The following is a 72089-nucleotide window of genomic DNA, read 5'->3' as shown; positions in this document are numbered from 1 at the left end:
GCTACACGTTGGACGCTACTGTGATAACTTGCAGCAGAAGCACACATCGGGGCACAAGCTGCGTCGACAGATCTCGCTGAGACTCACAGCGAAAGCGATCACTACGCAACACAGTTGAAGGCAACAACGAAACACCCAGCAGCCTGCGTTGACTTCGCACTGACCGGCACCGCCATCCCGCCGTCAGACCGGTCAAATGGAGACGAGCGCGCCCCCGCTCGGCGGTACAGCGAAGGGTGACACCCGCGGCACGGCCACCTGGATCGAGCGCGCGGCTGGGTTGCTCCGGCCGCTGTACTCCGGCCGTTCCATTCGGACGGAGAGAGCGTAATTGCGAGGAGGGGCGTGGCCGCTCCTTTCGCCGCACCGCGGCGCGCGTTTCCGACTCCTCGCCTCCCGTGCTATGGCTTTGCACGAGGCGATTCGCGGCGCCTTAGACGTATTGCGTGAAGAGAAGTGGTGGAAAACCACGATGAAGAAAATGTACACAAGAACACCAATGCCTCCAGCGGCTAGGTAATTTTTTTATTACTAAGCTCCAGAGGCTGCGGCCGCATATTGCCAGAAGCGTGCAGTCATGATGCTATAGGAAACGAGAGCTCCCCGGAAAACAATCATATCTGCTGGATTGGGCGCTGCAGGTCAATGAAAGCATGAAAGTATGAAAAGGTATTAATTACTTCTTTATATAAGAAGTAATTAATGCCGCCACTGACAACGCAATAATAAAAATTTTTCCCGTGAATTAACGTTTGTCCATGACGTACTAGCTCAGTCAGAACGCATTTACCAGTCAAAAACGGCCTGGAAGGAAAATGGAAATTGTACTATTATGAAAATGGGGAGGCGATGTTGCACGCTGAGCTGTAAATTTTTATTTTATGTTCATTAGGCGAGCCCATCACGGTTTCTCTTGAGACCAAGAAGGACGCTGCCTTGAAGCGTTTGCTAGCTGCTTAACTATACAGTCTTGCACGGGAAACTTTGCTGCGCCCACTTTTTGCAAGCATTTGCTTAAGGCATATTGCACTATTGGACTAAAAATCACTGTGTTTTTTCAAGCTTTCATTTTCTGTGCGAAGTTTCCGAATTTGCTTTACTTTTCCTGAAAAAGTGCACCCTTAACTGCTTTATTTCTCTTACATCTGAATGATTATGGGGGAATATATTGTCACGGACTAGAAGACGGCAAAGTGGGCAGTGGCGCGGCACGGAGCGCTCGCGAGGCCCGCCGCCATTCAATCATTCCATTGCCATCTGTCACGTAGTCCTGTCTTCACCGGCTTGCCGTAACAGTATCATCACTTGTTTGAGTAGCACATTCAACTATTGAAGTAGCTGGGCGATGTTTTTGGAAGTCTTGAGGATTAGCCTGAACAACACAATTCAGTGTTTGGCTGTTTACAGCAGGCAGGAACAGATGGCTGCTTTCTTCATGGCCCTCGGTTGTTTTCAAATTTTTCTCACTAATGCAGATCATTAGACTGAAATCATCATTTGTTTAAGGATTTGCGCAAAGTGGTTGCTCCCGCTCCAACTTTTGACTTTTTTTTGCTATTTTCGGCTGCATATAACTAGGATAACCAGGAAAAATACTGGGTATAGCAGTTCGTTTCAGACGGCGGATCTTGGCGGATTCAGAACGGTAGTCATTGCCCAATGAGTGCAAAAAGCAGACGACACTGCGGGCGGACTTGTCATTCGGAGTGCAACCTTTTCTCGATATAGCTTTCAGCCATGCGTGCCGGAGAGTTTCATCAGCTGGAAATTTGTGAAAGCTTAAGCCAAGCTTCTCTTTTTTTGCTGGATTTGTAGCATGACACGCAGCATTGTGACATGGTCTAGAACATACAGGAAATTATTTATGAGGTCAAAGTCCCTGATTATCAAAATACTGTTTTGTCTGAATGAAAATGATTCGAACAACGCGACAATACATAACACATTGGTGACAGCAGCAGAGCCCCTTCAGCAGCAACACTTGAAGACTGGGAAGCCTACTGCCAACACCACTCAAGTTCGCTTGAAGCTACACAGTGTAAAAAAAAGCCATGCGTGCAAGGGCCCTGAGTAAATAATTTGCAGCAAGAGGCGAGAGGACATGTACCTCTAAAGACAGACCCAGAAGACAGTCAGAGGCCCCGTTGAAAGGAAAGCTCGTAAACAGTAACGTTTATTTTTTTTTAAGGGAAAAGAGAGATTAAAAAAAAAGGAAGACGAGCGTTGTAGGGGCAGCGTTTAGGCACAGCGGCAGCTCACCCGCAAGAATTGATATTTTATGACACGTGCAATGCGGCAGATCAAGTCAAGCATCAACGCAGCCTTAGCTGCGTCTGGATCGTATAATGCTACAAAAAACATCGTGCACTGTGTAAACCTGATTTGGGGATATACAGCTGCGTACATTGATTTCCTTGCGATTTCCTCTGGCTGTCAACATATTTTAGAGCGAAGCTGACGCCACATTGAATACATGCACCCTCCGATATATGCGCTTCTCCAAGCGTGTGTCATGCCGCGACGCCGTCGGCATGGATGGATGGATTGATGGATAGTAGCGCCCGCTTTGAAACGGGGTGGTGGCAATTGCCACCATGCTCAGCTTTTCTTTCTTTATTATTTTTTTTTGTTTAATGTGTTGGCAATTCTCATTAAGATTCGCCATCACCTTTGCCTACGGTTTCGTACAATTCTAACCTTATGCCACATCTCTGCTTTTCAGCCATCAATCCTCCAATCGCTTTTTGCTGACTTCCACTGCAGATTTATTTACGTGACCATTGTTATCTTTATACCCTAGGGCCTCAGAAAGAGTGACTGTGCCTGCATCGACATCCGGATGGATACCATCACATTTCAGTATGAGGTGTTCAATTGTTTCCACAGATCTACCACACACTGCACATGTGTCATCTTCTTCGTTAAATTTCTTTTTGTAGCTGCGCGTTCTAAGACACCCTGATCTAGCTTCAAAAAGTAGGGCACTGCCTCTTGAGTTTTCATAGAAAAATTCTTTCCTGATCTGCCTTTTCCAGAATCGATAAAGTTCTACACTATGTTTCTTTTCCATTGAATTCATCCAATTTTTAACTTCCGCGTTTTGAACCTGTCGTTTAATGCTCTTTCTTTCTCCGTCCTCATGACCGGCATACTTACTGGTTAGTTTTCTAGTTCTTTTCCGCCACTGTGAGTCAACGTTCTTTCTGTATAAATATTTAAATACCTTAGCTGCCCATCTGTTGTCGACCAATTTCCTCAGGCGGTCTTCATATTGCCGCGTATCGTTGTAGCGTCCGTTAGTTCGCGCAAAGCCGCAGAAAAGGGGTGTTATCATTTTTGTTCGTGACGCGAGAAGCGACTGGCCTAATCTCGATTGTTCACAGCCATGAACCGCTGCATGTAGGCTTTTCTAGATTTCTGTAGATGATCTTGTCCCGTTATCTGAAGTTTCCTTGCCGCCTTTAAATTGAGCGATGCCGCGAGCGGCGGACAATCGTAGTTCGACGACCGCCGAGCACGCTTGTTGCTGCCCGAGCTTGTTGCTGGCCGTTTTTAACCCGCCTGGAAGCGCGCACTAATTCTCCCGAAGTGTTTCAAAATATGCTCTTGTGTGTTGGCATGTTCGTTTGTGGCGGCAGCGTGGAGTGGCATCCTTAAATGGGCTTCCGCAAAGAACAATGTTCCCATAGTTGCAGCGCCTCCGCATGCGCCTCTTTGAACAAGCATGCGTGGACGCTCTGTCAATGAGCGAGGCTGAGTTCTTGCGCAAATGGTCGACATACTTTATCGTCCTGCGCGGCGGTCGAGTATCGGCTTTCTTACTGCATTACTGACGTGCTCAGTGCTGCGTCACTGCGCATGTGCTTGACTCATCAGAGCATTAAGTTCATCCGTTTTGTTTTGTATTTTCTATGTCAACACAGAACAAAATAAACTTCTCTTTCTACGCCCGAGCTCGTCCAGAACCAGCGAAGTTTTTTCGGCGCTGGCTTCCTCAGAAGTTTCAACGATAAGTGCAGGCGGGCCCCGGATCCACTGCGACCCGGAGGTATACCGCAACCAGTCTCCCTGCCCAGGCGCCGTGCCTTTGCCGGTGCTCGGGCAAACTGCGTGAAGGTCGTGCAAGCAGCAGCCCAGCCGGCCACCCGTGACGTCATGGGAGGCCCGGGACCTGCTGCCCCTCCGGTGTTCCGTGCGCCGCCCCCAAAGGCGCATAGTTTTTCGTTCACAGTTACTTCCGACGCGACAGCTGACGACATCGTCGACGGCATCGAGTTGGTTGTCGGCCCGAAAGGGCTAGAGAGCCTCCAGCACCATGGAGGCATGAAGTTCTGCGTCGCCATGGCCTCGGCTGCGGCGGCGGAGAAGATGCTCGTGGAAGGCGCCTTCAACGTGAACGGCACTTCCGTCCCAGTAGCCTGCGCGGGTCCTGCCGTGGTCCACGTGACGGCTTTTCGTGTGCCGCTGTTCGTGGGAGACGCGGCGCTGGCAGCGGCACTGAGCTCCTACGGCAAGGTGCTTGACATCACCCATCCCGTCCTCAAAGGCCGTCGTCACGTCGGCAACGGGACGCGCGTGGTCCGGATCGAGATGAAGCAGGCGGTGCCGAACTTCTTGACCGTCCAGGCCCACCGCGTCATGTTTGACTACCGAGGCGTCCGGAAGGTGTGTTCCCGCTGCGGGCAGGACGGCCACATCGGTGCGGCGTGTCGAACGCCGCGGTGCGCTCGCTGCGAGCTGTTCGGCCACGACACGGCCGGATGCGGAGCGGCTTGCAGGCGCTGCGGTGGAAGCCACGCCACAGCGGACTGCCTGCGACCACGATCCTATGCGGCGGCCGCCGCCTCGAGAAAGGCACCGAGCAAGGACAACGTGGTCGCAGAAACGCGGAGCACACCAACCGTCCGGACGCCTGTTGCCGACGCGGACCCTACGACCAGCAGCCCGAGGGAGCCCGAGCCCACCCCCGCGACGGAGGTGCCCGTGAAGGAGCAGCTCGAGGGGACGCCTTCAAACGAGGTGGAGCCGTTCGGTGCTGTTTTCGCGGAACCCTTGCCGCCGCTACCCCGCACAGCTTCCTTCAACACCGAGAGCAGCAGCGGCGATGAGTCGAGCGTGGCGTCGGGCGACCTGGTGGACGTACCGGACAAAGTCACGCCGCTTCGCCTGACAGGCGACTTGACGTGCGGCCAGGTGTCAGGACCGACGACTCCTGGAGGTGCGGACGACGCGCGCTTCCCGTCACCAGCCAGCCACACCCTCCCATCGGCGACCCTGGCGTCGGCATCGGCTTCAGCTGCGAGCGTCGCCAAGACCACGCAGCAACCGGTGAGCGAGGCCACAAGCGCCGACGACCCCGAAAACATGGACTTTTCCCGACCAGACTTCAAACGTGCCCACCCCCAATCATCGGAATCTGAAGGGACAGTTAACGAACGTTGTAGTAAAAAAGTGCCGCGCGCGTCAAGCGCCGCCCATGGCAGCGCTCTTTAGGTTGTATGTTATGCCGTCGGTGCTCTTGGCAGTCATGGCGGTTGTGCATCTCCTCTCCCTGAATGTTCGGGGATTTCAATCCGTAGACAGACAGAGAGAGGTGATGCACTTTGCCAGGGCTAGGGGCGTTGACATCCTGTTTTTACAGGAATGCAACTTCCGTACTTCACTTGATGTGCTGAATTTCACCACCCGGTTTTCTGTTTTTGCTTATTTTTCGTTGACTGATTTTCATATGTGCGGTGTTGGTGTCGTTTTTGTAAACCCCTGCCTGCGCGCGGGTGCTCATTGCACTTTCGGGCTGGACGGCCGCACTCCTGCGGTCGACTTCACACTAAACCAGCGGCGGGTACGTGCGTTGGTTGTATACGCCCCAGCACGGCAGACTAGTAGTTCTGATTTTTTTGAGCGCCTCGACTCATTCCTAATTGATTCCTACCCCACTTTCATCGTCGGTGACTTCAATTGTGTACTTAACATCGACCGTGACGTCCGCGGACAGGGTCACGGTCGCCGTTATTGCGGTGCCCCCGCGCTCCGCGATCTCGTGACTCAGTTCCGCTTGTCTGACGCGTGGGTGCAGCTTCACGGGGATGCCTTTGGAACGACGTGGGAGAGAGCACAGTCAGCGAGTCGGATAGACAAATTCTATTTTCCACCAGAGCTCGCTTCTTTTGTCGTTAGCTGCGAAGTTCTCGCGTTCCCTGCAGGCACGCCGGTGATTTCCGATCACCACCCCCTGTCAGTCAGGCTCGACTTTGGTGAGGACACCCCACGTACTGTTACGTGGCGCATGGACACGAGCCTACTGGCGGACCCGGAAAGCGTGGCGTCGCTGCGTATGGGGTTGGCCGCATCGTGCAAGAGCTTCGTTGCGACTGATTCATGGGACACACTCAAGGCTCGTTGGCAGGCAACTCTGGTGGCAGCCGGTCAAGACCGCAGACGCCGGGTAACTCATGCACTGAATGACACCCTCAAGCGCATCCGTATAGTGCAAAGGGGAGCACCCTTAACCTTTGCCATGAGCGATTACCTGAGCCTACTCAAAGCACGTTACCACGTGTTGCTCTGCCAGTCATCACGGGCAGCTAGTCGCGCACACCACCTCGGGCGGCCTATATCAGACCCGGCTGTGCTACTACACGTACGCGCAGGCACGGCAGAGGAATTCGCTCCCGCTACTGTGCCTTTCGTGACACTCCCAGACGGCACCCAAAGCAAAACCGCGTCCGATATCTGCACGATCTTTGCAAGTCACTTCTCGAACCTGTTCTCTACGGACAGTTGGCTAAATCTTCAAGATGGTTATGACGGGCTTCTACAAAGCTTTTTTGGAAACTTGCCACGAGTAGCTGAAGAGCTGCATGAAAACCTTTGCGCACCAGCCACAAGCCAAGAGCTGCACGCCATCCTGCAAAGTATGAATGCAGCCTCTGCCCCCGGTCCAGACGGCATTCCAACAAGTTTTTATTCAACGTTTTTTTACCAGATCCAAGGAGCACTGCTGAAAATGGTCAGCGGCTTTCTCGCGGATGGGTTACGTCCGAACTCTTTCCGCGAATGTCGCATCATACTCATTCCGAAAGCGGGCGGTGACCCCTCCGACCCGCAAGCATGGCGGCCCATAAGCCTCTTAAACACAAACTACGAAATAGTCGCATCTTTACTAAACAAAAGAATGCGGACGATTCTGCCTCATCTAATTCACCGGGCTGAAACCAGCAGCGGGCGTGACCGCTCTGTGTTTGATGCACTGACACTCACAAGAGACCTGTTCACATTTGCCAGCAGGACGGGCTTCAGCGGGTGCTTTGTTTCGCTTGATCAGGCGAAAGCATTCGATCGGGTGGAACACTCGTATCTGTTCGGAGTCCTCGAAGCCTTCGGATTCCCTCCGCAAATTGTTAGCAGGCTGCGCTTACTTTACGCAGACCTGAATGCTCGTCTCTCCGTAAACGGCCACCAGAGTGCTCCCTTCTCAGTCACCCGGGGCATAAGGCAAGGATGCCCTCTCTCCCCAACGTTCTTCGTGTTTTGCCTGGATCCACTCATCCGGCGCATTAACAACAGCCCTTCCATACGCGGCTTCCCTCTGCCTGGCCAAGGCCAAATCAAAGTTTCGGCCTACGCCGACGACGTGTCGCTTTTCCTCAAGGACGAGGATAGCTACGCCGCTTTTTCGTGGCTGTTTCTCGAGTACAGCGAGATATCGGGGGCCCTATTGAACAGGGGAAAAAGCAAGGCACTAAGGTTTGGCACCTTCACACCGAACCTTGCGGGCGAGGTGGAGTGGGTGCAGGGAGCGAAAGTCCTGGGAGTAGTATTCCTCGCCAGCGGAGAAGTAGCCCGCGAAACCTGGACTAACCTCCGCACGAAGGCTGAGAAACGCCTCTCGGTGGCGTCAACTTTCCGCGTTTCAATGGCAGAGCGCTGCTATATAGTTAAGTCTACAAACCTAGCCGCATGTTTTTTTTTTTGTCGCCCGCGTCGCAAACCCACCGCGCACGTTTGCTCGCAGGCTAACCTCGGCCTGTGGCTCTTTCGTTTGGGCGGGCAAAACCGAACTTGTGTCACGAATGTTCATGCGCCTTCCATCGTACATGGGTGGGTTTGGTATACCTTTATGCGCACCATGTGCAATGTGCTCGCCTTGCGAGGAGTACGAGATCTTGTACGCAACCCAGGCTATCCCGGGAGAACACTCCTCACATACTTTCTGGGTACAGCGCGTAACGTGTTTTTTACACAACACGTGGTTGGCCCTACAGCCGAGCAGCCGCCGAAATTTTTCGTTAACGTGCGTCGCACACTGGCGTCGTTGACTGCCAGCGTGCCCGATCTGGATGTTGATGAAACCCCGCCGTCCAGGATGTGTGAAGCACTAACGGTCGCTGAGCTGACCCGCGAACAACTCCAGAAAACGAGACGGGCACGCTGGCGCCAACTGACCTCAGCTGCGCTTCCTGCAGATGTCAGGGACTTCGGCTGGCTGCGAGGCTGGCGGGTCCTGCCCACAAGAGACCGCCTTGCGGCGTGGGGCGTGGCGCCCTCCGCCCGATGCCCGCAATGCGGTCTTTTAGAAACGTTGCGGCACGCTATGTTCGACTGTGTACTGGCGCGCACCTTTTGGGTACTAGTGTCACGGATGTTTTTAACCCGCCTCGAAGCGCGCACTAGTTCACGCGAACTGTTTACAAATATGCTGTTGTGTGTCGGCATGTTCGTTTTGTGGCGGCAGCGTGGAGCGGCTTCCTTAATGGGCGTCCGCAAAGAGCAATGTTTTCAATGTTGCAGCGCCTCCGCACGCGCCTCTTTGAGCAAGCATGCGTGGACGCACTGTCAATGAGTGAGGCTGAGTTCTTGCGCAAACGGTCGACATATTTCATCGTCCTGCGCGGCGGTCGAGTGTCGGCTTTCTTACTGCCTTACTGACGTGCTCAGTGCTGCGTCACTGCGCATGCGCTTGACTAATCAGAGCATTGAGTTCACCAGTTTTGCTTTGTATTTTTTGTTGACATTACAAAAAAATAAACTTCTCTTTCTACGCCGCCAGTTCTTTTGCGGGCGCAAGTCAGCCCAAATAAAGAGTTTCGTTTGCAAGTATTTCTGGTGTCTTCCTGACCGCTGGACTGCCGCCACTACAACGTGACATCTGGTGGAGGTGCTCGGCAGCCTTCCATGTTCCGGACACCGCCAGCAAGTCGTGACGCAAGCCCTCTGAGTCATTCACCGGAGGACCTGACTCCAGTACACCGCGCAAGCCGACGCCTGCAAGGGGACGCACCTGAGTTCGGGATTCTGCCGGACCCTACCCGGAAGCGGAAGCCAGCAGCAACGTCCACCATGAGCTTGCCCCAGACGATGACTCCAATCATTCTTCAGCAGCCCCGAGTGCCACCAACCTTCGACGCTTCGCCTGGCGCCGACCCCGAAGAATGGCTGCAGCAGTTCGACCATGTGGCTATCTTCAACAACTGGGACGATGCCACGAAACTTAGGTACGCTTTCTTCGCCCTGGAGGGACCACCAAGAGTCTGGTTCGAGAATGAGGAAGCCAGCCTTGCCAACTGGGAAACCTTCAAGGAACAGCTTCTGAAGACCTTCACAAACGTCGCGCGAAAGGAGAGAGCCCAGCAGCTGCTACAGTCTCGCGTACAACACCCAAACGAGACCGTTGCAGTGTATAGGAGGTATTCACTGAGGCCGCGCTACCAGACGGCGCGAGCGTCGTCGCGGCAAGCGCGCCATGTTTGAGGTCGTTTCAGGCCACCTCGCGCAGTGTCACGAAGCGCCGTGAGGTACCCGGCCTGAACTGTTAGGGATCCGTAACATATTTGTACGTTGTTGAATGCGTCAGCGACCACTTATCTTTGTGGAGCGCGTATTGTGCATGAATTAAGTTTGCAGCAGAATTCTTCTGCGCCGTGATATAACCGAGCTACCTCAACTCGGCAGCAAAACTGGCTGGCTGCGCTGCACGCAAGAATGTACACGACTTGCAGCTTTTAATATCGGTTGATAACTGTCAGCTAGTCATGCAGGGCACATCGTGGATAAACAGCACGATTAATTACCAAAATTCCAAAACTGCCGCCGCAGAAATTGATAATTCAAGCGCCTGTAGTCCACGAACTGCCGACGCTTCTCAGACGGTCTTTCAGCAGAAAGGCAAAGCGTCATAGCTGCCTTATTTACACAACAGAACGGTCAAACAAATACTGTCATGCGCTCACAGCAAGAACGGCAGAAAAAGCGAGAATGTTTTGCAGTTTTCATTGTAGCTACGTAGCGCTGCTTCATATGCACAAGACGTCTAGCGCTTTCGCAGCAACGCAGTGTGCAGCCATTCCGCTAGATTCAGTAGTAACACGTCACTTTTAGCAGATAGAGATGACAAGTTAAGCTACAGCTAAGTGAACAGACCCTTCGAATTACTAACCTCTTCAAAAACGGCACTTCGGCCGTCGGCACCGCGGACGTCGGCACCCTCATCACGGCTCTTGGACTCACCCGCTTGTCAAGTAATTGCACCCTCTCATCCTTTAATTCCTTGGCCTGCCAGCAAACTTAAGCCGTGCACAAGGTGGGCCTCGATACCGGTGAATTCAACGCGCGGCAGCAGTCCTGTACGTCTCACACTGCGCCGGCGCCATCCGCTTTCTTACGGGCCGACCTTTTCACAAAGTGGAACCTTTTGAGCGTGGTGCCGCTCTTTTCTGCTTCGCGCAGTTCCCGGAACACCCTCTCAGTAACGCGGTGTTACGGGCCGGACACTAATTATCTATGGCGAGACGCGAAATACACTAACATTTCACACAACACCGGCTATTTGACGCTGCGGCTGGCTGCGGCGACCGCGCGCGCGACCACCAACATGGCGAATGCCGCGCCGGCCGCTAGCGCCCCTTGCGGATGACGTCATGTGAATACCTCCTATACTGAGGAGATGAAGCGTCTCTTCCGGCGTGCCGACATGAACATGAAGGAAGAAGAGAAGGTGAAGTTGCTTATGCGAGGAGTCAAAGAGCAACTCTTTGCCCGCCTCGTCCGGAACCCACCGAAAACCGTCGCGGAATTTGTAGAAGAGGCATCCACGATGGAAAGAACTCTTGATGCCCGAGCCCGCCAGTATGACCGCCGGCAGCACGTTTCCTCAGCAAGCTGCCTGGACACTACTAACAACAATGACCTGCGGGAGGTTATACGTCAAGTTGTGCGTGAAGAGCTCCGACGATTCCTGCCAACGGGAACGCAGCCGCAGCTTTCATCGCTCACTGACGTCATCCGGGACGAGGTTCAACAGGCACGCAGCCTCTGCAGCCCCCAGCCATGACTTAAGCCGCAGCTGTGCGCCGTCCTGCACCTCGACGACGGGACCCAAGCCCCTATCGCCCTCAGCCAGCTGCGTTGGACCGCCGCCCATTCGCCCCAACCCGCCCGTCCTACGAGCGACGCGCGCAGCCGAGGAAATGCGACGAGTGGAGAACTCCCGACCAGCGCCACCCACTATGCTTCCACTGTGGCGAAGCCGGTCACGTCCTCCGGCACTGCCCATACAGAAGACTGGGCATCCGAGGGTTCTCTTACGACGCTCCACGACCCCGACCCGGGCAGCGACCAGCCGAAATCGAGGAGTTTTTGCGTCGGGAAGAATGCTCACCGCCCAGCCGCCTATCACGTTCCCCGTCGCCATCGTCTCCGCGCTTTGTATCTCCTAGCCGAGGCTACGCAGTGCGCGGACGCTCCCCCAGCCCCCGAAGGTTAAACTGAATAAAGCAGCCTCTGGAGGTGAGGTTGCTTCCGAGCGCAAGTACAAAGGTCCTCCATCGACGAAAACCCAAGTCCATGCCTCAACTCCGACGACAACACCGCCGACAGCACCGACGACAGCACCGACAACGACGACGCGGCCAGACTTGAAGCTTTTACCGCTGCCCAGTGAAGTAACGTCGCAGTACGCCCACCGCAGCCTCACTACTCGACGAAGCCGAGATCGTACACCGAAGACAATGTGCAATGCGAAAACGCGAACGAGTGACCTTGAAGTTATGATCGACGATCACGCGGTTACTGCCTTGGTGGACACCGGAGCTGACTACTCCGTCATGAGTGGGCCACTCGCTGTCCGATTCAGGAAGGTAAGAACAACTTGGGATGGCCCGCTGATCCGCACCGCAGGTGGCAACCTGATTACGCCGTCAGGACGCTGTACCGCGAGAGTTACTGTAACGGGAGAACCTATGCGACAACCTTTCTGATCCTACAGCAGTGCTCGCGAGACGTGATTTTGGGAATGGACTTCCTGAATGAACATCGGGCGATCATCGACCTTCGATCAAAGTCGATCAAGCTTTCCACGGACAAAGCCATACCTGTTGCGACGAGCGCGACTCATCACGTTGCCTTAAACGTCCTCGACGAAGCATTGAGCGTGCCGCCCCGATCAAGTGTCCTCGCCCGCATAGGTGCTGGAGACATCGAAAATGCCGAAGGCGGAAAATGCCGAGGTCCTCGGCCCCTTTCCGACTTCATCATCAGGTAACAAATGGATCATCGTGGCCACCGGCTACATGACCCGCTATGCCGAAGCAAAAGCGTTGCCTAGTGGTACCGCAACAGAAGTTGCAAAATTTTTTGTCGAACAAATTCTCCTGCGACACGGCGCCCTCGAAGTGCTCATCACAGATGAACGGCGTTTACAGCGGAGCTGACGCAAGCCATTTTAAACTACAGCCAGACAAGCCATCGGAGGACAACTGCCTATCATCCACAAACCAACGGATTCACAGAGCGTCTGAACAAGACCATCGCAGACATGCTCTCCATGCAAGGGCGTCCGCAGAACTTTTTCCAGGGGGGTGCACCCGATGTCTGGGGGTGGGGGAGGCGGTAGGTTTGTAGTTGTTTTCTACTAGGGCATAAATAATATCCGTAATTCCAAGGGGGGGCAACCGCCCCCCCTTGCCCCCCCTTCCGGACGCCCATGTCTCCATGTACATCGACGCCGAACACAAGACGTGGGACTCCATTCTGCCCTACGTGATCTTCGCTTATAATACTGCCGTCCAGGAGACAACCAGGTTTACCCCATTCCAGCCGGTATACGGCAGGAAGCCCACGACAACACTCGACGCAATGCTCCCCCACGTTTCCGACGAAGACAACCTCGACGTCGCCGCCTACCTTCATCGCGCCGAGGAAGCCCCGAAGACTTGCGCGGCTTCGCATTCAAGACCAGCAGCACACCGACGCCCGACGCTACAATCTGCGCCGACGAGACACGCATTACAAACCAGGTGATCGTGTTTGGATATGGACGCCAGTTTGCCGCCGTGGATTGAGTGAAAAGTTGCTGCGACGCTACTTTGGCGCGTACAGGGTTCTCTGTCGCATCGGTGACCACGACTATGAAGCCATCCCCGACGGCACGACAGCATCTCAGCGACGCCGCACACGCCCAGAAGTCGTACATGTCGTACGCCTGAAGCCATATTATGAACGCTAAAGGACTCAAAGTTTGCATTTTTCGTGTCTATTTTCGTTTTAAAGCATCGCGACGATGCTTCTTCGGGAGGGGGGTAATGCCGCGTATCATTGTAGCGTCCGTTAGTTCGCGCAAAGCCGCAGAAAAGGGGTGTTATCATTTTTGTTCGTGACGCGAGAAGCGACCGGTCTAATCTAGATTGTTCACAGCCATGAACAGCTGCATCTAGGTTTTTCTAGATTACTGTAGATGATCTTGTCCTGTTATCTGGAAGTTTCCTTGCCGCCTTTAAATTGAGCGATGCCGCGAGCGGCGGACAATCGTAGTTCGACGATTGACGAGCACGCTTGGTGCTTACGCCGCCAGTTCTTTTGCGGGCGCAAGTCAGCCCAAATAAAGAGCTTCGTTTGCAAGTATTTCTGGTGTCTTCCTGACCGCTGGACTGCCGCCACTACAACGTGACAATATAGTACAGTCTAGCCCGGTTATAACGAAGTCGGCGGGAATCGGAAATCACTTCGCTATATCCGCTATTTCGTTATATGTGGACTACGAAAAAAAAATGCAAACATCGGCATACCGATTTATTGCCGCTGAATGAAGTCGTCCAGCGTCCCCTGAATACGTTTCGCGAGTGCGGACTTCAGGATTGCGGCTTCCATACCATCCAACTGCGAACCAAAGATCTGGACGAACTCCGCGATAACGATAAAAATGAGCCACGCTTCCAACATGCACAATGCTGCCGCGCTTTCTCCCTGCCTTGCGCACCGCGGCACCGACATAAAACAAAGCGCGCGCTGCCACACCTCCTGCAGACTGCAGTCCAGCCGTGGCGCCGACTGCCTGTGAGAAACAGAGAACCGAGACTGGCCAAGACGGCCGCTCTCTGCGACGTCATCGAAAAAAAAAAAATCGTCTCTGTTCTTTTTTACATTTTTCCCCTGCGCGGCGTGCTCTACCGCTCTACGCCTTGACGCCGTTCAAGGACGGCGCAACACGAGACCGGCGCGCCATGGGATGCAGTGAAGCAACCTTTCGCTCCGCAGGAGAGCAGACGACGCCACGAAAGGACGCCGTCAGCCGAATTTTGCTGTTATTTTCGCGGAAAAAATCGCCTCAAGGACGCAAAAATGTGTTTATTTGCAGATTATTTTGCGGTTGGTATTAAATCTCTTAGCTATATCCGCTGACGCGCTCTTATTTACTTCGTTAAAACCGGACCCCAAATGTATTGAAGATGCAAAAATGGGAATGGGAAATTGAAATCCCTTCGTTATAACCGCTATTTCGCTATAAGTGGCTTCGTTATAAACGGGCTAGACTGTATTTTACTCTTATCTTCCCCAGCCGCCGCGGTGGCTCAGTGGCTATGGTGCTCGGCTGCTGTCCCGAAAGACGCGGGTTCGATCCCGGCCGCGCCGGTTGAATTTCTTTGGAGGAGAAATTCGAGGCCCGTGTGCTGTACGATGTCAGTGCACGTTAAAGAACCCCAGGTGGTCGAAATTTCCGGAGCCCTCCACTACGGCGTCTCTCATAGCCTTAGTCGCTTTGGGACGTTAAACCCATAAACAAACAAACAAACAAACAAACTCTTATCTTCCCGTGCTTCGAACGATGCCCAGCCCATATCCCCTTGTACTGTCTCGTTTGTGGTTTTGCCGTGGGCACCTAGTGCTAATCTTCCAACAGCTCTCTGATTTACGTCTAATCTCGACTGAACTTCTGCCCTTAAGCACATAACCGCATTGCCGGAAGTAAGTCTCGGCACCATTATTCCTTTCCAAATACCTCTTAGTACTTCATATTTGTTGTACCCCCATAATGCCCTATGTTTCATTATCCCGACGTCTCTTCGTCATTTGCCCTAAGAGCCTGTTCATGCTTTTTCGTGTGTATCTGCCCTTCGTTTAGCCATATCCCGAGGTATTTGTATTCGGCCACTTTGGGTATTTCGTGGCCTTGTATTGTAAGCACCTGATCAGTTGTATCGTTAAAAATGATCACACCTGATTTAGTTGCGCTAAAACTGAATCCTAGAGCGTCTCCACAGCAATTAACCAAAGTTTGTAAATCTTCCTGGATATCTGCTAACAGTACAATATCGTCCGCATACATTAAACCCGGGAGTCGCTGCTCAACTACAGTTCCGCCTAATCTGTAGGACAGATTATAACCCAGATTACTTTCTTCTAGCCTTCTTTCCGTATTTATCACGTAAAGCATGAACAGCAGCGGTGATAGAGGACAACCTTGCCTTAATCCTTTGTGTACCCCCACAGTTGTGGTACTTTTTTTCCCTTCCCATGTAATTTCAACTTCATTATCTCGGTAGATTTCCTGTAGAAAATCAATTACGTCATGACCGATACCTAAATATTTCAATATGCTCCACAGGAGTTCCCTGTTCACCTTATCGTATGCACCGCTTATGTCCAGAAAGGCTAAAAACAGAGGTCTTTTTTCCGCCTTAGCTATTTCTATGCATTGGTTAGCACGAACAGGCTATCATCCAAACGCCTACCCCTTCTGAACCCATTCTGAAGTTCTCCGAGTATCCGATTACTTCCTACCCATGCCTGCATCTTTAATTTCACCGCCTGCATTGCCAGCCTGTACATAACAGACGTTATCGTAATCGGACGGTAGGATTTGATGTTTATCTTATCTCCTTTCCCTTTATAAATCAAATTCATTTTACTTTGTCTCCAGCTGTGCGGAATTTGCTGATTAGTTATGACTGCCTCCAATGCTTTTATCAGCGCTTCCTTGTTTCTTGGGCCAAGTTCATTAATCAGCTTAATTGGAATTTCGTCTATCCCTGCGGATGTGGTTTTAGGAATATTCGCTTCCGCCTTTTCCCAGTTAAGACTAGTCAGTTCTAAGCTGTTCTCTTTTGTGCTGTCCTGTGTTGCCGCCTCACTTGGGGAGATTAACCCATTGGCGTTGCTAAAAGACGCAGCTATAAATGACGTAATGTAGTCCACAGCATCGTCTCCCTCTAAACATTTTCCCTCAGCATCTATAATCTGTTCCTGCTTTCTTTGATTTGTTTTCCCCAACCAGCTTATATGGTTCCAGAATTTTCTTGGCCCCCCTTTATTTGCCTCGCGAACTTCAGCCAGCCAATTATCAGAGGACTGCTTTATTTTAGCCTGGACTAGGACCTGAACTTGCTGTTTCTTTTGTCGATAAGATTCCCATTTTTTGCCTATTTCCTCTACAGATAACTGCGCCCTCTTTGCTTCTCTGTGTTCCCTTGAAGCCACCCGTCGTTGTTCGATGGCCTCCTTAATTTCCATATTCCACCAGCTTCGTGGCTTCCTCTTTCCTCTCCAGCGGTTAACTCCTTTCACTTGTTTCATTTTTGTAGCGATGAGCAGTTCTAACTGATTATAATCCCAATTTTCCATGTGGCGTTTCTCAATTACTTCTTCTGTATCGGCTGATATTAGCGCTATTTGTTCATCATTTAATTTTGCGTTGTCTTTTGGACTTCGTTGCATTTCTCTTTTGACTAGGGCTCCCAACTGTAGACTAATACGTTTATGATCACTTCCCAGGGCGTACTCCCCCTCTTCGTCTATTTCCATTATTGCGAGCTTGTTATAGATGCCCTGCGACATTAGACAGTAGCCAATGGTTGTTTGCCTGTTACGGGATTCCCACGTGATTTGTCCCTCACATTTAGTTTCTCCATTGACAATAACTAGGATGTGCCGCTCACACAAGTATAGCATTAACTTCCCGTTACAATCTGTGTATCCATCCAGATCCTCGATGTGGCCGTTCATGTCTCCAAGCAAAATAATATCGACACCGTCTCCAATCTGCTTTATATGGTCATTGAGGCACTTAACAGATCCTTGTTTTCTTGCCTGCATTTGTCCCCGGTCCCTAAATAAACTACCCCTAGCCATGTCCTTTTGCCAGTAATTGTACCTGATACCCAGACATGTTCTTTGCAAGTTGATTTTATTCTTTGCCAATTTGTTCCTTGATGTATCAGCATACCTACTCCTCCTCCCTTCTTCTCCGTTGTTGTTCTGTTGCACCCTTCCCAGACATAGCCATCGATGAAAGGTGGATCTTCTAGATCCCTCAGATGTGTCTCGCATAGAGCGTACACACCTACTGCTTCGTCCTTTAACTGCTGTTCTATTTCTAGCCATTTCGCTCCCTTTCTACCCCCTTGCATGTTTATGTAACTGATCCTGGCGTTAAATTTCTTTTTTGTAGTTTTCTTTCTGGGCCTCCTAGTGGCCATTTTGTTGGGATCAGCCGCCATTGTTACATTTACATCGCTTCTACCTACCCCTACGCCCTGAGCCACCGTGGACCCCCTAAAAAAGCTGCCGCAAGACATCCCAGGCGCCTGCCTATCTCTTCTCCTACCCTTCCACTGAAATGGATGCCACCTCGTCCAAAGTCTCTGCCCGAACCTGCTCTGTGCACTTCCTTGTTTATGTCTACCACCTCAAAGCCTTTCTCGAGGCCTAACTGCCTTATCTCTCGATTAAGATTCACAACGTCTTTAGCAACCTCTACATTCCTTCCTTGTACTTCCGGCACTGTACACACCACGATCTGCGCTTGCTGTGCTATCGCCCTTATACCGTCAACTCCCTCAGCTAATGTTTTCCCTACTTGTGCGGCGTTACCATTCAGGACATCATTTAGCCCCGCCGCTACCACTACCAAGTTACGCCTTGCAGCCTTCTCGGAAAGTTCACTTTTAGTCGCTCTCAGAACATCGTCCATTGTCTTTCCTGGAAACACCCCGACTGCTACCCGCCCATCACCCTTCACCTGGTCCAGAATAGCTCTTTTGCAGCGCCCCATGTTTGAGTCACCAGCGATAAGCACTAGGGTACTCTGCCCCTCCCTCCTAACTTCCGGATCTTGCTGCTTCTTATCGGCGACTGTGACCTCATTTCCTGTAAATAGCTTGTGCCCCTTCTCAGTATCGCCTCTCGACTTCCCAGCTGCCACTTGTGCCTAGCTGTTTCTGCCTGAACATGTCTGACCTACTGGCCTCTCGCTGTCCATGCCAGTGCAAGCCCCATCCACGTGGCTGGCGCTGGAATGCCCGCCATTGCGGCTTCCAATGGCGGTGTCAGCCGTTTTTGACTCGATCTGACAAAGCTGTACTTGAAGCTTACGCTTCTCTGCCCTCTCTATCTCTAACTCTGTTTCTAGAGCATCCATCCTTAGCACTAGTTCGCTGTTCGCCTGTTCAGCCCTGTCCAGGCGTGCACCTAATACGAGGAAATTTACACATAAAATCTGCGCCTTCGGCCTCCTCCACTGAATCCAACCGCGTTTCTTTTAAATTCACTGATTCCTCACACTCCATACATCTAACCTTCAGTAGCTTAACCATCGTAGCAACACTCGATTATTGCTTGCACCAAATGCCAAGATATCTACACGCTCAAGACAAAAACACCTGAAAACACGTCCAAATTAAAATAAAATTCTGGCTACCGCAAATGCCGATCGATCACTTACAAAAAAATAGCTATCTCTCTAAAAGTTAACGCACAAAAAAAAACACTGAGACAACTGCCGGCCAAATAGTCCCGGCCGAAATTAGGTCACTGACCTAAATTCTATTCTATAACCTGCACTTCCCCTAACAGCCTAAAACACTAAACGCACTTTTAAAACTATTAAAGGAAAGTACTCATCTATTTTACGCAGTCGCTCTCGCAGTCTGTCCGGTCCCGGTCTCCACGCGTGATCCGAAGAGCACCTAAACCTAGGTCCGCGCAGCACGGCTGTCAACTGTCAACTCTGGCAGGGGTGGGAGAACAGCGCCGCTCCGCGGCGCGCGAGGGAACTTCTCCGAATACACATTTACAATGGGGTGCGCGCTGAATGGGACGGCCGGAGCAAGCCCCGCCGCGCGCGCGTGATCGAGGCGGCCGTGCCCGCGGCGTCGGAGTTTGCAAACCGAAAGAGGTAATCTAGTAACGTTGGTATGGGTGGAGGAAAAGCATACGGAGGAAGAGAAGAATAGAAGACAGGAAGCAGTCCAAGAAGTGACAAAGACAGTCCAATTAAGAATCTAAACCGAGTGTAGTGAAATATCGGAATGTAAAAAAAAAACGAAATAACAATAAAAGCCTCTGGAGGCCAGGCTCGCTCCCTTGGCTGGGGTTCGCTGATGATGGTATCTACTTCTCTCCTTTTCGTTCTCTCTTTTATACCCACACTTTTTCCATTCCACCTTTCCACCTTTTATTTCATTTAAAATTAAAAAAATTAAAATTTTGGTACTAGACCGATTTTTTAAAGTCTATTGGCTTCTTCATCACCCGCGATACATTAGTGGTGCGGGAGAGTCCCAAACTAGGGTCTCAATCTACCGACTGTTGCGCAAATCAGAGAAAATCGAAAAAAATTCTCTCGGCTTAACCGCGCGTTTGTTTGGGCTCAAATTTCGCACAGAGGTTGCATTTAGTGGTCAGTTTTGTTTTATACTACATTTAGCTGGGGTACTTGCCTGATTCAGTCAGAAGTTTTTGGAAATCCCCATCGTATGTGGCGACGACGATCCAAAACTGAAAGACTTCGCAGCAATGGTACGCGTGGCGCCATCTCGCAGCCATCGGAGAAACGAGCTCTCCACTTAGCACAGCAGGGTTTCTCCGGTCGGTGCGAGATGGCGCTACTGGTACCATTGCTGCGATGTCTTTCAGTTTTGGATCGTCGTCGCCACATACGATGGGGATTTCCAAAAAATTCTGACTGAATCAGGCAAGTACCCCACCTAAATGTAGTATAAAACAAAACTGACCACTAAATGCAACCTCTGTGCGAAATTTGAGCCCAAACAAACGCGCGGTTAAGCCGAGAGAATTTTTTTCGATTTTCTCTGATTTACGCAACGCGCGATACTCTGGCCCTATCTACTACTATCATCATCAGCGTTTCCTGGCCGTGGGGGCAGCGTGGAGCTCGCTGGAGAGTTTTTCTCCTTTTCACCTGGAATTCCTTCAGAGTGAGTGAAAACTTTTCGCAGTCCTCCTTTATAAAGATCTAGCGCATCTCTGTATCAAATTTGAGCTTAATTGGTCCCGTAGTTTTTAAATTATAAGTGTTTTTCTATCTTACTTGTATGTCAACAAAGCACATAGCCATATGCTGAACTCAAATAACGTGTTTTTGATCTTTTGTACCCTTTCTAATCAGCCTAAACTTTATGTAGCTTAATTGCGCCGTCTTTCCGATCATTTGGATACCTTATTTATCCCTTTAGAACAATTGTTTTCCAAAGTTAGAGGCAATTTTTTGATGTAAACAAACGGCCTCCCAACTAGGCTTTTTCTATCAGTTAAGGATAGAAAATTGCTCCCGCACTTCGAATACTTAGTTTTAACCCTTAAAACTATATGTTTTTAGATCCCCTGAAGTGTAAGGAATACACCCGTGTTTGTTTTATCTTTGCTGGTTGATTTTTAAAGAAGTTATTATCGAAAAACGTCACGCACGTGTTCACATGGAGGTGACTTTTGTGTTAAATTTTGTTTTTATAATTCTTTCTCTTAGCTCAACTACGCTATGTAATATATCATTTTGACCACAAAATTCAGAGGATTGACATGCCGTTCATTTCAAGTCTGCAGATTTATTAGGTGTCAAGTTATCGTGTTTTGTGCATCTGGGCTATAGGGAAGCTAATTGTTATGAGTGATTGTATACGCACGACGTCGTGTTCGCCAACCGGAAGTTTGTACATGCACGACGTGATACGGTTGCTCCATCTGACGAGAAAGACCAATATCAACTTTGTTTCTCCGTGGCCTCCGTGATCGGCTCCGGATGCGCGGCGCTGTTATTTGCTCTATCGCGGAGGCCACCGTCCCACCGCTCCGTCCCAGCCAGTCATATGACACTCCGCACACTTTGCAATTACGTAACGTCCGTGCGCTCGCATTTGTGTGTTTTTTTTACTTTTCTTTTTCCTAACTGCGGGCCCGAGAGGAAAGGCGGAGGGAGTGGTGAAAAGTCGTCCGCTTCTACGCAGCGCGTTTGAACTTGTTTACGTCAGTCTTCTTTACAAAATTGTCAGTCCAATGTTTCCAATGCTGCTGCAGCCTTGCTACATCCGGAGCAAAATGTGTGTGCGTGTGCGTGCGCGCCTGTAGCCTGCACAGACGCGTGTTCCAGAATCACAGAGCCGCTAATAATCGTTCTTGGCCGCCTAGACGCAGGCGCATTTGGAGCGCCCGCACCCCGCGCGCGAGCTCTGCTTCGTTTTAGAAGTTTGAATGATAGGCGAAATACGAAACAGAAAGAAAGCAAGCAAGCGCGCACTTATGCTACCGCTACACATGTGTAGCGGCAGCTCCCAAAGGCGATGCGCGATGGCAGGCTCGACTAGGGAAAGGGACGCCGAGGGTGGCTGCAGCCGTTGGGAAGGGGTTTGAAGCGCCGCTGCGGGACGGGCGAACTATAACGAAGGTGGTGAGGGGGAAAACCAGTTGCTTAGAAAAGCAAAAGGTGCACGAAGGTCAGCAGCACGGGGGACGGCCAACCGGCAAATGTAGCTAGTTCGCTTGCCAAAAAGCGCTGCCGAATGCCGCGCGGTATCTACTAAAACAGTTTAGAAGAGGCAAGCGGTGTACCATTACGAGAGCGCCTAGGGCCCGCCTCGAAGGAAGCGAAAGACGGGAGGTGGCGGTGAGGGAAGGGGAATGGTTCAAACAACGTTATAACTCTGTCGTCTTGCACTCGTGAAAACCACTCAAGTTACAAATTTCCGAACTTAAGACTCGCGTCATGCAGGCAAGCCGAAAAAGTGCTCGTTCACAACGCTGTATTTAGTCACGAACAGTGTATTCGTTCTGACTCGGAAAATCTCTGAACGCTTCTTTCGCGAACTTCGCAAAGCTGTCATACTTCTCCCCTAAGCAGATCTCCATCACAGCAACGCCGAAATCCCTGTCGTCCACGCTAAGCCATTGGCGATCTGGTGGAGGCCGTTGAGCATGGATGGCGAGAAAAAACGAAAAAAAAAACGCAGCACGCGACTACGCGCGGCGAGAACGATAGCCAATTTTCTTCGCTAGACGGCGCAAGCGACCCACGTCGTGCGTGTACAAACCTCCGGTCGGCGAACACGACGTCGTGCGTATACAATCACTCAATTGTTATTGCACTTTCTTACTGAAATCCGCCAGATGTGGCGGAATTGCGTCAAATCGTTTCAGAGCATGCCAGCGCAAGCCTGCTGTGTTTTGCAGGTGTTTTTGAGTGTTGCTTAGCATTTTAAATACTTGGAAAAGTGTAAATCAACGAATTTGGAGTTTTCTTATGGGCAATGGATCATTGTCAGTATACTGTCTCACTAATTTCCATCGGATTGGGCGTATTTGTACCTATTTTGTTTCTAAAGCCTTTAACTGTGCCTTCTAGTTGCTGATCCATCTTGAACACCTCATATCAGTCTAAATAGGTTGAGAAGAATATCCCAACGAATCTAATTTGTGCTTTTTTTTCATTAAAAGGAGGAATACTCTGTACTTACATATATACACACGTTACACACCTGCAAAATGACAAAGGAAAAGAAGGGAAAAAAGGAAAAGGGTCGTGAAAAGAGAAAAGGGAAGAAAAGGCTCGAACAGTTGGAACAGACGCCAACCACAGTGACCAAAGATTCTCTCTTGAGGAAGCAAATTCAGGAAACTGCAGAGAGAACAGTTGGAGGGCCTTGGCCTTCCCCTTCATTAAATACAGTAGAGGGTCAGACCACAGATGCCTGGAACGACACATGGTCTGAAGAGGAACAAGGAGAGACAGATGTAAAAGTCAGAGAGCTTCATGGTCCAAATGAGGAGGCTTGTAGCCTGACACAGGAGGACTTCCCGGCTCTTGGGACAGAACAGATGAACCAACGCTGCGAGGAGGGAACAAAGGTGAAATCAGTCCTTCACCGACTCTCGGTCATTGATCAGGCTCCCTTCACAACTGCAACCAAGATTGCAGCAGCAACTCCAGGCAATGTGGAGGTGGAGATGCAACTCAACGGTATCATTACACAGATTGCCAAGATGAAGACGCTTCTATTAGAGTCAACACACAAGAACAAAGAACTGCAGGGACGGATTGAAGGGATGAAGGAATCATTGCATGTTGCACACAACGAAACAGGAAGCAAGATCATGCGGCCACCAGGACAAGAGGAACGTTTGTGTCAGGTGGAGCAAGGTCCAAAGGGAATGGAGGCCCTAGTGGTAACGTCAGAGAAAGGAACAATTGGGCAAACTTATTCAGAAAAATATTGAACCATATTCACTTGGGCTAGTGGATGTAGAGATGAGGCCATCCAGGGAAGGCCTAGTTATCCCAGCAACCTCGGCAGAAACCATTAAGAAAGTCGAAAGGGAACTTCATGAAAACAGAGCCACGAGGAACGAGGTCGTGACACGGCTCCCTAAGAAAAAACCGCAGAAAAAGGTCGTTGGCATATCCGAGGAGGTGCCTGAGGAAGAGATCACTGAGCGAATCATTAAGCAGAATAATTTCAACTGTCACTCTGAGGACTTTCGGTTAGTGAGGACGTGGAAAGGGAGGAGCGGCACCATGGCCATTATAGAGTTGAGCAAACAAGCTTTTAAGGCTCTCAAAGGAAGAGAGAGAATTAACATCTTGTGGACAAGATGTTTCTTCTATGACAACACGTACTTGCCACGCTGCAAGAATTGCTCTAGGATTGGGCACACAGAGCGAGTCTGCACAGCAGAAGCCCGATGTGTCGATTGTGGAGAAAATCATCACGTACGACAATGCTCTAACGAGAGGAAAAACTGCAAGATTTGTGAGGACAGAGATGTTCACGCCAATGAAAGGAGGCATTCCTCTCTGAGTAACAATTGCCCGATTTTCAAGGCGGCACAGTTGAAGGAAACCCTTCAAATAGTTGCAAAACTATATGTGATCAATAGTCGAGAAAACAAGAAACATCAGATCATGCATATTACAACTCTGAAGTTTTTGCAAATCAATTTAGCTCGTTCTTTTAAGGCTACACAGCATTTAACAAATACTCAATACAACAACAAGACATCACGTTAATTCAAGAACCTTGTGCACTAAATAATAGTACAATCGGTTTCAGTATCAAAGAAAGAATATTGGCAAAAAAAACAGCGAGAACAAACGGGGACGAGACGAAGAATACACAGGAACAAGCGCTGACTCTCAACTAAAGTTTATTCACAGGAAACACGCTTATAAAAGGAAACAGAAAACAAAAAAAACACCAAAATCAGAACGGATGTGTTACTATGTGACGTCCAGATATGCAACCTCACAAAGGCTGTCTACATGAACCCGACAGAGTCGAGTCGAGTTTGCTTGTCGAGTAAAAAACCAGTTGTCGGGTTCATGTAAACGCTGTCGGGTCGAGTAAAATAAGCGGCGGAGCGAGTCGAGTTAACTCGCCTGCAGGGGGTAGGTTAACTCGCTTGACCCGCCTTTCTAAAAGCATGTCGGGCAACTCTCGGAAAGCTTCCGGTCATGTGATCAGTCGACCAAAATGGCAGCCGTCGTCAGCCCCCGCGCAATGTCTACTCGCGCTTCTTGGACCGACCGGGAAGTGGAATGCTTCCTTGGCCTCATCAATGAAAAGAAAGTCAGCGAGGCGCTCGACAGCCGACGGCAGCGGAACCAAGACGTGTTCAAGGATTTGCAGGCCGAAATGGCCAACCTCGGCTACGAGTGGACATGGCAGCAGTTGAGGAACTGTTGGAAGAATTTATAAAAGCGATTTACGGCCGTGAGTATCAGCACTCCCTCATCTGATTTTCGAAACCCTTACGTAAGGATACCACGTTGCAGCACAATTCTGTTTTGTGTGACAGGAACGGTTGGAGCAAGAAAAAAGTGGAGCTGCACCGTCGGAGTGGAAGTGGTACGACCACATGAGCGCGCTGCTCAGCCACAGGCCGATGGTGCAGGCTCGTGAATACGGCGTGGACTCGCTAGATGTCCCGCCAGACAACGGTGACAACTCGCAGCCAGGCAAGTATACACCAAAATGTGTTTTCACGCTCGTTTTCTTTTGATGTCATGTAGCAGGTCAGCAGCGCCGAAGTCAGCGACTCAGTCGCGGCGTTGTTTTGATGAGCTCTGGGTTGAATGGCGCTACGCGAGTTCAGCCAGCTTTCGCATTTCTAACAGCGCGATCATTTACAACCTCCTGCATTAAATGCTATGTTAACACGCAAAAAAAAAATTCATTCCAGAAAACGTAGAATCATAAGGAGAAATGCGGCTCTGTGATGATAACGAGTGCGTACAGCTACTCTTGAACGAGACACACTAACATGCTTGTTTCAAGTGAAGACCATAAATAAGCTGATAACTGAATTTAATTCTTGACAAATGCACCGGGCGTGCGGCGGTGCTGACTTATTTTTTTTATCATACAATTGTGTAACTGTGCGCACGTAATTGAGAAATAAATGAGCTACCAAGGCTTACATGGAATGACAGGTTTATTTAGAAGTGGAAGACTGTTTCAGCAGGGATAATATTGTTGCGCTTGTGCCGTGCACTTGGCTCTAACAATTTTTTTTTGCTCCTAGTGCATTTTTCATTGACTGAAGTAAGCACCAATAGTCTTTGATTATGCAGTAGCCTCAAATTTGTGTGCCGCAGCACAGTTCCTCACGAAAGCAAACTATTAAGAGCTCCTTTTCTTTGATGCAGATTATTATTGTGGTTTCATGAGACATGGCTACTCGGATGCCCATTTCACTGCACTGACATAGTACACGGGACTCTAGCATTTCGCCTCCATCAAAATGCACTGCAGTGGCTCTATATTTATTGATGAGGTATAGAGAGTGTTGAAGAGCTGATAGAAAGGGAAAGTTCAACAGTTCTTCCTAGTCTTCAACCACGGGGCTCAAACTTGGAAGCTAACAAATAAACTGAATGAAAAAAATATTAAGGGCAATAAGTTACAGAAAAAGCGATGAGTGTATTGTAAAAAGACACTGTGGATGACAGAACAGGAAATTATATCTCAGTCCATTAAGAGCAGGAAATAGACATGGGTGAAACATGTCTATTTCCATAAGGTTTGGATGTCAAAATCCATAAGGTTTCCGCAGAAGACTTGTTTACCGCAGATATCCCCGGCAGACCTATCGTTTCAAACAATAACACGCCCACAGAGAACTTATCAATTTTCCTGAACTACTATCTTGCAGATATTCCCACCCACCTCCCTTCCTTTGTCGAGGATACACCGCACTTCCTCCGCATAATAGAGTCTCTGAATGACGCTTCCATTATTCCAGCAGATAGCATACTTGTCACACTTGACGTCGCCGCTTTGTACACAAATATTCCCATTAATGAAGGTATCGACGCACTCTTAAATATTCTAACTCAGTCCTCACCCGCACGAAACTGAAGTGTACCTCACGCTACTTGAATTGGTACTAACACTCAACTACTTTGAATTCAATTCTTCTTACTACCTTCAAGTATTTGGAACAAGCATGGGCACTCCCTTCGCACCCACCTACGCGAACATTTTTATGGGGCTACTAGAATCTAAACTTCTAAATTCATTTCTAAAAAAACCACTCGTATACCTGCGGTACATCTACGATATTTTCATGATATGGGAGCATGGGGCTGAGACCCTGAAGGCATTCGTCACACATTTCAATTCATTCCACTCCAGCATTAAATTCACCTTCAACTCCTCGAAAACGCAAGTCAATTTCCTTGACACCACTGTCCATTTAGAAAATAGCAAGCTCAAAACCACACTTTACAGGAAGCCTACTGACCGACAACAATACTTAGATTTCACTAGCCATCATCCAAGACACTGCAAACAAGGTATATTCGTAGGACAGGCAACGAGACTAAGAAGAATATGTAGCGACGACGATGACTACCTGAAACACCTCCACTCGCTAAAAAACACACTCATCACCAGAAACCATCCACAGACAACCCTTAATAATGCGTTCCAACGAGCAACCACTTTGAAACGAGATGTAGCTCTTAAAAAACGAACAAAAGCTAACAGTCAACGACCTCCTGCACTTATAACGAAATACTCAAACGCGCTTCCAAACATAAACAATATCCTGCGGAAATACCACCCCATTTTAACTGGTAACGACCGTCTCAAGAAAATATTTCCCGACGCACCAAGGGTAACATACAGACGCAACACAAACCTGAGGGACATCCTGGTGCATGCTAGGCTCGGTAAGAAACCACCACCGACAGTAACTTCATGCTCTCGACCCAGATGCAAGACATGCAAACATTTACAAAGGGACACTACGGTTAAAAGTACGGCAAGCGATTTCAGTTTCGATATAAAGACCAGTTTTGACTGCACATCGTCCAATATTATCTACATGCTCCAGTGCTCCTACTGCCAGAAACAATATATCGGAGAAACCGGACAAACAATGAGTGCCAGATTAAACGGGCACCGGGCTGACACAACACGGAATGAACAGAAGGCAGTGTCGACCCATTTTAATCAACGCCATCACAAATTCGACGAACTCAAATTGTTCATTCTTCAGTCAGGCTTCAAATCGACTAGGGACAGAAAATACAGAGAAGCATTCCTAATCCACAAATTTAAAACACTGCAACCAACAGGGATCAACATGTCCAGAGGAAACCTGGAATCTCTCAGGTACATTCCAGGGTCAGCATAATTTTAAATTAACAAATGTCTTGCACGTGGTCAGACTATTTCCTAGAACCTCACATAAGTATATTGTCGCTCCTTGCACCCTTCCCACGTCATATCTTCCACCCCATTTCCGGCCTTGTCACCCTCTCCCTTTGTTCACCTTTTTTTTTTCTCCTAATCCCCTGCTACCAGTTCTCAGAAACCATGACACTCCTGTTACCCCCTCCGCCCCCACTTTTTGGCTTTCTCTGAACACGAGCCATTTCCCCCCCCTGCCTTGCCCTTCCTTGGAAATGCCCCCCTTCCTTTCTCCTTCCAGTGCCCGCCCCTTTTTTTTTTTCCCTTGTTCTCATTTCCCTGTACCACGCTGACTAATCCTTTTATCTGAGTTTTGCAGGTTCACCCAGCGCCTCCCCCCCCCCCCCCCCCGTCGCAGCCCCTTCAAAGCCTTTTGTTCATTGCACACCCCCCGGATATAGGTTGTTCCACTATTGCAGCCTAACGAATCATGATTCCCCTCCCTCCCCTTCCTGACACGCATCCCCTCCCACACCACTTTCCTTCCCCACCTCCGGGGCCTTCCTCCTCGGAGCGAAGGCCCTATTTAATCCCTGCCGATGATGAACGCTTTGCCCAGACGAAGACAAGTCCCCTTGTCGAAACGTTGGCTCAAGCAACCTGAGGTTTTCCCCTCCCTTGTTCATTTTGTGATCGCCAAGGACCATCTACCGCACCCTCTCTCTACCATGGGTGAAACATGTTATGTGTAGCATGATGTCCTTGAGTGACTGTCAAGGCAAGGCAGAAGTAGTTAATTTTAGTAGAGCGTCTGTAGCAGTAACGAAACAAGGAAGCTTGCTGGTGGCAAGGTGGCCATGCTAGTTGCGAAGCTGAGGTGATTGGGATTGATGACCCTTGTCGTGCAGTCGGATGGGATGGCATCTTACAATCTTTGGGTTGCAGGATGTGCAATTACAGAACTTTTGGATATAGAAACAGTAATTTTTTTCTTCTGTTTTGCAGACATCAGCGACAATGACGTTAGGACTGAGGAGGACGATGCTGACGGCCTTCAAGAACAAAGTGAACGTAAGCTTGGGCAATTTTTAAGCACTGAATAGCTCAGCTGCACAGCAAAATTGGTTACCTGGGCCCATTTTCACACTTCGATCTCTCAAGGTACTGATCTCTTGAGGCGTACAACGATTGGCTGATGCAGCGGAAGTGGATGTGCTGTTCAGCTGCACTGCAAAGCGTCGTCAGACCAGCCTTGAAGATAGTGAGGTATATGTGATTACGAGAGTGCACTTGATTCGGCAGTCCTGTTTTTTGCTGCATAGCCACTGAAAATGCAGATGGGGCTGCAGTGTCTTGAGGCGCACCAGTTCTGGAACAAGTGCTCATGGCATTTACATATTTTAGATGTGCACAGCTCTGATCAAGTGCTACAACTAAATTATTTGTTCTTTTTAACAAGCAAAATTATATTTCCAGACTTGTTTGAATGAGATAGCAGCGATTTCATTGGCACAGAGTTCTGTTTCCAAGTTCACTGCATCATTTTTATAAAACCAGTTTACAATACTGTGGCACCGTTCAGGCTTCTTTTTACCCACAGATGCAGGTGATGCAAGTGCCGCAACTGTTTCTGCTGCTTCAACCCATCAAAGAGTGCTTGCGAGTATCTTGAGCGATCAGAATTAGAATATTTCCCCTCTATTATGCCTCCTGCATACTTCCTGCGTACCATTTTGATTTAGTAGTTTTGCATTGTGTAACTGAAGATAGAAAAAGGCAGCCTTATATCTTATCTTGTTTCACTAATATGTGTTCAAATGTAAAAAGAAATGACATTTTGAGTTTTGCGAAATCGAAGACAAAAAAACATATTTGCTTCAATCTTTTGGCAGAAACAACATGCACCGAAACTTGAATTTACAGCCACTAGCCATGCAGTCACTCCAGAGAAAATTCCACTCTTCTTTGCTTGTGATTTTCCTACTGAGCTTCTTTTTGGTCTGTTCTGCATCTACCTTAGGGAAGTACTTTCTACAACGGTCCACCTCACGCAGCTGTGCCACGGTGTAGCACCCCGGTGATACACGATATCTTGGGATGTCACGAGATATATCAAAGGGCATCAATTTGGACTATGCTGCCATGACTGAATGTGAGCACTGCGTCTAAGATGGTAATTCGGATGCGTGTCTTGTAAGGAAGGCATTCTTTGATGCGCATTCCCAAACTATATGATTAGATGACTCGTAAGTATTTTGGCATCTCCCATAAAAAACAATATTCGAGAAGCTTTGACTGCACATTGCGCTACTTGCTAGGGAGCAGGCTGTGTGGTGTGAAGAACTGATTTGGGCGAGTACCTATGCAGGAAAGGCTTGTTCATCATTTGGCTCATGTCGGCACTGCAAGTGTTGCAGTATTTTGAACACAGCATTTGCCAGGCATTGCTGTTGGTAGCCAACATGTGGAAATACTGAAGCCAAAGAGCCGTACGCATAATTTCTATGTGCCCACTAAAAAGCAAAAGAAAAGTTTAAATACAACCGAACAGAGGTGAGAAAATCTTGAGCCGGACATGAGGCAACAATGGCCCAGATTAAAACTTGCCAGCGCTCAATAAAGCATGCATAGTGCCTTTTTTGCATTGCCTGACGGCTGTTGATGGATCAGCTTTGTTTATGAAATTTCCAGGTTTTGTTTTGGCCTTTTTTTTTTCATTGCAAAGATACGAGTGAACACAAGCTGCAAAGAAATTCGCTTCAAAAAAAAAAAGGCTGTCCTGGCTCTATGCAAGACACTGAATAATATTCATGAAGGTTTTGGAATTTCATATTAGAAAACCAAAAATTGAATTCTTTTTTCCTGCAGTTTAGCCTTCCCTACACCCTTGAATAACACGAGGTGGTTCAGATTAATCCAGGGCCCTCCAGTATGGCATCTCTCATGATCCATTCCATTTGTTGCTTTGGAATGTTCAGCCCAAATACCATACCATTCCACACATACTATGTGCTCTCCCTTTGAGGGGCATTGGCAAGCTGCTGTCAATGACGCGGGTACCTGCCAAATGTCCTGTTTCATTTTTTTCTCCCAGCTATCGCACTGTCATGGTCCAACTCTACCGTCATTAGTTGCCCAAAATAAATGTATTCTCTTACAATATTCAGTACTTTGCTGCCTATCGTTAACTATTGGTCCCTTGCCAAACTGCTGGACGTGACTTCAGTTTTCTTATTGACTTTTAGCCCTACCATTCTGCTTGAATGCTGAGGTCCTCGGTCATGCACTAGAACTCCTTCTGAGTTACGTAGCTGGGCGACATCAACAAATCAAAGGTTCCCAAGATGTCCTCCTTTAATTCTTATCCCAAGCTCTTCCCAGACCTATCCTTTGAACACCTCTGATAAACATGCAGTGAATAGGTGTCACCTTGCCCTACACCCTTTTCAGGCCGGTATGTTGCTGACATCACTGAACACCATAGGCCTTGTTGTTCAATTTCCTCAACACTCATTCTTTCATTTTCCGGTGGAGAATTGTGGCGGCACTAGGATTCCAGCCATGGGCCTCCTGCACCCCAGGCGGATGCTGTACCTCTGCACCACCGCAGCAACCACTGAAACGGCCACTATGGTGGCCACTCTACTATACCTTGAACACCTACAGGCATTGCTGATGCTGAGCTATATGCAACAGTGATGAGAGAACAAGAGTAGAACAAATTTTATTCAAAATAGAAGCATTCAAACACAGCACAAAGCTATTATACCTATGTTATTGGCAGGTGGTGTCAATATAAAGTGATACCACTTGCTGTCTTTAAGTGTGTTTGTTTGTAGCATTGTGATGTGTTGTATTGCCAGGAATGTTCACGTAGTGCAAACTGAATCTGACCATTTTTTGGAGCAAAAACTTTCTTTCCTAGTGAAAGGAGCAGTTTGCATGTGATAGGCATTGCTGAGATGGGCAGAATTTATGCATAAGTTTGGCATTTTCCCATTCTGGTACATTTAATGGTTTCACCTAACCTTTCTACCTTTGTACGTTAAGGTGTGGTGAACTAAGTTTCAGTTACACAAGGTTAAGTGTATGTACCTACAATATTTCTTTTTTTATACTTCTAATAGAAAACTGTCTCTTGGTTTATTGACCATGCCTAAAGCTAAAGCTGTTACCTGCCTTTTGACAACTCACTTTTTAAACAGGGACATTGCCATGTATCATGCAGAAATGTTACTAGTGAAAGGGGGACATCATGACAGTGGATGTAGTCTCAAATTTCAGGTCTGGTACCTTGCTACAGCATCTTTCCCCTCTTTAAAAGTCTGAACATTCTAGAACGTGTTTTCCAAAAAAAATCATAATGCCTGGGCAAGGAGTCTCTAGTTATTGCATGCATTCAAAGACTGTCATAAACCAGAATGATAGTCGTGACACATAAAATCAGAACTGTCTTCAGCTTCCAACCTGCATGGACTCAGAACACTGGTTCCTTTAGCAAAGAAAAAGTAAATTATGTGCAAAGAAGTGAGCACTGGTACAGTGCAACGTTTATAGATACTTTTTTAGTTCCGTAACTCCTCGCAGCGCCCGTAGGGAGCAGGCGGCCTGTCGCCGTCCCCGCCACCGCGGCGCTGCAATCGCGGGTTGAGCGAGGAGGGCGAGAGTCGTCTGCTAGCGTGCAGCGTGCTAGCACGAGCACTCGCATTCGAATCATCGCTGCGCGACTGCTGTTTTTTGTTTCCGGCTCTTGCCCGGAGGTACTACATAACATATGTGTGCTTAGCGCGTTTACGAACTTAAGAGCGGTATTCTGAGCCGTGTCACAAGCGGCCGTTTTGTACGGGCAATGACGAAATACATGCTTCGATTCTGCTTCTCGTGAGATGAACCTGACCTTGCTACTTCATAGATTCCGATTATCCGCCGAACTAGTTTTTCGCGACTGGTTGTTGTGTCTCGCATTTCGCGCAAAATTACTTTTACGTTTTATTACAGCAATACTGATGCAAATAAAACCCGCCGCTGTCTCGGTGGCTACGGCCCGCGGCTGCTTTCCCGAAAGCCGCGAGTTCGATACCGGTGTCGGCGAAATGCAAGAGTAATTCAAGGCCCTTGGCATTTATATAGAAAAATTTTATTCACAAATCCACTAAACATCGTTGTTGACAGATTTGCTGTCAACTAATTTGTCAGACAAGCTTCGCCTACTTTCGCTCTTTTTGAGCTATAACGGCGCTACTATTTTCCAACCACTTTGCTCGCGCAAAGAAGTGCATGTGCGTCACTAAATAAAAGTAAATTAATTGAGCTGTGAACACCTCAGCATGCTCTGGTAAACCAACACCATTCGTGCCTTTTTTTACGAGAGAATCCAGCGCGTTCCAAAACAGGTCGCCGAACAACTCGCCCTTTCAAGCCTGTTTTATAGCACCCTCTACCGCGCTTACGCAGGCAAACATCTTTTCGGAAGGGTACGCGAGACTGCCACTAACATACTCGCGCTCAATAATGAGCCTCACGCGGCAGAGAATCCTGCCTGCCAAGTGCGTCACATTGCATCACAGAGTTCACATTGCGCTTTATTTTTCATTTTGAAAGCCACATAGCCTGCCAAATGGTACAAGGCTGTTTCTTCTGGTGATGGAACACTGTATCTGTGGTCGTTGGAGGCATTGGAGAGGTCCCTGAAAGGTATCGCCATCATCTCCTGCCAGATCTGTTCTTTCTAGCCTTTTTCTGGATGAAGGCGTCGCGACGCTTTTCTCCGAGGCTCTCGAAGGCACTAATTAAGACACGATCAGTTCCCGTCTCACAGTTCCCTTTCACAGCTACTTCAACAGGTGTGCAAAAGAAAGCAGCCTAAATAATTGGCTGAACTTGGTCACTGTAGGGTGGTCTTCGTCACCTCCTAATGACCTCACTAGGCCAAAAAATCTCTGAATTATAAAAAAAAAACACATAAAAGCATTTCTAGGCTTTTTCAACGTGCCAGTCTAATTACAGAAGAACTTGCTTTGGGGCTAGTTGGTTCATGATTGGAAGTTCAGAATGGCGCAAAAGACACACAGGAAAAAAGGGGATGACACAAAGAGCGCCTACTACCAACTGAATTTATTTCAGAAACACCCTCTTTTATAAGGCAAGACATATCAACCACGAACCGGAAGCAGAAAAAACACGAAAGCAGAAAGAGAGATTATAGAAGCATACCATATGCAGAAAGCTGGGTCCACGTGCATTAGCACTTCATCGATTAAACTATGCCGCCAGGAGCTGGGTTTCTTAGACGGGCACGTGTAGTTCTAGTTTCTGTTTTTTGTTCTTGTGGTTTTCTTTTCTGCCGATGGTGTTTCGAAATATGAATTCAAACCATGAATATGTGTTTTTTCTGCTTCCGGTTCGTGGTTGGTATGTCTTGCCTTATAAAAGAGGGTGTTTCTGAAATAAATTCAGTTGGTAGTAGGCGCTCTTTGTGTCATCCCCTTTTTTCCTGTGTGTGTGTCTTTTGCGCCATTCTGAACTTCAGTCTAATTACCTCAAGGGGGTCTTGGTCTAACTTCACTGTGAGAATATAGCTGACGCCCTTTTTGTGTAGGAAGTCTATAATGGACAGCACTGACATCAATGTCACCCTCAGGGACTCAACAGTTTGATTTGATGCAGTGAGTTTGATATTTCCTCTTGCTTCCATACGGATGGCGTTTCTCCGGGCTGCTCTTGTACCCGCTGGTACAGCCGGGCACGAAGCAAGTGGGCATCGTCGGGCTCGAAAGCTGCTTCACGGCCAGCAGCGTTTGTTGTTCTGAGTGCACGATGAGGACCGCGTGTTCGCAGAGCGCACAGGAACACAAATGGACAAAAAAATTACCGACGATTACGTTACTTCCTAATGCGAAATTTGAGCGCAGCAAATAAGCTGTTTCACCTTTTCGATAGTGAGTCAACCCCAGCTGCGGAGTTGGTTTCAGGGACAACGCCGCTGATGCCGACACAAACAATATGATACCCTTGCTTCCGCAGCGCTAAGAACCAGGTCTAGCCGTGGGAAGGTGGTCACGTATTCGTCGACGTGCCGGGGCCTACGTGAAATAACCGGCGCGTCGGCAACTGAAGAGCACCCTATCCGCCACACAAGAACAGGGGGGGGGACCCTTTCCTCCTCTTTCTGCATGGCGGCGACGGTGTTCTATGCAGTCACGTTATCTTGACTCTCTAGCGGCGTCAGCGGCATCCAGCGGTATCAGTCGGTCGCTGCTAGCGCTGGGGGGATGAAAGGGGGGCGGAGCTGGTTACGAGGCCGACGACAACGCCGACGACAACGCGAAACCCAGGAACGGACGCCAAAGAGCTGCGCTCTAAAAAGGCAACAACAAACCCGCGCACGGGCTATGTAGTAATTGCAGGAGAGGAGCTGCGCGCGCGCCGGCGACCGCGCAAACCTCGACTGCAGCGCCCTCTCACCGCCCCGGTACAAGCAGCGCCCACTTTCAGAGGAGGAGTTATGGAACTAAAAAAGTATCTATAAACGTTGGTACAGTGTGTGTGCTGCTCAAGATTATGAGGCAGTGTTATTCTCTAAAGGGTGTGTGCTGGCGAGATGCTGTAAATGTAATGGGTGATCATCACATTTGGGTAAGGCTATATTTTCAGGATATGCATGAACACAGAGGGAAAGCTGTGAGTGTTTTTCAGAAACATTGCACATTGCATTTCAGAAACGCTGCACCCAAAAAGATTGTTGGTGACTACTGCAAGTGCCCCAAAGAGTGCCCTGTGTGGAAAGTTAGCTGTAGCACTATTCCTTTTCAACTCCATTCAGTTTTCTTGCAAGAATTGATTGCTTCAGCCAAAGCAGGTTCCAAAAGTTAAAAGTAGACCAGCCTTTTTTTGCTCTACAATCCTTACTTTTTCCGCAAAGTGTGAATAGTCCACAAAAGAAGGATGTTGTGACCATTTTCATTTATTTCCCTTTTTTTTGTAGCGAGCACCTCACGCAGATCACCACCACAGAAGCGACGCCGCGTGGGGAAGGAGAATTTGGAAACGGTGCTGCTGAATATGCACCAGAAAAGCGAGGAGTTTTTCACCAAGCAGGCAGACCTGCAGTTCGAGCGCCAAAAAGAACTGCTCGCGGAAGAACGCAAGAACATGCAGGACCTCCTGCAAGGAGTTTCCAGCTCCTTCTTACAAGGCACACAAGCCCTGATGGGGCAGTTCTTTTCCCAGCAGGCAGCATTGGTGGCATCACTTCAACACATACCTAGCTTCACACAATTGAACTTACAACACCTACTGCCAACACCGCCACCAGCCACCAACACACCACCAGTCACCAACACATCACCAGCCACCAACACCACCAGTCACCAACACATCACCAGTCACCAACACATCACCAGTCACCAACATGCCACCAGTCGCCAACTTGCCGCCAACACCTAAACACTGAGGTAAACTCAATTCACAATCCTGCCAATTCAGTTGCCTTTAAGCGAGGACAAGGGTCTTTAAACTAACGTTTTTATTTACGGCTAGAAAATCATGAAATTTTGCGCACATATGCTTTTTTCCCTTCTAATAGCAAAAGTGTAATCATAATTGAGCTGGTGGTCTTAATCAAAAGTTATCTAACAAAGTCTAGAGCGTAATTAAGTGATCTCTTACGCAGCTTTAATGAACATTTTCATTGCATTTTGTTGCTTTTAATTGCATGAGTTGATAGCCAAAGAGTTCGCATACCTGGTGACATCCTTCATTTTTCTCTAAAGACGTGTCATCCTGATATACTGTGTCGAGAGTAAAAGGTTGCAGTATTTGACACTGCAACTCTAAGCTAATTGCAAATTGCTATTTATACATGGCTGAAAGAAAAAAAAGAGAATGTCTTTGGCTATCAATTCATGCAATTAAAAGCAACAAAATGCAACGAGAAAGTTCATTAAGCTGCATAAGAAATTACCTAATTACACTCTAGACTTTAATATAAATTTCGAACTAAGACTACCACCTCAGTTATGATTTCGTATTTGGAATCAGAAGAGAAAAGTGCCTCTGTGTGCGAAATTTCATGAGATTCTATCCATAAATCAAAAAGCTAGTTTTAAGACCCTCGTGCCCCTTTAATCATTGTAAGAGAGTAACAAATAGAGGCTGATGCTTCCTTAACGTGCAACAGCCTCGGGAGCATTAAAGGGACACTGCAGACAACTCCATCCAATTATTGTTGTTGATACAAAATAATTCTTTGCCACTTTCTGGCTGTGTTGACGTTTCTCTAGCACCAAAAGATGCATTTACAGCAGAGAAAATTGGATTACAAGACATTGCACCAGTGGAATCAAATTTGTGACGTCTGTACCAAAAAGGACGGGCTGCTACCACATACAAGTTTGGTTTGGTTTATGAGGGTTGAACGTCCCAAAGCGACTCAGGCTATGAGGGACGCCGTAGTGGAGGTAACCGGAAATTTCGACCACCTGGGGTTCTTTAACGTGCACTGACATCGCACAGTACACGGGCCTCTAAGATTTCACCTCCATCGAAATTCGACTGCCACTGTTGGGATCGAGCCCGTGACTTTTGGGTCAGCAGCCGAGCGCCATAACCACTGAACCACCGCGACGGCCCACCGTGTACAAGTGAATGGTGGTGTAGCTTAGCTTCTGGGCTCCGCACCAAAAATATCTACGTTGATGCATGCATTTCACTTCCGAAATTGACCAATGATGGCAGCACCCTTTTTTTCTAGCTTATAAAAGCTCCAACCAATTTTAGTGAGGATGGTCTCTCTGTGGTTATAACGCTGTACAGGCCAACATCTATCTGTCCTCAGTGTCCCTTTAATATACCCTATTATCTTATGAGTAAATATCAAAATGTGCAACGTTATCATAAACAGCATAAGTGCAATATTAATTCCTGACATGTGAAAAGTGTGCAATAAGAAAATGCGTTTTTTTTTTCAATTTTTAGTATTAATTGCCAAAGGTCATTTATTTTGCTTGACCAGAGAGGTACAAACTGTGATCTCTTTAGGAATTTTGTTTCAGTTGTGACAATCTTGAGTTTTAATGACACCAGCTTTTTGTTGCTGTCTTTTAATTACTATATTTATGTATGATTTCTTTTATTACTTGCCAAAGGTAATTTATTTTGCTTGAATGGAGAGGTACCATGTGATGTGTTTCTGAGTTGCTTATTTGATCTTAAGATATTTTTGGTAATCTTGTTTCATATGTGATATTGTGACCAGCTTTTTTTTTCATGTCTTTTAATTACTATATGTATATATGCTTTTTTTTACTATTTATTTTGCTTGACTGGAGAGGTACAAACTATGTGATGTGTTTCTGAGTTCCTGATTTGATTTCAGGGTATTCATGATAATCTTGTTTCATATATGTGATAATCTCAAGTCTTAATGACATGTGCCTTTTGTTGGTGTCTTAATAAACTGTATTTATGCTTGCTTTCTTTCTGTTCCTTGCAAAGGTTGACATTTATTTTGCTTGACCAAAGAGGTACAAACCGTGGTGTGTTTATCTGATGTGAAAACAATAGCAATTACATTAATAAGCAGAGGTCCTCCTGACAGTTTTTGACTTCTGAACGCCTTCATGTTGTTCTAAAACACATTTACATTTCTTGTATGTGGTTTTTGAGACAAATAAAAAAAGACCTACATTCCAAACTTGCCCGTGTAATTTATTCCTGTGTGTGTGCATGCATAGTACCGCTATTCAAGATACAAGTGAAAAAAATGGTGGCAGTACTAGTATGTCTGCACAAAGTGCAAAATGCAATACCACTTTGGTTTTTAATAGGTGACGCATGCTACAAAAGCAAAATGGTTTTTGATACAAAAGATGACAGAGCACAGATAATACAGGACAGGCACCATGCTCTCACATAAAGCCATGCTCTTTGTGACAGCCAAACAATTTCAGATACAATCCATGGCTGAAGGAACTAGGAGTTCAGTTGTTTGATGCTACAGGTGGAATTAGCCTTGCTTCTTCTGCCGGCAATTGCTCAACCGTTGCGTCACTTATATGTTAATAATGTCCTAAAACCGGTCAGATGTACCCCGCTATGCACAAAGACGCTTATAATAGAACATAGGCCACTCCCGCAGTCATCATCCATGCACACATTCACTCACAGAATAGCATAGACCACTTGAGAAGGCACCATCTACGCACACATTAAATCACAGAATACCGTAGACAGTCCCTGCTGTCACTATTTAGAGTAAATATAGAGTAAAGCCTGTGTTGTGCAGATTCTCCACCAAGCGTAGAAAGCTTATAGACAAGGTGTCAGTAGGGAACCCGCGCTCTAACCTCGGAAGGGTAGATTTTGAATCAGTTAGGATGACAACAGGTTGAGCCGGACAAGACCCTAATTTCCATAAAGACGCCTCAATAGCAACAGTTTCGGCCGTTGTGGAGGATACGACAGCAGAAATGCGTGCAGACCACTTCAGGCCAACGAAGGAATGTAAAAAGCCGCTGCGCTAGCTTGGTTGACCTCGTGCACAGAACCATCCGTGAAAATTTGAAGATGGCGGACATACTCTTTTTCCAAATGTTCAAGTACGAGTGAACGCGTTGCTGCCAAAGGAGAGCTGCGCTTTGCGCTCACATGGGGAATTGTGACCTTACAGTCGAGGGTTGCAAAAGACCATGGTGTTTTGAACCGTTTCCTTTGCCTCGGAACATTAAGACCTAAAGAACTAACCGCCGTATTCAAGAACGAAACTTAAACTTAAGTTACGACTTAAGTGGCTCTCCGGCCCTTAACGCGTTTCATGAACTGCACTTGCACTTAAGTCAGAGTGAAAGACGCACTTATCGACCCCAGAACTTAAGTTAGGTTCCCGGCTAACTTAAGTGGCTCTTTTCAGTATTTCAAAATGGCCGAGTCCTATCGCAGTTTTTCCGACTTCGTCAGCTTCTGTGCTCGCGCGGACGAAATCGCCGAGGACAGAGCGTACAGGTACGCGCGCGCGCCGCGGTCAGTGCTCAGGGATCGGCAAAACCCTATGGAGATTTACAACGACGCCGAGTTCTTGAGCAGGTATCGCTTTTCAAAACAAGCGGTACTGGAGCTGCTTGGGAGGCTTCCGTTGCGCGCCAACACCGACGAACGCGGCCTCCCGGTGCCGCCGCTGCTTCAGCTCCTCGTCGCCTTGCGATTCTACGGCGCGGGGACCTTCCAGATCGTCACCGGCGATCTTGTGAACGTGTCGCAACCGACAGTGTCTCGCATCATCGCGCGCATATCGTGCATGATATCACAGACATTGTTCGCGGAGCTGGTGAAGTTCCCGAGCGCCGCCGAAGCCCCGGCAGTTATGGAAGACTTCTATGGGGTGGCGAAGTTCCCTGGCGTGACCGGCTGCATCGACTGCACCCACATCCCGATAAAGAGCCCGGGAGGAAATGATGCAGAAGTCTTCCGCAACAGGAAAGGATACTTCTCCATCAATGTGCAGGTAAGTGCGACGAAAAATTTCATACTCGGCGAAATGAAAACAAAGAATCTTCAGTATTCCGCTGGAGGCACCATTTAATGCTTCGGAATGCCCTTCGCGCTATTTTCGATTCCAAGGTATTAAAATAGTGCAATTTTTTACCCGAACTCATCACGGCATATCAACCACCCTTCGCCACCATGCTTGCGAGAACCCAGGAGAAGCCAACTTTTCATTGGCGCAAAGTATGTACGCGGCGCTCGTACCCTCGGCTATACGCTTGACCTGAGCAGTTCGATCGAGGCTACGTTACAACCATAATTTTGTTTTAATTTTCTCGCTCCCACGCGTTATGTTCGTGCTGATATGGTAAATTCGTCATTTCCTCATAGTTAGGTTGCTCCTGCTGATAACCACAACACTAATAGCATAAAAAAGAATGTATGTTGCTACTAATGAACAATTGCATGAGAAATGTTCAAATCTGCGTTGTTTTTCCGATTTACAGTAAAGCACAGGCCCTAGAACATGCGAACATAATTCTTGTTTTTCAGCATAGTAAGCTTTGAAAACAATTACCTGGTCCTATTCCATCACAAATAAGCATATGTGTTCATTGTTTTCAATACAGAGGTAACCTATAACAGTAGCGACTTGTTTTGAATATGTACCACATGCCTTCAGCAATATCACAGACATTTGTGTTCATTGTTTTCAATACAGAGGTAACCTATAACATAAGCGAGTTGTTTTCAATATGTACCACATGCCTTCAGCAATATGACAGACACAAATATAATGTAACAGTATGTGACAAATGTGCATTGTTGCTGAAACATTTTTATGCAGTCCAGAAATAAAAATTACTTCAAACAGGCAGTGTTGATGTTATTTTCAAGTGGTTTACTCAACACTTTCAGCACCACATTTTTTTATTTTGCAGGCAATCACAGGTCCCAAGCTCGAGTTTCTGGACCTGGTTGCCAGCTGGCCCGGTTCGGCTCATGACAGCCGCATTTTTGACAACAGCCGGGCCAGGGTGCAGTACGAACAGGGTGACATCCCCGGTGTCCTGCTTGGTGACATGGGGTATGCATGCAGGCCATACCTCATGACTCCTTTGAAGGATGACGCGCCACCAGGGAGTCCACAGTACAAGTAAGCTCAAGCTGTAGCTTTAACAAAGGACAAGGCAGCACTACAATAAACAAAAACTTTTATTTTCTACAGGTACAACAAGTCACAGGCAAGAACACGCTGCACCATCGAGCGAGCCTTCGGAGTATGGAAGCGAAGGTTTCCATGCCTCGACATGACCCTGCAGATAAAGACGGCCACGGTGCCTATTGTTATCACAGCGTGTGCGGCGCTGCACAACTTGGGCCGGCTGCTCAAGGACCCCATCCCACCCTCTCCACAGCACGATGCCCCTCGTGATTATACTCCGCCTGTTCCTGTCTCTGGAGGAGCCCAGCAGCCACCCGCAGTGGCATTAGTATATTCGGCAAGTGGTTTTAGAACCAGAGACAGGATCATTGCCCAGTATTTTCATTGAGGGGCATAACTATGCTGGACATGGAGCTTGCAGAGGTGATGTGTGAAGGATGTACACGGGCCTCTGGAATTTCGCCTTCATCGAAATTCGACCGCCGTGGCCGGGATCGAACCCGTGTCTTGGGGTCAGCAGCCGAGCGCCATAACCACTGAGCCACCGCGGCGGCAATATTTCTCGTGTACCTGTGTATTCTTGCTTTGATAATTTTAGTAGTGTTGTACTGTGAGTGTACTGTATTGTTTTCTGTATCATGCTGTATCATATTTTTCTCCTTTTTGTACGCACTGTTACATTGTCACAAGCAAAAAAGAAAAGAGGGATGAGTAAAACGCTGGACATAAGGAAAGGCACGTTAATTGGCACGTGGCGCTTGAGAGAAAGAGAAGAGTGAAGAAAAGAGAGTGCAGTGCAGGTGTGGACGTTGGCGCATAGCCTTAAGCTGCAGCAAGAGGTGTTCGATCGTGAGTCGTACTGACCAGGAGCGGTCCCCACCGGCTGATGCCCCAGTTCCGTGGATCACAACACTGACTGCGTCTAAGGAACACCAGCCCTGTGTCAACGCCTCCAGTACGACGACTCAGCTGGCAGCTGGTGTTAACCTCCCAGACCTTGTCACCGATACGAGGATGCTTCAACGCTGACAGCCAGCTAAGGCGACGTGGCCGCACCGACTGCCTTCAGCTGATCCTCCTCAACACTACTCTCAAGGAACAGTGGTGTCTCTTGAAACAAGGTATCACCCGGGTGTTTGTCCGTACTGCACGTCTGAGATAGCATGCAAACCACCCGCTTTTGGTAGCAAGCCTGCATGAGTGTGACTTTGTGGTTTATGTGTGAGGACCATTAGTGTGGTAGGACGGCGGTGTTTTCTGTAGCGTTATTTTGGTGTATGTGTAGTGCGCTGTTTTGTTTGTTGTTCAGTCATATATAATGTGTGGCGTCTCAAGTTACCCCTTCAAAGCCTTTTCTCTTCTTTATAGAACGTGTAGACTCTATTTCCATGTTAGACCTAAAATTGGATGAACTTCTTTCATTAAGACCTGAAGTCGAATTTCTGATATCTGTGGTAAGTGAAGTGCAGTCATCCCTTGATAGTGTTTCTAAAAATTATGACTCGCTTCTGGCTCGTTCTCTGGCTCGAGATGAGACCATTGCTGAGCTGACCACTCAGGTGCATTCCCTAGAAACATGTGTCACCTCTCAGGCCTCTACTATCATGAAACTACAGTCCGATTTAAATGAATCTGAACAATACAGCAGGTTGTCCAACCTAGAGATACATCGCCTTCCCACAAACCCGGATGAGAACCTGATGGAAGTCCTGAAGGATTTGAGTGTTGAGCTTGAAATTGATTCCTTCTCACAGGATCAGGTGGTGGCTGTGCATAGGCTTGCCCCTCGTAAGAACGGTCCTGCTCCCGTTCTAGTAAGATTTTCAGCCGTCAGCATTCGAGATAAGTGGTTGCTTGCTCGGTCAAAACTTCGATCCTTGGATCAAAGCAATGAACACTCCAAGTTGTTCTTCGCCGAGAACCTTTCAAAAAGCAACAGAGAACTTTTTTGGGCTACACGTACTGCTGCCAAGCCAAAAGCCTACGATTATCAATGGCATAATCGCCACCCAAATAGTACCTGAGGGCTTGAAGAGGGCGGTGGTTATCCCTATCTATAAGAATGGAGTAAAAAATAAAGTTGAAAATTATCGTGGTATTTTGATCCTACCATGCATTGCACTTGTTTTAGAAAAACACATTTCGACGGTGATGGTAAGTTTTCTCGAAGCTCATGACGTGTTTGCTGGCAATCAGTTCGGGTTTATTAAGGGTCGTGGTACGCTGAACGCACTTGATGAACTATGTGATCTACTAAACAGCTGCATTGAAGAAAATGAATTTGCCTGTGCTTTATTTTTGGATGTGTCCAAGGCGTTCGACACGGTTAAACATGTTGTGTTGTCTGACAAACTCCACAATTATGGGTTTAGGGGTCCTTTTCTGTCACTTCTTGTTCACTATCTTTCCAATTGTTCACAGCTCGTTGCATTAGGTAAATTTAGAAGTGGCCTGCTGCAGATTGCGTTCCTCAAGGATCTATACTTGCACCTATTTTGTTTAACTTATATGTCAATGACTTGAGCTCTGTCTGCAAACTGTGCCGGTTACCTAAAGAAATGTTTTCTGCTAACTCCAAAAAACTAGTGAAAGCTTTTCTTCAGAAACTTCGTTGTTAGCTCCAGCATTCTGTTATGATTCTATGATTTTACGTGTTCTTTATTTTTCCGTTTGTTGCATTTTTTACTCCGCTCTTTGGATTTATTTTACTTTTCTTATCCCCCACTTTTTCTTTCTGTTTTTTGGCACTTTGTGTGTTTGGTGCATGAGTTGTGTGCCGTCTGCAGCCGGGCGCTGCCACTCAAGCCTTCTAAGGCTTTGGCAGGCCCGCATTTGTATTGGAATGAATAAATAAAAATATTATTAATATTATTATTATAGGCTTGCACGCACACAGAGCGCTTGTCATTCAACGTTGTAAACACACTTTTTCTTGACATACAAAAATACCATTTTTTATTTTTTGAAGTGTTGTACATTTGTAAATGGTCCATCGAGCATCCGGTTAAAACCTTCAGATTTTGACAGTTTCGCCGGCATATTACTACGTATGTACCATCATTCTTTATGGCACTAATACATACTAATTTCATTCAATTTACTTACAGCAATCCTCTACGGACATATAGATTTCAAATAAGACAGGAATCACTGATTAGCATCCACCTACACCCAACTGCACAGCTACAAAGGATTTTGATCAGTGACTGCATTCCTTCACTTCGATTGCGATACCTGGCCACAAAGTTTTGTCGAGCTCTTGAATATGTAAATTGTTGGGCAAAGCACACATAAGTCATGACGAATATATGGCAAATTATATTACTCACTGTGCATAGCTTCCTTCAAATTTCAAAGTGAATCTGCAAGAATGGACATTTGAAGCCCAGATTTCGGCATTTAAAAACACCTGTGCCAACACCATGGGGCCACCGGATTGTCAGGCAAGCTTAGAAAAACCTACTCGCTGTGCATATCCATAAGTGGTGCCAAAAAATTAGAGTGTTAGACACAGAAGCGATTTTTGCAAGCCGCTAGCTCAAGCCCGTCATTTCAAGTAACTTTTCGGACATAAAGCTTCATACGTCACGGATATGAGAAAATGCCTGTTCAAAGCTTCGCATCACAGAAAATTGCATTCGTTGTGGCCAAAGGTACAAAAGTGTGAAAAGGACATCATTCTGAATCTGTTTTTCTAACAGCCAACCAAAATAGAACTTGCTGTTTAGGCCTTGGAATGAACTCCAACACTGATTCATTGCCGATCCCAAGAAAGTGGCTTGCACTGCAGTAAGGGCCATTGGCAAACTGCTGTCACAAGTTTGTAATGAGGCCCACACACAAGCTGCTTGTGTGCTCACGAAATTGAGGAACATGATTCACGGCCATGGAAAAACAACTCATAGAATTGTGCACAGCAACAATATCATTGTCATGCTTCTTGTTGACACTGATGTGGTGAACTGGAGCGAATATGATAAGATGCCAGAGCTCCTGAGCGATGGGAATATGCACGATCATCTCAAGGATCCTACCAGCAGCCTCCAGAGCAAGTTTCGAAAACTACTCCCAAGGTTATTTCATTTGGTCCCAGCTGAGAAGAAGCAGCTGTACTATCGGCTGCTATGCACGAATGGCTCGGCTCCCAATATCGACAGTCTCCCACAGAAACACAAGCCTGGTGTTCCATTACACCCCATCGTTGACTTCACAGTCTCCACTCTAACATCTCTCCGGGTATAACACAAAATGCTGAGCCCACTAACTGGAAGCAAGACAACCAACAACAGCAATTAAGCAGACCTCATCGACAAAGATGCCATGGTGTCGCTTAATGTGACGTCACTATGCACAAGCCACCCCATGGATCTGGTGGTACGAGCCTGCAAAGAAGCCCTATTTTGCAGGAGGGAAAACAGCGCAAAGCACACGCATGACAGAAAAGAGTGACAACATATGCACTGACTATTTTTCGCACTGCTCTCCGTATTCATAATAAACAAACTAGCCAAATCACCACTTTTTGCCAGTTCGTCCTTTTTGGGACAGAAAGCATGCTAGCTGAACACCTTTCAATGTCCCAGAACTGTGCGAATTACTCCCGTGGTGTCTTGAGAACACATATTTCTCTACCAAGACCAAAGTACACATGCAGAAGCATGGCACAGCAATGGCTGCTTCCATATTGGGTGACAACTGTGAACATCATCGTGGAAGCAGTTGAACAGACTGTACTGGACAACTTTATACCAGCGCCGAAAGCCTCCCTTAGTTAGGTGGAAGACTGCTTCTGCATCGATAAGAGAAAGGATGTAGCAGGATTCTTAGATGTCCCACACATGGTGGGACCCTGCATGCAGTTTACAGTCAAGATTGAGCGCAAAAACAGCCTTCCCTTCCTGAATGACAACGTAAGTCATTCAGCAGTGCAGTTTCTTCCTATGTATGGAAAGATCGCACCCACTGTGCACGCCCAAGAAATTGGTGCTTTTGTCTTTGGTGACCCAAGCCACACCACATTTGCTCTGATAAAACAAAGCTCCAAGACAGACTGAGCATCACATGTTGAGAACCGTCTAAAAATGGTTGAACTGTTCATGTGGTGAAAAAGATAAAAAATTAAATTCTTTGCCCAATGCAGAGCAGTGCAACTGTAAAATTCACACTGCTATTTCATTGTTTGCAGTGTCACCGAAGCACTATCGCATGCATTTTCCAAATACAACGTGAACTTGGCACATGTGGTTTCATAAAAACTTGGAACAAGGTGAAAAAGTTTTCAGGAATAACTTATAACATTCCGAGCAGAGACTGCGGCACTGTATTCATAGGTGAAATGGAGATTTGCTGTACAACTGAAAGCGCATCAATGGTACGCTACCAAGTGCAATGAAGCATCGAACATTCTTGCCAAGCACATTCATCAGTACAGTTACTGCACTGCCTGGGACAATCGTGGCAAAGGACAAAAACAATAAGGACAGAAGGACAGAAAACACGGCCGGGATCGAACCTGCACCTTTCGGGTCGGCAGCCGAGTGCCATAACTGAAGCACCACGGCAGCTTGACTGCCCGAAACATCAGAAACATTTCGTAACAAAAAGCACATAACAGAAGCTGAGCAAGATAGAAATTCAAGCCAGCCTTAAGAGGTTAAGAATTTTTCACCTATTGCGAAGGCTCAGGGTATGGTATTTGGCTCTCGGCTCTGGCAGCTGCATTTTGATAGAGGCAAAGTGCAAAGACTCCTGTGTTCTATGCGATGTCAGTGCACGTCAAAGAACATTGGAGAGTCTAGCATTATGTTGACTTTATCCGGCTCCTTTTTTGCATCCCCCCCCCTTTCATCCTAGAGGTCCGTGTGTTGTGCGATGTCAGTGCACGTTAAAGAACCCCAGGCGGTCGAAATTTCCGGAGACCTTCACTACGGCGTCTCTCATAGCCTGAGTCGCTTTGGGACGCTAAACCCCATAAACCAAGCAACGCTTTCATCCCTTCCCTCAGGCATCCTGGCGACAGTTAATGACAGGTGCAGTAACCTCCCCCTTGCTCCACCTCCAACCACACCCCTACCACATCCTCCTCAAAGTTCACCCTTTAGTGCTTTAATTTTCAACTCTAAAAGAATCTTTTTGGCCTTCTTAATTTCATTTTTTAACTTTAAGTTTTCGACCTCCAATTGATGTGTTTCAGCTCTTTTCGCCAGCTTGTCCCGGTGGTCAGCTCTCAAGAGCCTCATACGGAGCCGGTGCTCCTTTGTCCTTTCTGTCCTATCTGAGGACACAGCACTGAGGCGAGCCGCTAGCTCCTGGTGAGCTAGTGACTGCTTCTGTGTGCTTGCGGCAGTGCGGCTGGTACCTGCTGCCCTTGCTGCAGAGGCAGCAGGAAGCACCGAAGCTGCTGCGACTGCCGGTGTGGCTGGCTCGGAAGAGTTGCTTGGTGCAGGCGGAGTGGCAGGAACAGCTTCTGAATTAATGGACTGCTCCTCCATTTCTGCATCGTGCTGCGGGCTCGGGTAGTGCCAGGACCACAGCTGGTCGTCTGCATCACCTTATGCGGAGGAAGTGCTTGCTATTAGACCTTGCAACAAGGGCAAATGCAATGAAATGTCAATTTGGATCAAGAAACATTGTTCAATCTTTGCTAGTACTGTAGGCCATCTTAGCCTTTGAATGGTTTACAATAAAGTGGGTACTTGAAATGCATTTTGCACTTTTTGTTCACACTAGCATTCGTTGCTTTCAAAGTCCTTTAGGTGACATTTTGCCATTTTGAGTCATGCAGTAACTCAATCAATACTTCAGAGGTTATGTGACATAGCAGGGAGCATAAAACATGGACATTGCCTGCTTTGAAGGGAAACATTTCCGGAATACATTTGTCACATGCACTGCCAGTCATGCCGTTTGGACGACCAACTTGGCAAATGTGTTCATCCAGTCAATTTGCACCTCTTAGCAGTAGCTTTGACAGCTTTGGTCGCACAGACCAATATTTTAATGACAGGCCAAGACAACACAGATGCCGCATAAAAATTGGACATGGCTACAGATGATGTGCACACTGTAATAACAGGAGAGCTCTTATGCACAGAGAAAAATAAAATGTAAAGTTACGGAAGCAGCTCACAACAGAAAAACTGGTAACGCACGAGTGCAAGGCAGGGAGGCTGCAATTGATTTTCCTGGAGAGTTTCATCTAATTATCTAAGCATAAAAACACAAAAACAGTACATACACAGAATATGTATTCTAGGAAACATAATTTCAAATATATTTTCGGAGCTTGCAGTACAATATAAACACAAAATTCATACCACTGGCTCCTGGAATTGCAGACTCTTGCGTCTGCGAAAGCAGGGCGGCCACCGACGGTGCAGGCCGGGGCTCTGAGCCTGCAGTCTCTTGGTGGCGGTCGCGGTCGCTGTCAAAGGGGTTCGCCAAGCGAACCCCCATGTGGGAGGCGACAGCGCCGACCCTCTGCAGCTCGTCGGTGAGCTGGCTCGGGGCAGCTGATCCGCCGCCTGTGTAATCACAGAAAGCGCTGTTAAGACCATTGGGAAAATCACTCGGTGAATATTCGTAAGCGCTAGGTATACATTCGATATGAGCACCAAAGTAGTTTTCGGAATTCACGCGCTGCGAAGCGACGAAAACGCCCACGTTTATACCCCCACACATAATTTTTTTGTGAAAGACGCACGATAATTGCGTACGTTTCGTAAACTCGCCGGGTGAAACACAGCCACTCATTCCAAACTGCGGGTGCGCGAAAGTTAGATGGAAACTGTGGCGGCGAAAACGCACAGCAACATAACTGGCAGCACCTGTAACTGAATGAGCTGCACGATATTTCTCAATGCACCTGTTTAGAGTTTTATGCTATGATACCGTGATCCTAACTGTAAGCATTACCTAGACGCGGAACAGCTCGCCACAGTGGTTGTAAGCTTCCATGCCGTTGCACAACGTTATTAATACAAGACTTTAGATTCGTGACGACTCTGGAAATGCATAAGGAGACTGATATGCATGCAGCAAGCAATAGGAGCAATACTTTTGTAATCTGGGACAGAAACTGTCAATTATTCAGCAAAAAAAATAAAGGATGAAAAAAAAAACAGTACTCACCTGTCTTAAAAATTTCCCGCGTGTTGTCCGCACTCCCTTTCTTCCACTTGGCCTTCAAATTCTCCCAGCACTTCTTGAGCTGGAGCCACGTTCGCGGGCGGACGTTGTGCTGGGAGTTGTATTGCCGCTCTATTAGCTCCCACTCCCTCTTCTTCCTCGCGACGGACACGGCGTCGGTTTTTTTGTTCTCTAGAACAGTGTTCTTCTCGACGAGCTCAATGAGAAGAGCTCGCTCCATTGCGGAGAAGTTGATCTTCAGCTTCTCCGATCTCTCCATCGCGCGCGCGTCGCAACACACCAGAAAAGAATAAAGCACACTACACAAAACAGAACACGCTACAAATTCTATACACTAACAAAAAATATCGAACGAAAAATATATACAGTACAAACAGTGAATTTACAATTGAAATGTGCGAGAGCAAAAAATACAATGAAAAAAGAGCTGGCGATGCTGGCGATGATGCTATCGAGGCAAGCGCGCGAGCGGGAAGACTCCGACGTCGACAGGAGCAGCAATGCTACGCGCGTTACTATAGTGACGTCTGCGTTTGTCGCCAGACAAATAATAATAGTTCTCCAAAGTTAGCCAACAAAACTTTTTGTTGTTGTTAAAATGTTTCTTGACATTTGTACTATGTATTAGCAGTGTTCTTTTGGCGCTTCTGTTCTTTATTTGTTCGTAAATTTATTAGTTTCGCGTAAATGTTTGCATAGCCTCGTTCCCATGGTGCCTACTTACATCTAAAAGTGCTACTTTCATAAGTGGGACTTAAGTGCCGTTTTCGAAACTTTCTTATACTTATACTTATACTTATACTTTTCTGCCACTTAAGTCGAAACTTAAGTCGGAACTTAAGTCGGAGCTTAAGTTGCGTTCTGGAATACGGCGGTAAGAGTATTAAGTGCCAAGTAGGCCTTCGACTCATATTTCTTGAAGAGACGCTGGAGAAGGGATTGCCCAGCTACTGTCTCTCCTAGGCGGCCAAGATGCAGTAGTAGCCTCTGTGAAGTGACAAGGTTAACAGGCTTCGACAGTGACTCATGAAGTACTACTGCCTTGCTCGAAGCTGTCTGAGAAACTCCAATGGCTCTTCTTAGGCCCTTTCTATGGAAAACTTCGAGACGTTCAAGCTGTAAGGCCGAGGGGGAAATTAAAGGCAATTGATACATTATGCGACTGATTACCAGCGCTTCATGAAGTTTGACCATTGAAGAAGTATAGTTTCCCCATTTCTCAATAGCAATTCTACGGAGCACATTGAGACGCGAAGACAGAGATGAGACAATCGCATCGACAGCTTTTCACCACTGTAGACGGGAGTCAATAATGACGCCCAGAAAACTCATGTGATTTAACTGACGGATGCAAGAGTGATCAAGGTCTATCCGCAACCGCGCTTGACGTCTTCCTACACCTGGAAACAGAATAAAACAGAATTTTTCCACTCATAGAGACAATCCAACACCCTTCCCGTAGGGACAGTACCACCTTGCAGATGCAGCCGTCCTCGAATATTCAAATAAATCTAGGTAGAATAGGCAAAATTAGGTAAATAACCAGAGCTGAGGCGACAGTAGGTCGAACAACGTCTTCGTCTTCCTACTAGGAACTAGGAAGCGCACAAGATCCCACATGATATATCAGAAGCAACCACGTGGCATGCACAGTCGCATATATGAGGACTACTGTGATAGTCTGTCCGTCTGAAGCAGATCACACCTCAAGCCCATTCGGTCCACAGCCACTGTAGCCTTGTCACCAAGACCAAGAGAGCAGTCATTATTGTACACCGTTAAGCTGAACGCTCTTTGTTGGCCTCCACATTTCTGCCCCATAGGTGAATACCGGTCAGATACAGCCGCTGTATACTTTTCTCTTGAGGGACATTGGTAAACTGCCATTCATGATCTGAGAGAGCCTGCCAAATGCGCTCCACCCCATTCTTATTCTAGTTATTTCCCTCTCATGATGCGGATCAGTGGCCACTACCTGACCTAAGTAGACGTATTCCCTTACCACTTCCAACACCTCACTACCACTCCACTGATACCTCCTACCTATCCTGTGTTATTGTGCTCACTGTTCCTGTTTTCTGAGAAGAAAGTTTTCTGCAAAATGCACTTCATCGATAGCTGCTTGAGCGAATTGGAAAGTTCTGGCCTAAATAATTGCTGAGGCAGTCCCTTATGTCTGACTGTTGGGTGCTTGCATAAGGCCTGCCGACGGGCTGCGGAAAGTCTTCTGATTCTGTAGCTAAAACAATGGCACCCCACGAGTCATCATAAGCCTCTGAATGCTGCTCACAGAAGTTGTGCAGCACGCATGCTGTGAGGGCAACGGTAGGCACAAACTTATAATGAATGTCTGTGCGCTTCAATAAAACACGCCAACGCCCCTTCAGCCTGCCAAATGCCTGCTCCACAACATTCCTCCCAGTGCTGTGGTAGACATTGAAAGACTCGGCTTCTTTTGAAAGCCTCCCCGTATAACCTTTCAAGATCCAGGGCAGGGGGGGATACGCAGGGTCAGCGAGAAGCATGAAGGGAAGAAGCTTCCCCTCAAAGAGACGGCTCCCCTTTGGCATCAGCTGGCCACTGTTCTTGTACAGTGTCGACATTTTCAGTGCTGTGGAATCATGTGCACTGCCTGGCGCAAGGCAGGAAATGCTGCGAAACCTGAATGAAAAAAAAAATGGGATACACTTCAAGACAAAGAACATTTTGCAGGTTATTGTTTGCACCATGTATTGGATGCTGGAGCACGGCTTGCAAAATAACAGCAATAAGTTCATATGTGAATTGCTCCATAGGGAAGCAAAATCAGCCAGCAGTACAATATATAAAAATGGAAATAGACGTAATTATAGAATATCTTGAAAAAGCAAAAACAAGCTGTAAACCACACAGAATTGCATTCTATAAACTTTGCGACATCACTGCCATGAAAGTGCTGCTGGGAACTTCCACAGAAATCGTACTGAGCTCCTTTCTGCCATCTTTATATTTTTTTTTTGCTACAGCTAGACCCTAACTGTAGGTTATACATGCATTGCATTTGTATAGCTTGTTTCTATTTAGGTTAAAAAAGACTAGTACTTGTTTAAATAATATAGTTCACAAGAACACCACTAGACTGCCAAAAAGGCAGTGTGCTGAAAGTCTGTTCTGAGATTTTAAAGGCAAACAGATTACTTATGGCTGTCCCACACAGCACAGCTAGAATGAGATACATGCTAGTTAATCATGCTAAGGATATCTTGGCACACAAGGATGTCAAGTTTGAAAATTCATCATGCTTGTCCTTGCATAAAAACAAAACCAACAAAATAATTGTTTAGTTTCAAATCTGAGAGTTATTTGTGTGGAGCACTTAATCAGCATTCTTCATTACTATCTTCCAGAAGATGTGAGTTAATGTTGTTGTATACAAACAGCAAGAAAGCTTAGTTTCAATAATGAATAAACAAGCACTTACAGTCCACGGTCGTCCACAACTGCCTGCATGTTGTAGGATGCCCACATTTTGCGATTTATAAAGTCTCTGTACCCTTTTTTTGGCGCAGTGATGGGAATATGGGTGCCATCAATGACACCACATATCTGTGGGATGTGGCACTTCTCGCAGAAATTCCTGGCAATCAATGTGGCCTCTTCTGTTGATGGCAGGTAGATGAATTTGCTTGCCAGGTGGTTTCTTACGGTATTGCAGAAGAGGTACACATATTTCTGCACAGTGCTCTTGTGAATTCCGAACTGGTTTGCTACCACTCTGTACTCGCAGCAGCTAGCCAGCTTGTACAGAGCAATAGCAATTCTCTTGTCGACTGGCACTGGCTCTCGCACATAATTGCAATCCGGTGACACAAACGGAGCAAGGGCAGCTACCAATTCACAGAAATTTGCCCGTGACATTCTGAAGTTTTCCTTCCAGTCACCATCATCAAAATTTGAGCAAACAATGTTGTCCCACCAATCACTGCTCCTACTCTTCATCCACATGCGCCGCTTTGGTGGTGGTGCCAGGGATTCCAGTCCTGCAAGATATCTGGTGTTACCAGTTTGATGCACACAATTTTTTTCACTACCCTTTCATGAATATGCAGAAACTGCAGACTGTGGTGCATGCATGAACCACAGTCCTAAGGAACGAGTGGCACAAAAGATGCCATGATGCTACATAAGGTATTGACAAGCACAAACTCTGTTGCTTGATTTTGAGTATTTCCAATTTACTTGCAGCTGGCTTTTGTTGCAGTTATTCAAAATAATCATGTATAAAAGAGGGCTGCATATTTCTTTAGGTTACTCCAGCTTACTTGAGTTTATGAACTTATGCAGCACTTATCAAAATCCCGCAACGTTATATCATTAGTTTTACGCACGTCCTTGACCCCTGCTACCCTAAACCAAGGTGCAATTTACGAAAATCTTGCGACTGATGAAGCGTCATGAAATAACGATATTTAATTTCACGTACTGCGATCATTTACTGCCACGTCACCATGCTGTTGAGTACTACACCAAACACAGGATAATGTATTCCCGAAACAGCGCAGCACATATTTGGCAACGAGCTGTAACGGCACTTCCGCGCTTTTCGTCTGTTCACACACAACTATTAAAACTGATGCAGCCGCCTGTATTTGGAGATATGTAGCTTGAGATTTTACGCATGCCACATCAGCCTCTATATTAGTTTCTGCACACCAGGATTAGCGCGGACAGGCACAGAAAAATAGATACTAACGTACCATACATCACGGCGACTTCATGGTGGGACCAACCGGCGGTGAGCGGTGCTCGGCTGTTCGACATACTGCGTATACGTTGGCAGCGAGCCCGGTAATGAACCACCGCGGCAGACAGCAGCAAATTGTGCACGGTTATCCATGACATCAAAAGGGTCATGAAATAAAGCTGATGGAGATTAAGGATTGCGATCAAGAGAGCAGTCGGCACGGCCATCGCGAACGCGCGGGAAAACTCGGCCCAAGAACCGGAACCGGAATTGCCGGAAGCTTGCACGATAACTGCGAACCTCGACGCTAGGTGCCGCTGCGATGCTTACGCGCTTGAACCGAGTTCATGTAGACACCAAGCGGGGCGAGTCAGTGGCGAGTCGCGTAACCCGACGCTGACTCTACCCGGTCCTGTCGGGTTCATGTAAACAGGACTACAGTCGCAGTGTTTTTTTGCATAATGTATCACCAACTCGCCCGCTTATCTATCCTAAAGAATATTGGCATGTAAAGTTAATCCTAAAGATGTGCAATAATTATTCATAATGAAAAAATTGCCGTGTTTCCTTTATTCTTAAATCAACTTTGTGGCAGTTACTAAGAATTGGCAAGAGGAGAACATTATATAGTTATTAATTGTTATATCCCTCCCACAGAAGATGTGAACCATACTCTTAATGAAATAGAGAAAATCTTAGAGACAAATTCTGGACAGTTTGTAATAATTGCAGGAGATTTTAATGCAAAAAATAAAATTTGGGGAGGCGAAAAACTGACGAGAAGGGAATTGAAATAGTAGAATTCATAAATAGAAATAAACTAAATTTAGTGAATCATGCAAACACTCCACCAACTTTTGAGACATAAATGGCAAAAGTTGGATTGACCTCACAATTGTGTCTGATTCTCTTGTATCGCATATCAACAACTGGGAAGTTTTGGAAGGTTTCACCAATATTGACTATAAATATCTTGCATTGGAACTTTTCAGCGAAGAAAGGCCCAACGAACCTCACCTCACTCAAAAGGGAGAAGGGGAGTTTTACAGAGTCTAGCTCAAGACAGGTGGATGAAAGAGACAGCGGATGCCTACATTAATTCGGGAAACCATTTGAATTATATAGTAAACCACCTTTATGATAAGATCAACGCTTTAATAAAAAGGTATTCTAAAAAACGAAAAAATAAAACAACAGAGAGCAAACCATGGTGGACGCCAGATTTGGAAATGGAAAGGAAAAAAGTAAACGCACCCAGACGTCCCTACCAGAGAGCTAATGATGATATGAGGAATGTTTATCGCACCTTGTATAAAGAAGCAGTTGAAATATGCAATGAAAATCTTAAGAAAGCGAAAACAAAGTCGTGGAGAGACTTTTGTGGCAGTGTCGCTAACCACAACCCATTTACATTGCCACATAAATTAGCAGTAAATAAAATAAAAAGAACAGTAGCCATTCCTGATATTCAAATTAATGGAAGACTAGCGTCAAATTCAGAGCAAGAATCAGTCGAATATTTTTTAAAGAATATGTATGACATAGCTCTATCTCCGGAAGGAGTAATTCTTAGAAGTAATGAAGTAGAAAATGGGCTGCAAGAAAACGATATTCTTTTTGCAGAACAAGAAGTAGGTCACATAGTATCAACGTTAAAGAAATTTGTAGCACCCGGACCAGATTCTTTAAGAACGCCATTTATTCAGGCACTTTATATGAACAATAAGAAATTTTTCATGAACATTTTTAATTCGTGCCTAAGACTGGGTTGCTTTCCAGACAGTTGGAAAATTTCAAAAGTAATTTTAATTCCCAAGGGAAAAGGAGAAGATAGGGAGAATAATTTTAGACCAATAGCAATAAATTCAATCCTGGGTAAAGTACTGGAGAAGTTGCTTATAACCGATTATACTTTTTCTTAGTTAAGAACGACAAGCGCCGAGAATTCTTGCAGTATTTTGTCAGACTCTGCTGTATCCACTGCGTTGACTGTACGGACTACGAGTCCCAGCGCCTCTGTTGCATGTAGTCCAGGTATCGCCTGTTTGCTTTTTTTTTCACTGTGAAGAAGGTGAAGGTGCCGGACTTGTCGTTAATGACCACTGGTAGGGTCGCCACGCCGAAGTGCTTAATTACGTCACCACTGTAAGACCGAAGAACGGAGCTACTTGGAGTGAGGCATGGCGTAGCTTTGCACTTGCGAAAAACTGAATAAGGCAGCAAGTTTGCCTGGGACCGAGTGTCTACTTTAAAAACAACATTCTGGTTCGACACCTTGGCTTCAACTGTCCAGTCAGCTGTCCTTTCGAATGTGCATACCCTTACATTGAGGATGTCGAAGTTGTCCTCGTCGTGAACGACTGCACTGACTGCAGGCTCTTTCTGGCAGCAGGCCGCGAAATGACTGGCCCCTTTGCACGCCAAACATGTCTTCCCGAAAGCCGGACACTTGTTCCGCTCGTGCAATCGGTTGCATCGGCTGCATCTGAACCGTTCATGCCGTTTTACCGACGCCACTTTCCTTTCCATTGGCCCCAGGTCTCATTTTGGTGAGCCGACACTTCGGCAGCTTTGCAGCTCTGTTCTGCTTTAAGCAGCGTTAGGTCTTTAACTTTAAACAGTTTATCCCGTAGCTTCGGATTATTTGTGCCGAACACAATCTGGTCACGGATCATTGCGTCGCTCAGTGTTGAGAAGTTGCAACTCTGGGCTAGCTTTCGCAGGTCGCGTAGAAATTGTTCAAAAGGTTCGTCTTCCGCTTGAATCCTTGAGCGAAACACGTACCTCTCGAAGACCTCATTCTGCTGCTCCTGACAGTACGCTTCAAACTTGCTCACAACCGTTGCATAGTCATTCTTGCTTTCTTGCGCCGAAAAAGCAAAGTTATTAAATACCTCAAGAGCGTCATCGCCGGCAACACTTAGCAGCAGCGCCGTCTTAGCAGCTTCCGTCCTTGGCTCCTTGGTCGATGCTGTTGCTTCCAAAAAGAGCTCGAACTTCTGCTTAAACAACGCCCACTTCTTCGCGATGTTCCTGGTCAGAAGTCGGGCGGATTGAGTAGCTCCATTTTTCCTGGCTTGTAGGCGACGCCCTTGCGTTTCTTGTTCAAGCCACTGCTTGAGAGGCAGATTTGGCCCACTTCTGACACCATGTAACGACCAGGTCAAGCAAGAACAGAATGAACGTTGATTGATAGCAGCTGCTCGGTTTTATAGCGGCAGGTCGATGTAGGCACGAGTGTAGGCGACAACGGCAGCAGTCGGTTCGGGATGGGCTGGCACGCACAGCGCATGCGTATCATGTGCGATACACGGCCGACCGAGACTTCGTCTCCTGTCGGCACCATCAATGCTGCGGCCGCCCTGGGCTTGCGCGGTCCTTCTGACGCCGCGCAGACCTCGGGCGATGAAACTCCGTCGGAGGTCCCCTGCCCAAATGGCGTCGGGCCGGGGGACGTGCCGGATGGCTCGGGTCCCTCACCTGGGGAACCTGCGGACGCGGGAGCCAGGCTTGACCTGGCATTTTCCGCGATGCCCGACTTTGCGGCTGTCACGGCCCCTCAGGAGCGCCTCACGGCGTTCCTGAATTCCGATAAGAACAAGGTCCCAGTGCACGCTCGCACGAGCATCTCACAGATGTTCGGCGAGCTAGTGCTTCGCTGCGCCGAGTACCGGGCTCTGGCTTCGGATGCCAGGGGCCGGGCGGAGGTGCTCCGGACCATGTGGAGCGCGGAGCGCCGCGACGCTTCTGAGGCCCGGTCCCGGGCTTCCGTGGCGGAGGCCAGGCTGCGCGCCGGCCCGCCTCCACCTGCCGCGCCCACGTTCGCGGACGTTGTTCCGTTGTTCGGGGCAACCTCCAGCCTGCGCCCACACCGACGGCGGTGTCTACAACTCTGCCATCCTCACCCGCCACGCAGGAACAACAATCCGTGAGCCACGTCGCCTTTCTAATACCTACAACACCCGCGACCACACCGGCACAGCTCATCCAAACTATTAAGAACAACATCATCCCAGAAGACGAGGGCATTGGCCCCGTCCAATTTAAACCAACTGCGGCTGAGTTATGGTAATCGCCAAGCACCGCGACACACTTCACAATGTTACATCGGCGGTCCGCAACAACGCAGTCACTAACAACGCGATGACGGTGCGGGTGGCGGAGCGCCGTCGGCCCCACATTCGCGTGTGGGGCGTCGACCCGGACGTCGCGGACGACGCTGTCGTTGCTCAGATCGCGGCAAAAAATAGCGACCTCGGCATCGACGCCTCCACGATGCTGAGGCGCTACACGTTCCGGGCTTGGAACGGAACAAAGACACACGTCCTGTCGGTGAGCCCGGACACGTTTAAAAAGATTATGACAAGGGGGCTACTGACGATAGGCTGGTCCTCGGCCCAGGTCGAGGAGGACCTCCACGTCCCCCTCTGCACATTTTGTGCTCAGTACGGCCACTCCCGTAGGAACTGCCGCCTCGCCTCCGATCCGGCGAGGGCGGCCGGCCCGAGATGCGCAGGTGCGCACGTTGTGGCTGCGTGTGCTGCCTCCGGCGGCGCTGTCGCTGTCGCCTGTGCGGGGCGGGAGGCTCCTCCTCACAGGGCCGGGGCGAAAGAGTGCCCATCCTTGCGGAACGAATCGCGAGGATGAGGCTATGTACCGATTATGAATTACATTAAACACTTCAACACACACAACGAGGGGCGGAGGGACGCAACTTGCCCGGCGCCCAGCACTTCGCTTACGTCGCCGGCATTCTTCCCTTCAGCCACTTCTTCCCCTATCGTCTTTTGCAGACCGTACACCTTCAATTCACACATTCTATCACAATTCTCTTCCTTCCTTTACTCCTGAGGAATATGGTCTATCCATGTGCCTATTTCACTTTCTTTCCTTTTTGCACTCCGCTTTTTCCGCAACACTTTCACTTATACGGTCGGTCCTTTCATTTCACAGCAAAGCCACGGTTCCTCTGCTCCTAGACACATGTACACTACACTGTCGCACCCACACGTCACACCACCGCTGGGCGCGACACGGTCCGATGTACCTTCTTCCAAATTCACTACACTACCCAACTCCCTCCCTCGCATCCCCACAGTTAAACAGTTTCCTCTTCTCCCTCTTCACCACTCCGCTCACATCGTTTCTGTCCTCCACGCTACACTTCTCCTTTGCACGGGCCATTCCTGCTCCATCCGTACATACTCCCATCCCTAAAACTACACAACTGCAATGCTTTCTTTAACATTTTCATTTATCCAAGGTAACCTATACCATTGCAGGAATGCAACCCCGGTGCTAGTAGAAAGACTGAGGGAGGGAGACTTCCATTTCGCACTCATCTCAAACCCGTACCTACGAGCAGACATCATCACAGGCATTCCCCCAGAATGGACCGTGGTCGCCGCCCAGTCGCGTCACCGATCGGCCATAATTGCACGCCAACACCACTACGACATGTTTCCAATTACAGTCACCACACGCGTCGTAGCCGTCATCTGCCCCACGGCCACCGCATCATGTTTATTGATATCAGCATACGCTCCACCGCACACTCCAATGTAGTGCACTGCACGGGCTCGGGCCGACCCGAAAGCCCGGGCCCGGCCCGCGGGCCGGGCCGGGCCTGGACATGATTTGTTTTGCCGGGCCCGGGCCTGAAGTTGCGGGCCTGGGCCGGGCTCGGGCTTAAAGCTGCGGACGCGAGTGGGGCTTGGGTCCGTACAGAAACGGCTGGTGTCTCTATTCATTCACTATTGCAGAGTGAAGTACACAACTGCGACATTGGAGCAGCGACACGGATGAGCTATGGGTTATAGTACGCGCTGAGAAAAAAACTAAACTTTATTCATTGACTTATTTATTTCCTTATTTCCACGCCGTGGTGGCTTAGTGGTCAAGGCGCTTGATTACTGAGCCGGGGAACCAGGGTTTGCTCCTATCCTCAGCGGCCGCATTTCTGTTTAGGGGGCAAGCATGACAACCATGTACTTTGTAGTATCATTGCTCGTTGAGGAAACCCAGGTGGTCGAAATGATCCGGAGCCCTTTGCTTCGGTGTCTATCACAGCCTGACTCCCCTTGGGCCCTTAAGCCCCAAAAACATAGCTTTAACTATATATAGCTATATTTTTCTCATGTGAGAAAATTCACAAACTAAAGCGCGTTTGGTTTTCTTTTTGATGAGCTGACCTGAACGTCTCGTAAATGAAATAGCCACAAAAGCTATCTACAAAAGAGTTTGTAAATCTCATCGAATAAGCACATCTATCTCTCCTCGCTTCTTCAGCCTGGTTGCCATGACAAGGGTTTTGCCCTGTAAGTTATCACGTCGGTCGCACGTTATCTTCTGCTCCACCAGTAAGAGTAAAATTCAACCGGTCTTAATTGGCCATTGACCATTCGTCATCTCAAAGTTTAGGACGCTTATAGTCTTCAAAACACACACCATGAAATACTCAGATCTTTTAACTTTTCGTTTCTGCTGAAAGGCGACCAGTTCGGCTATGATTTCAACGTGTGAGATCGCGTCATCCCACTGCTTGCTAGGCAGATTTAATGTTTATTCTTCCGGGCGGCAAAATATAACTGATTAAAATCATGGGGGAATGCAAAGTAGTCTATCACGCGCGTATGCAGCCCTTTTTATTTCGCTTTCGGAACTTCCGAGTTTATCTTTGCGTACCTACACGAGATCACTGTCCAAAAGAGGACCTGGCGAGCATTACGCTTAATCACTTCCTTCTGGGTTAAAAAGAACCAACTTTCTGCAAGCCAAACTGTGGTTTCAGAGCCTTTGTCGGCCAGTTCTTTATCGGTTTAGTAGCAGTCTACTTGCTCAGAGACAGCAGTGCACCTCAAGCGTTACTGTGAAACGGGCCGGGCCGGGCCCGGGCTGGGCTTCACTCCGGGATTCATGGGCCGGGCCGGGCTCGCTAGAGCGATAATTTAGTGGGCCTGGGCCGGGCCCGGGCTTGAAGCTGCGGGCCTGGGCCGGGCTCGGGCTTCAGGTCTCGGGCCCGGGCCGGGCGCGGGCCCCAGATTGAGGGCCGTGCAGTGCTCTACTCCAATGACTCAAACATTTGACGACATTCGACAAGCACTCATCCTCACGGAGGGCATGCCGGTCGTCTTGAGGGGCGATTTTAACGCCAAACATACGGCCTGGGGACCACATATTTGTGACATCAGGGGTGGGGAATTGCTAAATTTCGCCATGTCCTCAGGCCTGTTAACTTTAAACGATCTGGCATCCCCTCCTACGTACTCCACACCTTACACAGGCAGTTGGATCGACATAACACTCGCTACCAACCGCATGCTTACTTTACCGTACACATGGCTAGTTTCAGAGACAAGCACACTGTCGGCACACAGACACATCGAGGTGAAATTCGGAGAGCAATCCACAGCCAGACAGCGGAGATTAACACACAGAGGCACTACACGCCTATTACACGATATGTCACCCGACCCATTCTTCGATGCGGTGGCCAGCGTCCGTCTGGCTTCGGCGGACGCCATCGACACAATCAACAAATTACACTACATAATAGACAAATCACGCAAAGACACTCCTCATTCAGACCCGCTCCGACACGAACACACCTCCCCGTGCCATGGTGGACGCAAGACCTTGCCACCGAGCAATCCGGCGTGCGTGCACTACGCCGGCGGTATCAGCGCACCAAACACAACCTAATCAGACAGCACTACGGACATCTTTACTACACTGCACTCCGCGTATTCAGACAACACATTGACGAGGCACGCCACATAGACACGCAGTCATTAGCACGAGACTTCATTAAGAGCGGAATATTCGGTCGGCCCTTCAAAATCGCATTCGAAAAACTACGTGCACCACTCACACTACCACCACTACAGCGGCCTGACGGAACACTAACAACCTCGTTACTCAACACCGCCAACACACTGCTTGCCGCACACGTTGCCACTGATGACGCCACAGCAGACCTTCCACTGCACACGCACATCAGATCTTTGGCGCAGGACGCCTCCCTGGGCGGCCCCGACGACGTGCCCTTCACTTACGGCGAGACAGACATGGCGGTCTCTCGCATAAAGCAGGGCACGGCGTCGGGCCTTGATGGCCTCACACCACGCGTAGTAACAACACTTTGGACACAACACCAAAACTTCTTTATCACAATATTATCGTCGGCCCTTCGCTTCGGTCATTTCCCGGTGGCTTGGTGAAAGGGTCGATTCATTTTCATCCACAAACCCGGCAGACCACAGCACGCAGACACTTCATGCCGTCCAATAGTTATGAACTCGGTGCTAGGCAAGGTGCTCGAGCGTCTCCTCTGTGGTCTCCTCTACCACTTCATGGCCCACTAAAATTTGCTACATTGGAACCAATTCGGCTTCACCACACAGCGGAGTGCCGTACAGGCGCTTTACGCTTTAGTTTCTAAATTAAGAGGGTTCCGCGCAGACGGCCTCTACGCCATACTAATTTCCATCGATTTCAGGGGCGCTTTCGACAGTGTATGGCATCCTCTAGTGCTCAGTTCACTCGCACAATGGGGATGCCCGAGAAACCTCTGCGCACTGCTCCGGTCCTTTCTATCGGACCGCAAGGTGGTGTTCCGCTCTAATGCGCGCGACGCGGTCGCGCGTCCCACCTCGGGGAGCCCGCAGGGATCTCCGCTGTCACCGCTCCTCTGGAATATAGTTGTGCGTGGTTTGCTCGAGCTGCCGATACCAGAGGGCGTGTCGCTCCAGGCCTACGCAGACGACGTCGTCGTCGTTGTGCCCGGTCGTTGCAGGAAGGAGCTCACGGGTCTTGCGGAGGAGGCACTCGGCCGGGTAGCGTCGGGGCCAAGGGGGCGAGGGTTTCCATCAGCAGGGAGAAGACGGTGTGCCTTCTCATCTCCCCCCCCCCCCCCCCTGAGGGGGTATGGGACGCACGCCTCCCGCCATCCGCTCCTCGAACGGAGCCCACCTGCAATTCAGGCCCTCCGTTCGAGTGCTGGGCGTAGTCTTCGACCGCACCCTGTCCTTCATAGCTCACGGGGATTTGCTCAAGGAGCGCGCCGAGATCCCTCTCCGCATGCCTCAGCACATTCCTGCGGCTCAGTGGCACGCCGGCTCCCGGCCAGCTAAGGGCACTTTACAACCAGGTAGTCTTGCCGGCCCTCACGTACGCGTCCCCTGTGTGGTGGACCGAGAGTCCTCACTCCGGATTGCGTGCGCATCTGGTTTCCGTCCAACGGGCCCCGCTTCTCGCGTTGGTCCGGGCGGACTCCAATACGAGCACAAGGGCGCTCCAAATTCTGTTGCGGGCGCCTTCTCTGCATTTCGACCTCGACAGGCTGAATGTGGAGTTTGCGCTCTTCGCACGCAGATTGGATGTCGTGTTCGGTTCTAGAACGGACCGCGCCTCCGAAGTGGCGGCACCATTTGACGACACGCTTGAGCACCCGGCCTCTGCCGTCACATTTGCACACATACAATTACACGCAGCGGACATACACACCCACTCTCGTCTACCCGGCTACCACATATACACAGATGGGTCGTACACCACAACATCAGCTGGCGCTTCATACGTCGCATTTACACCCATGGATCATCTCATCTCGGTGGGCCGCTTGCGGGTGGAGTTGGCAGCTAGGGCCTACGGTGCCGAGGTGATTGCCTTCCACAAGGCCCTCTCATATTCATTGACACTGCCCGGCACAACACCTATACATATTTACACAGACTGTTTATCACTTTTAAAAATATTGCAGAATTACATCACGACAGACACCCGCATATTTCATATTAAGACATCCTTACAGTCCCTTTCACAAATCAGACAAGTTCATTTGTACCACGTTTCATCGCATACGGGAGTATTCGGAAACGAGCTCGTCGACCTCATCGCGTCTCGCGCCAGCCGATCCACACGAATCAGAACATCTACATTAACACGATCATCAGTCAGGAAACAGTTACACGCCACAGTGCTCGCGCATTGGCACAAGTGGTGGCAACAACACAACGAAGGCACAGGAATCTATTCATGGATACCCAGTGTACACAACATTCCCGACACATTTCCTCCACCGAAGCCTCTCACAACATTACTCACAGGACACGGCAGATTTCCTTAATACTTTCATCGTTTCGGCCTGGCGTCGTCATCTGCGTGTCCCTGCGGTCATCCCAGCGGTCAACGGTGACGTTTCCCAATACCTATCTCCACATTGCCCCATTGCACAAAACATTGTCACACGCTTACCACATCCAAACACACAAACAAGTACCACTGCGGTGTGGCGGTCATGGTTGGATGACCGTCACACCGTCGCTTTACTACTTCGAATAGTATCACTAGTCAGTCAGTCGCTCCCAAATTATTCACGCCACAACTAAAACATTACACATATCCTACCCACACACACACATACACACGAATGTGTACCGCTTCCTCAGGGGGGACATTTGGCCCAATTATGGGTGGATGCTGATGTGTCCTCCCTTCTGTGGCGGCGATTCGCAGTCACTCAGCACTCTTACATAATACACTTTTCTTTTACTCGACATCACTTTCAATGCACCTACACTACACTACACTTACACATACCTTACATTCTATCCTATTCTATCCGATTCCTTTTTAAGTAACGCTTGCTACCTACTGATTTCGCACTTCCTTTCTCCCTACATATACTTTTCTCTTCCTTTTCACCTTCTTCCTTGCCTCTACTCTTTCACCCTCTCTTCAAATTCACACAGGACAGGCGCACTGACATAAAATGTAAATTGGCGCACTTCTCTTCCCCGCTACTCCTCTATATGCTTTCTCCTCACAGATTTCCTCTTTCTACCCCGTCTTCAAGATCTTCTGCCTCCTGCTGCCTGCATTCCTGTGTCATCTTGTTTTTTTTCCACAATTCTTGTTATTTCATACCCATTACACCACTTTCTTTTTTCTCTCTTTTCCTTCCTTCTCTCCTTTCGCTTCTTTTGTTTCCATTTGTAAATAAGCAAGTCCCTTTGTTTTGTTTTTTGCAAATTATGTCATCACCCACCCTTTTTTTTAACTAATTATTCCCCCCGTTTCTTTTTCTTTCCTTCTTTTTTGTTTTGTAACTGATTGTCACTTCTTATTTTTGTAAATAATCACGTTCACCTTTTCTTTTTATTCTTTTCTGTGATTGTTTTTTCTGTTTTTGCAGTATTCGTTTTTCTTTTTTTTCTCCTTGGCGCCCTCATCGATGTTTATAAATAAAAGAAGCTCACCGGGTATTCATCATCCCTCTGTGCTCGTTGAGCCCTTCGGACACAATGCTACCGTGCCCTACTTTATTTTTCCCATTGGCTTTTTCCACCAAATTCGACTTTTGGCCACTTGGGCCCTGTTCTTTTATTTTTGATTGGTTTAAGCCTGTTGATGATCCGCAGGTGCAGGCTCTTTCTCATTCCGCTTTATTTTTGCCTTTACTTTCGATTTGGGCATGGAATGAGACTCGACGTGCGTCGCTCGAACTGGACGGTTGCGTTTTTCTTGCTCCTGCCTGGCTGATCGTGGGCGCACGCATCGGGGTGCGAGCTCTTGGTGCTCCGCCCGGCCCGGGCCCTTTTTTTTAATTTTTTGCAGCCTTCAGCATTTGCGGACGCCTGGCCTCGGTCGCGGTGCCTTCTCCGCGGTCGCCCGCCTGATTTTCGGGCGTTTTTTGCGCCGCAGGTCTTAGCCGCGCTCGCTGGTGCGGCCCGGCGCCTTGTGCTGCCCCAGCCCTGCTGTGGTGGCTGGGTGGCTGGTTCCCTCGGCCGGCTGAGATGGCGGACGAGGAGCTTGTTTCGTCGGAGTTGCGGTCGGACTCGGGTGCGCCGTCGGCCCATGACATTTCGCCTGATGGCTCGTCCGGGGGCAGCACGGGGTCGACCCCTGCGCGGGTCCCTTCGAGGAGCTCTCCGGCGTTTTCGGAGGATGGAGACGTGGTCCTGGGTGGCCTGCGGTCGCCTGACCTGGTGAGCCGCGAGTCCCGGGTCTCGGACGGGGTCTCTCGCGCGGAGGCGTCTTCGAGGGGAGCGGGGTCGGCCTCCTGTCTTCCCCGGATTGCCGTCAATAAAGGTGCTGTGTCATCGGGTGTGGCGGCGCCTTCCGGGTTGCCTACTGATGGAGTTGCGGTTGCTGAGGACCAGGTCCCACGCCTGGGTCTTGGCTTCGCCCCGTTACCCGACTTGGATGCGGTGCTGGGCATTCAGCACAAATTATCTTCGATGGCGAATGACTCTTCGTACAAGCTGGTGGCTCACGCGCGGCCTGAGGTTTTCAACCTCGTGGCCTACCTCGTAAAGCACTGCGCGGACTTCCGCACCCTGGCTGCTGACGCCAGGGGTCGACCGGAGGTTCTCCGGGACATGTGGGCCGCGGGCCAGCGGGACAATGCGGTGTTGCGTGAGCGCCTGGCGAGGGCTGAGGCGCGCCTGGAGACGTCGTCCTCCGGGGCTCATGCGCCGTCCTTTGCGGATGTGGTGCGTGGCCGGGCACCTTCCTCTGCGGTGTTGGACGCTGTGGAGGTGGTGCAGTCATCTGCGGCCGCAAGCCAGCCTTTGCGGCAAGTCCCACATCATGTGGCATTCCTCACATCATCGGCTGAGTCTCAGGTCGCGCCGGGCGACCTTGTTAAATCCCTTAAACAGAATATTAAGCCAGAAGAGGTGGGGATTGGCCCGGTTGTTTTGCGGCCCACTGCGACCGGGGTAACTGTTTTTGCACAAGATCTGCGATCTGCGATCAGCAGTACAATCAAATGAAGTCACTCGCGCGGTGATGTCTGTGCGCGTTGCTGAACGTCGCAAGCCGCACGTCAGGATTTTTGGTGTGGATCCTGATGTGGCGGACGCGGCGGTCCTGGAACAACTTAATGCTAGGAATCCGGGCCTTGAGCTTGGCCCGCACGAGGCTCGGCGCCGTTATTCTTTTAGGCAGCGCGATGGCGCAAAAACACACGTTTTAGAGGTTGGCCCGGATGCGTTTCGGCGCTTAATCGAGGGAGGACGGGTTTCTATTGGCTGGTCTTCTGCGTCAGTTGCAGAGGACCTCCATGTGCCTTTACGTACTTTCTGTGCCGCCTGTGGTCATTCGCGTCGCGGCTGTAGGCAGTCAGCGCATGCTGAGCGGGCCACCTGCACGAAATGCGCTGGTAATCATCTCGCGGGGACATGTATGGTTCGCGCGGGTGATGCAGCGGTGACCTGCGCAGAGTGTTGCAGGGCGGGTCGTCAGGGCCCGTCGCATCCTGCAGGGGCGCGGTCTTGTCCCATTCTGATCAAGCGTGTAGAGGGCGCTGGTTCGGCTCTATAAATAGAGACGCTGGCAAGAATAAAGGGTCTTTGGCTTCCGGTCTTGAGAGCGTTCACTGCTGCGGCTCCGTCCGCTAGCATGGGTCCAGGCTAGGCCTAGTAGCCGGCCCAACTCTGCAACCCTGCCATCTCGGCAATCTCTACATGGTGTCAGAAGTGTTTGGATTCTGATTTTTCCTTTTTTTTTTGAAATCTTTAGGCTATCTCAAGACCATCTCAAGACCAAGACCATCTGCAGCGCCATGGACGCGTCGTCTTCGACTCAGACGCAACCTCGATTCGTGGGTTTGTCTGGCCTAGCGCCGCCACCAGCGTTCGACTTCGATGACCCGGCCTCCTGGTCATCGTGGGTGGAGCAATTTGAAGATTTTGCTGTCGCCACGGGTGCGTCTTCAGCAACGGACGAAGTAAGGATTCGCACACTTCTTTATTGCATGGGTGTTCAAGCGCGCCGCATCCTCTATTCTCTTGGGCTCACCGAGCTGGAAAGCGCGTCGTATGCAGAAGTTAAACAACGTTTCACGGCTCACTTCATTCATCCTGTGAACGAAGTTCATGAAAGCTTTCGCTTCCATAAGCGTGTACAACAACCATCCGAGAGCGTGGACGCGTTCTATTCCACCCTGCGTTCGATGGTAAAGAAATGCAATTACGGCTCTTCCAGCGTCGAAAACAGACTGGTTCGTGACCGCTTCGTTGTTGGCCTGTTCGACACTAAGTTTTCGGAACAGCTTTGCCGAACGCTGGATTTGACTCTCGAGAAGGCGCTTTTACATGCACGCATGTATGAAGACGCGCAGAAGGAAAGCCAGAAACGAGCGCACAACGGTACTTTGCCTGTGCATGTGGACGCCACCGCGCGTCGCAAGTCCATAACGAGAGACGCTCGTCGAAACGCTTCGGAAAAACCCCGCAACTTCTGCGGACGCGCAGTTCATACGCGTGATATCTGCCCTGCGCGGAACGCTGCATGCAGATTCTGCAAAAAGAAGGGTCATTTTGAGAGCGTCTGCGTCTCCAAGCAACGCTCATCCGCAAGACACTCGCACTCCATTTCTGTGCATTCTATCAAGAAGGAGAAGACGGAGAACGCCAAGTTCGTGTGTGTGAAGGTCAACGGACTTCCTCTTGAATTTAAAGTGGACTCTGGTGCAGAAGTGACTGTGGTTCCCGCCACTTTTCCAGGCATTCTGTCGCGGCTGGACGCGCCGGAGGGTCGCCTCACCGGGCCAGACAACTGGCAGTTGAGGGTTGCTGGTCAATTTTTAGCTACCCTCGAATGGAAAGGTCGCACTTCGCAGCAGAGAGTCTACGTCCTGCCATCGCAGTCGACGCCACTTCTGGGTTATCCAGCCATCACAGCTCTTGGAGTCGTTCATTTCGTTGATGCGCTGGCACGTTCGCAAGTAAGTCAGGCTCCTCCTTCTCATTCTCCTGGTCAGTTGCCGACGCAGGATATTTTTGAAGGCATAGGGACTTTTGGTGCGGAGTACACTATCCGACTAAAACCGAACGCTGTACCCTTTGCTCTGAGCGTCCCACGTAGGATTCCCCTGCCCCTCCATAACGTGGTTAAAGATGAACTTGACTCGCTTGAAAGACAGGGAGTTATTAGGCGTATTGACAAGCCAACGGCATGGTGTGCAGGCTTGGTGGTAGTTCCTAAAGCTTCAGGTGGATACCGCCTCTGTGTGGATCTGACCAAACTTAACAAGGAAGTTCTCAGGGAAAGGCACGTTTTACCTACGGTTGAATGGGTGTTAGGACAACTAGGTGATGCCAAAGTTTTCTCAAAGCTGGACGCTACTGCCGGATTTCATCAAATCCGTCTTTCGGAAGATTGTCAGGAATTCACTACATTCATCACGCCTTTTGGTTGTTACTGCTACTGTCGTTTACCGTTTGGAATAACATCTGCTCCGGAATTCTTTCAAAGGGAAATGGCTAGAATCTTGGAAGGCCAATCTAATGTTGTTAATATGATTGATGACATTCTGGTTTTTGGGAAAGATAAAGAGGAACACGACCAGAAGTTATCTGAAGTTCTGGATCGTCTAAGCAAAGCAGGTGTAAAGCTTAACAAAAACAAATGTTGTTTTGGCCAGCGGCAAATAGAATTTCTAGGCGTAGTTGTGAGTGAAAATGGTATTTCTCCGAGTCCTGACAAGCTTGAAGCTATCCGTTCTTTACCAACTCCGACAGATGTTCATAGTGTTCGCCGGTTTCTTGGTATGGTGAATCACATTGGTAGCTTCCTTCCAAATCTGTCACAGGCTACAGCACCGATTAGAGAACTTCTAAATAAGCATAGCGACTGGTACTAGGGTCCTATGCAAGAGTTAGCATTCAACAAGGTCAAGTCAATGCTCACGTCTTTACTGTGTGTAGCTAAGTATCATCCAAGCTACAACACCACTCTGTCATGTGATGCCAGCTCTTTTGGCATTGGCACAGTTCTTTTGCAAGAACAGCCCACTGGTGAGCTACGTCCTGTAGCATTTGCGTCTCGTGCTCTGTCAGAGGCAGAAAAACGCTACAGCCAGACCGAAAAAGAGGCTCTAGCAGTGACATGGGCAATTTACTGGTTTGACCAGTTCATTCGTGGTATCTCATTTATTGTGGAAACAGATCATCAACCTCTAGTAACTCTTCTAGGGAAATCAGATCTTGACATGATGCCACCTAGGATTCAGAGGTTCCATATCAAACTGATGCGATATCAGTTCCGAGTTGTTTATGTGCCTGGCAAGCAGCTTGCTACTGCAGACACGCTGTCTCGCACTCCAGTAGCTTCACCTCCCCAACAAGTGGATATGGTCTAAAAATTCTTGCAGCTGCATATTTCAGCAATCACTGAGACTCATCTAATCAGTCCTGATGTTCGCAGCCATCAACAGCAGGATGGAGAATGTACCCTTTTAACTCAATACTGTACTCAGGGTTGGCCGTGTAAGGAAAGGCTTCCACAATATATGAAAAAGTATTGGGAGTATAGAGGTGATTTGTCCCTCATAGATAATATTCTCTTTAAGGACCATAGACTTGTCATCCCTGCTTCTCTCCAAAAGGTGACATTAGAACTTCTCCACGAGGGTCACCAGGGTATCAATAGAACACGCCAACGGGCGCAAGAAGCTGTTTGGTGGTTTGGCATGTCTCAACAGATCCGTGACAAGGTACTCATGTGCCGACAATGTGCTTCAACACAAATCCCTCGTCAGGAGCCACTTATGGTTACAAAAACTCCTTTGATGCTATGGGAGGAGGTTGGTATAGATTTGTTCAAGCACAGAGGTCATGATTATCTGTTGGTAGTCGACTATTACTCGAGATATCCAGATGTCATTCACCTGAAGAATACAACTTCTGTTGATGTTATAAATGCCATCAAAAGCATCTTTGCTCGATTCGGCATACCCAAGCTAGTAAGAAGTGACAATGGACCTCAGTTCTCTTCAAAGCTCTTTTCCTCCTTTGTGGGTCAGTATGGTTTCGAACATAGAACGTCAAGCCCTAATTACCCGCAATCGAAAGGTGAAGTTGAGCGAATGGTTCGCACCATCAAAGACATCTTCACCAAGTCTTCAGATCCATTTCTGGGATTGTTGGCCTATCGTAATACTCCGGGTGTCACTGGTTACAGCCCAGCGCAGCTATTGTTAGGTAGAAGATTGAGAACAAGGTTGCCAATGGCTAAGTGCCAGTTGAGACTCAAATGGCCGTCATCTACGACTTTCCACTCCAGGGATCGGCAGGCTCGCCAGCTTCAGAAGAAGCATTACGACAAAAGGCATGCAGCCAATCGTCGGAGAGATCTCGAAGCTGGGGATCGTGTTTGGGTCCGAGATGTAAAAACTCCTGCGGTGGTACTTAGTCCAGCAGCCCGACCGCGCTGCTATGTGGTGGAGACGCCGACTAAGGTTCTAGTCCGCAACAGGATTCATTTGATGCCTTTTGTCAATGACATTTCTGTTCCGCAGTCGACAGAGCTTGTGTGGAATGAGAACGGGCACTCGACCTTGCCTACTCAGACTCAAGCTGCATCAGAGGAGTCC

The 72089-nt window shown here is 48.4% G+C and overlaps 1 protein-coding gene and 2 pseudogenes across 1 annotated transcript; 1 reads left to right on the top strand and 2 right to left on the bottom strand.

Moving 5' to 3' along the window:
* Window positions 1-392, bottom strand: part of LOC149367432 (uncharacterized) — a 3991-nt pseudogene extending 3599 nt beyond the window's left edge.
* Window positions 393-24839: 24447 nt separating this feature from the next.
* On the top strand, window positions 24840-37119 carry LOC149367431 (uncharacterized; annotated as a pseudogene).
* A 9063-nt stretch (window positions 37120-46182) lies between these two features.
* Window positions 46183-50831, bottom strand: LOC149367430 (uncharacterized). Its single transcript, XM_089574150.1, has 4 exons — window positions 49969-50831; window positions 49155-49361; window positions 48042-48388; window positions 46183-46233 (listed from the first exon to the last, which is right to left on the bottom strand). Exons 1-4 carry the CDS (start codon window positions 50243-50245, stop codon window positions 46183-46185), a joined length of 882 nt encoding a protein of 293 aa, XP_089430276.1. The 5' UTR covers window positions 50246-50831.
* Window positions 50832-72089: the final 21258 nt, after the last annotated feature.

The sequence above is a fragment of the Amblyomma mixtum genome, chromosome 1 (assembly GCF_055824585.1).
Source record: "Amblyomma mixtum isolate Tamu chromosome 1, ASM5582458v1, whole genome shotgun sequence".
NCBI classification, from domain to species: Eukaryota; Metazoa; Arthropoda; class Arachnida; order Ixodida; family Ixodidae; genus Amblyomma; species Amblyomma mixtum.
Note: the sequence above shows the minus strand (reverse complement) of the source record. Positions and strands in the feature narration are given on the sequence as shown.

Excerpts from the sequence above, each read along its gene's own strand:
- LOC149367430 (XM_089574150.1), bottom strand. The coding sequence starts at position 50,245 with ATGGAGAGATCGGAGAAGCTGAAGATCAACTTCTCCGCAATGGAGCGA. Across the intron at positions 48,389-49,154 it reads TGCAATTCCAGGAGCCAGTG|GTGATGCAGACGACCAGCTG; the intron begins GTATGAATTTTG and ends CCTCCGCATAAG. Across the intron at positions 46,234-48,041 it reads CTGACCACCGGGACAAGCTG|GGCTTCTTTGCAGGCTCGTA; the intron begins GCGAAAAGAGCT and ends CCTGCAAAATAG.